The sequence below is a fragment of the Centroberyx gerrardi genome, chromosome 5, assembly GCF_048128805.1.
Source record: "Centroberyx gerrardi isolate f3 chromosome 5, fCenGer3.hap1.cur.20231027, whole genome shotgun sequence".
NCBI lineage: Eukaryota > Metazoa > Chordata > Actinopteri > Beryciformes > Berycidae > Centroberyx > Centroberyx gerrardi.
The window spans coordinates 13,798,197-13,859,144 of record NC_136001.1 but is presented as its reverse complement, the minus strand read 5'-3'; the positions used below and the strand labels follow the sequence as shown (position 1 = coordinate 13,859,144).

At 41.1% G+C, this 60,948-nt stretch overlaps 2 protein-coding genes across 3 annotated transcripts; one reads left to right on the top strand and one right to left on the bottom strand.

Moving 5' to 3' along the window:
* Positions 1-676: 676 nt before the first annotated feature.
* Positions 677-7,086, bottom strand: tbc1d20 (TBC1 domain family, member 20). 2 transcript variants are annotated; one of them, XM_071903884.2, is made up of 8 exons: positions 6,697-7,086; positions 6,225-6,410; positions 5,974-6,054; positions 5,129-5,315; positions 4,845-4,946; positions 3,493-3,634; positions 1,622-1,800; positions 677-1,520 (listed from the first exon to the last, which is right to left on the bottom strand). In XM_071903884.2, the coding sequence occupies exons 1-8, from the start codon at positions 6,746-6,748 to the stop codon at positions 1,256-1,258; spliced, it is 1,194 nt and encodes a 397-aa protein (XP_071759985.1). In that variant the 5' UTR covers positions 6,749-7,086; the 3' UTR covers positions 677-1,255. The 2 variants fall into 2 exon arrangements, with proteins under 2 accessions (XP_071759985.1, XP_071759986.1); XM_071903885.2 differs by having other exon boundaries at positions 5,974-6,048.
* A 3,568-nt stretch (positions 7,087-10,654) lies between these two features.
* On the top strand, positions 10,655-27,184 carry znfx1 (zinc finger, NFX1-type containing 1). Its single transcript, XM_071903848.2, has 17 exons — positions 10,655-11,018; positions 11,496-11,730; positions 11,936-12,288; positions 12,560-12,739; positions 13,061-13,167; positions 14,082-14,320; positions 14,535-14,666; positions 15,019-15,167; positions 15,437-15,580; positions 16,248-16,365; positions 18,170-18,408; positions 18,895-19,034; positions 19,659-19,791; positions 20,280-20,447; positions 23,289-23,399; positions 23,656-23,751; positions 23,990-27,184. The coding sequence occupies exons 1-17, from the start codon at positions 10,794-10,796 to the stop codon at positions 26,438-26,440; spliced, it is 5,220 nt and encodes a 1,739-aa protein (XP_071759949.2). The 5' UTR covers positions 10,655-10,793; the 3' UTR covers positions 26,441-27,184.
* Positions 27,185-60,948: the final 33,764 nt, after the last annotated feature.

Sequence of the window (60,948 nt, the reverse complement as noted above, 5' to 3'; positions counted from 1 at the left end):
TTAATCATCAACTCCAGTAAAGCGTGAGGCAAAATGTTTACCATAGTTAACTGGGGCCATGATACACAGGCACATTTTCAAGGTTTTACAGCTGGAACAATTTAGTAAGAAGCTGGCCAACTATAGTGGCCAGCTAACCATTTTTCCACAGTTGATTTGTTCTTTCTTGAATATACACATCATTATTCCATTCTGTGGCCTAATCCTCAGACTCATTTTGTATCTCAGACTTCATTTTGAGATACAAAATGAAGTCCAAAGCAGCCTACAGAATGTTTAGTTTGATAACACCAAAACCTGTTTTGTTAAAAGCCCTTTACAAATAAATTAGACTAAACATGGTGGCTTAGCACAAACAGATACAACTGAGCAAAGGCATGTTAAGTCAACCAGGGCCGAAAACAAATTGGGTAGACAAGGGTGACAACTGTTATGTTTTGAAAGTTGCTGGTTCCCAGGGGAGGGAGACAAGTTCTCTTTTGTTTTTCGGACTGAAGCGGTTTTAAGAAACACAACTTTTAAGGAACATGATGACCTAGGAACACAACGAAAGGACGAAACCTTAACTGCCCATTAACATGGCCTCTAAAAAGTGCCTGTGTGTCATGACCATGTCCCCTTACAGCTACTTACATACCTATAAAATTACGAAATTAAACACTAAAACATACAGAGAGAGGATTTGGACAATCCTGTATTTGGTCTCAGTCCAGGTATCAAATAGAGAACAAATGCGTTGCGACCATACACACGCGCACACTCACATACAAACACTCTCACTCTCTTCATTGGCAGCAGTTTCAAGCCTAGTGCGGCCACCAAGCTTTCGCCTTAACAGCCTAAATCTCTGTGAGCATAACATTTCTTAACATCAGATTATCCTATTTCCAAATATAATTCAATTTTGATGATGTCAACATCAATAAATGTTTTCAGAAATATGTCTCTTCACTATTATGAGATGGATTCTTCTCACTTCAGAGCACCAGCTGTTGTTACGGTTATAGCGGTGGGCACTCTTTGGAAGAGAGTCATAAAAAGGGCCCTAAGCTGTGGCCTTAGCAGTTCTAGGTAGGATTTTTAGACGCATCCAGGTAGGGAAAGGAGTAGGGAGGACAGGTCCAGCTTAGAAAGCCAACTCCAGACAGTGTTCCGACTGCAGTATGTAGTTAAGTTAATGGGTCTTAGAAACAGACCCAGCAGATTCAGTCAAGGGGAGACAAGTTGGAGTGTAGAGGGTCAAAGGAGAGGCGGATCAAGGAAACAGGTCCAGTTTGGGGGCCCACTCCAGGGCAGTGTTGACAACAGCGATAGCTGCTGCCCCTAGAGCCACCGTCAGACCCATGACAGCCAATCGAACGAACCGCCGGGCTGCCGAAGGTTGGGCCACCGCTACTATTGGGCCCGCCCCTGAGCTCTCCAGCGCAGCCTGTTTTTGTCGGCGACGGCGACGGAGAACAGAGTCTGGTTGCTGTTGAGTGGATGCTAGGTCAAAGTCCTTAAAGGTAGAGGCTGCGGTGCTGAGGAGGGAAAGGGAGAGATTGTGTTTAACAATAGTCAATGGCAAAAAACTATGCTTTTTTCCTTTAAAGGTAAGGTGGTAAAGGTAAGGCAGAAGTACCTCTCCTGTGTGGCAGCCTCTCTAGCCAGTTCAGAGGGTGGAAACTGGACAAAGAGGTCTCCCGCTCGACTGATGAGCGTCTCGTACGGCAGATCCTGGGGAATCTGGGACAGCAGGTGGTGGACCATGGCCATGTCGCACTCACAGTCCAACACCTCCTCTTCTCTGTACAGCACAATCTGGAACACAAATACACATAACATACACACAGACAAATACACACACACAAATACACACGGGAAGATCAGGCAAGCCAAATCAGTGGCCACTTTTATAAACTTGATTTGATGTAAATGTTGACCAGTGTTGACCTGCTTTTTCATCTTATTTTACTCTATCATATTATATAGTGATGCACCAATCAATCGGCTACCAATCACGATCGGCAGATAAACATTCTAAATATGTCATCGTGATCAACCGATCAGCTTTTCAACTGCCCAATCAAAACAACAAAAACGTTTCAATTAATGGATCAGGAAAGCGGTCGAACATATGCTGTGCAAAGTATGAGCCAATTTGCAGCAGTCAGCAGAACATTAGTAGCGTAGGCGTGTCGTCCATCTGGCACTAACAGTTCATTTCTGACGTGTTTTCAATTTCACAGCCTATGATAATAGATTAGAACCAGTTTAACATGTACCAGAAGGCAAAGGCTATGCTGCTGCAATATAAAACTTTCATGTGCTACCAGTGGCAATGGGTGAGTAAGCACCTCAGTCATCAAGCACATTCTGACATGTAATCACTGTCTGGACAAAGCCTATGATTTATTTATACATGGATAGGCCAGCTATGTCACACAGCCATAAGAATGATCTGTTAAACAAAGTGCTACATTGGAATTGTATTATTTATGCTTGCTGTGCACTTTTAAATGATGTGCTGTTGTTAGTAGAAAGTCTGGGTAAAATGCATCATTTCAATTGGTGATCGGATTGCGGTGATTGGCTGATCACACTGTTAAGCAAGGTTACTATAATCACATGCCTGCACACAGAATCCACTGTATAGAACACCTTTCTTCTCCTACTATTTCCTCTCTAAATGGAGCAGAGGTCATGGCGTGATCATGTACTAGCGATCTATTTCTGGACACAAGTCTCTCCATGAGGCATGACATTACACAATATATCCTGAAGTTGTCACAAAGGGCTTTTACACAATGGCCCAATCCCAATGTCCGCACTCACGGCCTCACGGACTTTGAGGCGCGTTCCCGATAAGACCGCGAGCGTTTAGGGCTGTCCCAGTGAAAAACCAGCAAGTGCGTGAGGGCTCTGATGCGGACTTTTCAATGCCTCTCTGCGAGTCCGCATGTCGGCAGACTTTTCTGAGGAACTTGCCCACAATTCATAGCATCAGTATCAATGTATCATGCCTCCCAATAGAAAAAAACAAAAAAAAATAAAAAAACACAATTCAGGATAATAATGCTGTTTAGACAAAAGCACAAGCAAAGAGTAGGGCCTAAATTACAAACTGATTAATTAACGGGAGATAGCGACGTCTGACATCGTCAAGGCAACATGTGATGCCCCATTCCTCATACCATTTCGAGCCCTCACGACTTCTCGCACTCGGACACTACAGCTACGCACACAGGTGACGTCAATTAAGTCTGTGAGGGCTCAGTCCTTCATTGGGATTGGGCCAATGACACAACTGTGTCTGGGGCATGCAAAGCCTCAACTAAAAGGACACCTTCTGGCCTTTGACATCAACACATTTATCTCATACAAACTGCCTCTGAGAATGTGTTATCAATACAAGAACCTTAAGTCACAGATCAAAGCTGAGTATAAAAACCACTCCCTTTGAGTATAGGTAACTGTCTAGTGGACTAATAGAGCAGACTATACAGAACTCACCACAGCAGCAAAGTAGATGGGCATTAGTGGATGGCAGGCCAGGAAGAAGTCATACAACCGGACAACATGGCGAAAGTCTGACAGAACGTGGCCAAACCAGGTGATCAGCCAACTGAGGGCAAAGATAGTGCCCACCTCTGCCCTGAGAATCAACACATGACAGAGATCAGCTGGGCCTAGCTGGGCCTGTCACTTAATATAAAAGCAACACAACATCAGACAATCAGTTAACACTACAAAACTTTTTACAACATACCCTGTAATACCACTTGTGCAATTTAAAGCTAGTGCCTGTTTCTTGAAGTGCCTGTTTCTTGAAGTGAAGAGATCCCTGTAAATGTACAGGGATCTCTTCTGAGGTTAAAGGTCACTGTCTGTCACTCAGTGGATAATATATGATTCACTTTGTGGACAATATATGGAGCACTTATTCCAGAAGGATTTAGGGCCTTGAGTTATGTTATGGCTTGGTCTGGAACTGAAAGTCAGATAAGGAGGCCTAACAACTGTCAACCCATCCCACACAGTTGAGGATTTAATGAGAGGTCTGTCCTTGAGTCCTTAGAGACTTTAACTCCCACATTCATGATAGGATCAATATGCTTTTAGTGCACAGTAAACCGTTTTCTCAAAACTCTGCTGTCATTAGCTTCATGCTCTGCCTTGGTAAACAATGTGCACAGTGAAAATACTATTGTAATCACGGTTGCCACTTATAAAGTGGTGGTGGATCCATCTAAGGACTTAATTAAAATGTCTGTGGTTAAGGAATTCCCCTCAAATAATGGCCATTATACAGGAGTCTAAGTCTTAAGATTTGGCTAAATGGAAAAGGTTCCCAACGTAGTTGTAACTTACACAGTGATGTAGAAATGTATCGAGACTGTACAACAGTTGTAGAATTTATGGATCCATCATTGTATTATTATCAGTATTAGTATCATTGTGCTAAGCAATAGACTCAAAGTGTCATTATTTCAGCATATTTGGTGGAACTTGCATACAATTTAGAACGCATCCTCTGAAGAAAGGTCATGTTGTGAAAACCAAGTTTCATAATGATGTTGAAATCATCTTTGAGATACAAGCCATGATGTGATGGCATGTATCTCAAAGTAAAATAGGGATAGCAGAGTAAGTGTAGTGAGTATCATAACCATAAGGCAAGCTGTGTGGGAAATGAAGCCTTTCAATTCTTTCAACTTTGAACATTAATAATAGCTGGCCAATTATGTTCATACTGCACATCTTGTATCATGTTGCAAAGTGTCATGTCCCTTAAGGCAACATCTCATGGGAGATTAAGAAAACAATTTAGGTAGTGCTGTTGCTGAAACAGCAGAGAGACTCACTGCTGCATGAAGTCATGCACCTCGGGGTTGACCCTCTCAATGATGGGCATCAGATAGTTCAGAATGTGTTTAGTGTTGTCCATGGTAGGATCCATGAAGTCCCTGGAAATGAGAGAGAAAGAGGAAGAAAGAGAAAGTATGTTTTAAAGTGCACAATAGAGAAACCATTAGAGAGGAAGGAAGACAGCTACAGGAGTGTGTGAGCACATCATAGAGAACAAATGTGAAAGGAGGAAGGAGGGTAAGGGAGCTAGCTACAGTATCATTTAGAGTGTAGGAGGTACCTGAGGTGATGCGTGGACAGCTTCTCCACTAGGGCAGTTGCTAGGCGCTCTCCCAGGACCAATAAGAAAGTGACAACAATGTCGTGGTATCCTTGGTAGTAGTGCAGCTGGGGATTCCGTTTCAGAACTCTGAGGATGATGTCAATTAGCTCTTCCTGAAGACCCTCCCTCTGCTCGTCTGGCATGCCTGTACAAGTCATCAACACAAGTCAACAGTGTCACCTTATGCAGGGTTTCATCTAGGCCATGCCATTGCACAGATGAACCCCATAAATATAAAATATCCTAGAGGTGCACCGATGCCAGTTTTTCAGAACAGATGAGTACTCAGTACTTTATTAAGTAGACTGGAGGATACAAGTACCGAGAACAAGAACAAATTGATCAATATATAGGTCAATTGATCAATATAGCCTTTGCACTGAAAATTGTATTCAAAAAGTATTCAAATAGAAGAAAGTTATTTTTCACAAATGACATTTTGTCATTTCACCTACCAGTGTCAAAAATGAATAAATAAAAATAAATAAAGCGCCTTCCCATCAAAATTTCAGTATAGCACCCATATTACCCAACATGTCGCAGTTTTTCGAGTAATACAAAATCCCTACAAGTTTAAATGCTAAACATAGCCAAGCAAGTTAAGAATTCAAGGTACCAATATTTTGTTATTTTCTCTCTAGTTTCCAGATTAGGTGCTTGGGACAAACAGCACCTCAATAAGAGCTGGGCTGTGTGTTTGTCTAGGCTGGCAGAGTCTGTGGGTGCGTCTGTGTGTCTGTATGCTCAGTATTAGCTCAATTGAGATGCTAGATGGCATTGAGACTTGTAAGGTTTCTACTCACCAGGCGGGAACCTCCTTAGTGAGCGCTGGACATCCAGCAGCACCTGGTTGTAGTCCTTGTTATTCTCCCGCTCTACTGTTTCTGGACAGGACATCTCACCGTTAGTATTACCATGTGATAGTCAAGTGTGTGTAAGTGTTTACACCTGCTCAGATGCTAACACTGCTGACAGTTTGTGTGTTAATACAGTACCCCTGCATAGTAGTGGAGGTATGTGTACTGACATATATGTCAGTGTGCGTTGCATTTACCTTGATCCTGTTCCAGGATGTGTGGGGGGACGTTGAGAAGCCGAGGCCATACTTGACAGCGGATCTCGTCAGTCAGTAGTCCTCCCTCACTGATGGCCATCCTCCTCAGAGCTGCTACATCCACCGGACACACACTCAGGGCTTGTGTGATGTCCGCAATTTTTCTCTTCCGCCTGGAGTCCCAGTCTGACACAGGCACACACATCAAGCAAAGATAGTTCATATTAGCCACTTACCGAGGATAATTAGCTTAAGTTAGCCTTTACCTTGCTACCGTTACATGTCAAACATTGGCTGATGTTTGCTGGGGGGGGTAGCTAACTCCAGCAACAATACTGGTCATGTTTTTGCATCATAAATAATTAACTTAGGTGTCTGGCTTCACTGCTAAATTAGCCTAATAACCGTTAGTATTAGCCAGACTGAAAACGCAAGAACTCTCAAGAGCGAACTATCGACATGCCACACTTACCTTGTTTACCATTCAATGGTGATGAGGCACCACCACTTCTGGATTTCTTCATTTTTTCTCCACTCCTTGGCGTTTGCTATTTAGCTACAGCTACAAGCTTGTCATCCTTATTTGTTTGGCTAACCTCGATTTAGCCTGTTGTAGCTGCCAACTAGAGGCTAGCTGTCAAATTAGCAAGGCCACCCTCATACACACAGGCCTGGTTGTTAGCTAACGTTAGCTATCAAGCTAACACTGTACAGTCCTCGTTCCGAAACTGCCATTTTCAGCAACATGGCCATCGTTACTCTAACTAGTGTCAAATTAGTTGCCAATTCTTAGACAACGCTTAATAACAATATGGCTAGATTGATGAAATGGCTACATGTTTACAATGGCTTGAGCGGCCAACAGAATCCATTGACGTTTGCTGGGTTGTCTGCACAGGCTGATGACGTTGTGTCAAGATGATGGGAGGTGCCCGAGGAGGAAGGGAGGAGGGGAGCGAGTGGAGGAGGAGAGGGGGAGAAAGAAGGGGAGTGGAGGAGGAGAGAGGGGGGGTGGGGGAGGAGGGGGCGGAGTAGAGGAGAGGAGAAGAGTGGAGAGGGGAGGGGGGGGGGGACTCGAGGTAGGGAGGGAGGGCTCTACGTGCATGTGCATCCGCTAAATTTGGCGAGCCTGAACTATAGAAATTGAGATTATGTTTTCAGCTACCTGTAAATCGTTTAACCCCTTGCCTTGTTCTGTGCATGTTTTTCCCCATTCATCTATTTGTACACTGTGTTTTTGTCTGTTACTTGCCGTTACAAAAAGTTAAGAAAAAAAAATTCTTCACGACCGTGGCAAAGACGCATCTATCATAATATTACAATGTGAAAATCCACCACAATTATTCTTCACAGAGGCATGAAATTGATTTCAACTCCACCCCCCTCACATATGATCTGTTCCCCTGATATTCAATCTTGAACATTTCACTCAGCTATTGCTCACTATCCTTCACCTCCAACTCTGTCTGTGATCTGTCTGCCTCTAGATAGATAGATAGATAGATAGATAAATAGATAAATAGATAGATAGTTGGTGTTGGCCTATACATTGTGTAATGAATGGTATATGTTACGAATTGTATAGCATTGGATACTACAGACACATACGTCTCTGAGAGAATATAGTCCTTTATTATTGTGATTTTTCGTTAGGGATGTGGGCAGAGCGCACCTAACCACATCCCTAACGCACGCACGCACACACACACACACATGTCCGTGCATGTTATGAGCGTCTTGTTGCCTCTTAGTCAGAAACAGGTGTTTGCTACATTGCATTTCCTTAGGTTTAGTTTCTAACTGTGCGTTGTGCCGAAACGAAAACGAAACTGACAGAGCGATGAGTCTCAAGAGACATTTCCTGAACTGCAGATCAGTCAGAGCCTGGAAACAGCCAAGACAAGCAGCAGCTAGACCGACTGTACGGAATATATGCTGTGTATACTAGGCTATATATAGTGGGAAACGAATTACCTCTAAAGCTTAATGTAGTTGGGGAAATGTAATGTCAAGTGGATTTCAGTCAAGGTAAGTTATTTTTTGAGGACAGGCAGTAGGCCTATAATAGCCGCTACCCTGTTAAGAAGTGAGAATAAGATTGAGGAAACTCAAGGCCTGAAAATGAAGAGAAAGTTGAGAATAATGATGATGATGATGATGATGATGTTTACAATGATGACTGAATATTGTTAGTCCCTATAGGAATTATATAGAAATAATATAGTGTTACCATATGAGATTAAAAAAACAACAACAAAACATAAAGTACAATTCGGCCACTATAAATTCACTTCAGTCCCACAAACACACTAGAAATATTTTAGGAATAGTATAGTGACTTTTCATTTCCTGTAGGTTACAACTAGACATTTTGTGATATGTGTCATATGAAGTTTATTACTGTCTGTACCTATCTATATTGTTATTGACAGTGTTATCTCTTGGCACGTACCCATTCGCAAATCTCCTAAAGCAAACAGAGGCCTGCATGTCCGGCATTACTGCAATGCTGTATCATTTACTGTTATCAGATGACGTTCGTGTGAAATGAAACCTAAACTCCCATGCAGCTCCTACTGTGGTCCAGCAGAGGGCACACTTCGCCTTCAATAGGGTTAACTGGGGCAAATGGGCTACAATGGCTATGTTTGTGAGGCCTATCATTGTATAACATTGAATTGAATTTGGGAGAATAGTAATTGGTTGTTTTCACAAATCTACTCAAACAGGGTGCACTTGAATATCTCTTACAATATAGCTGAAGTTATTCTTATTTTCTAACCTAGGTGGGTATGATTTGTGTAAGAAGCACCCGTTGCTTTAATTGGTTTATAAAATGGTTTGAATGTAAATGATAAAACTACTGAAGGGTGTGAATACTACTGTGCATTGAAGAGGCTATTTGCTGTAATGCTTTGGAAAAGAAGGGATGAGTAGATGGGATACTTGGCTGGCAGAAACTTAGAATCACACTATTATTTTAAGCAATTTGTTGAACCCAAAGGCTGTTGAACAAAAGAGGCAGATGGTCCAGAGTTTCCTTAAATTTATGGTACTGAGTATTTTTTCATTATAATATTGCAATTGCAGGGAGAGTTGTACAGTCTTGAGAAGAGAAAGCAAAGTGTCAGAGAATAATTAGTGTGGACTAACTGTATAGAAGCACTGTAACACATTCCACTCACTACACATCATAACTTTATCTCTTGGGAAAGAAGACGAAGGGAGGTGGGAAGGCCACTTTGATCACCTCAGAAGGGATAAACAGTGAGATTTCCTGCTCTTACCTGACTTCAGTTCACACTGTAATGTGACCTTGCAAAACATGCTGATAATAATAATGGAAAAAAAAAATGTGGAAAAAAATGTGAAGAGAACACAATGCTAAATGTAAAATGCTGGATGCTTAAACTATCCCAACAGATCATTTTGCTTATGCCCGTGGGAACACCCTCCGATGCTTCTAATCTTTTACGTTTAAGTTAAGTTAAGTTTAAGTGGGTGTAATACGTAGTTCTCAAGAGTGGAACATCATTCAATGCCTCTAAAGGGCCTCTAAATAATTTACATCTCTTTCCGAGTCGACCCATGTCTCATTGATAACTGGATGTCAATATCAATTTGGGTCCTTAAACTTTCACTTTCCTTTTTCCATTTTCTGTCACTCAGCAAGCACTGATGTCACTGCCCTAAATTTCAAAGCCATCCACCCAGAAGGCCATGGACAGACTGACAGGAAGAACAGGGAGAGGAGGGCCTAATGAAGGTAATTATATAAGAGGCAGTTGAGTAAAAACCTGGGTATGAATCTAGCAAACAAGATCATTATCAGAGTAGTCTTTTCTCCTTGAACATTACCATTGTCTCACTATGTTAATGTTGCTTTTTCCAGATAATGACACTGGCCAAAATGAGAATGCCAATGGAGGGAGAAGGGGAAGACGGGGAGGTGCACAGGGAAACAGGGGAGTTTCAAATGGCAGATTTAATGTAGAGAACCCTGTAGGGGAGGGTGGGAGAGGAGGGGGAGGCAGAAGGACACAAAGCGGTGGGAGAGATCAAGGTCAAAGAGAGGAGCTAGATGGAAGAGGAGGGGTAGGGGTTCGAGGGAGAGGCAGAGGAAGAGGAGGAGCAGACACATGGAGAGGGGGAGAGAGAGGGGGAGGAGGAGGAGGCAGAGGGGGGAGAGGTGGAGGCAGAGGGAGAGGAGGAAACAGAGGGGAAGGGGCAGAGAGAGGGAGAGGTGCGGTGAGAGGCAGAGGAGGAAGAGGTGGAGAACGAGGTATACCCGAAAGAGAGGGAGGGAGAGCAGAAGATGCGGCTGGAAGGAGAGGAGGGCAGAGTGTGGAGAGAAACAGAGGTAGAGGTGGTGAGAGAAGAGGTGGTGGCCCGGGAGAAAGACGAGAGAGGAATGAAGGGGGATCGAATTCTGCAGGCGGGGGTGGCACGCCACAGGGCCGTGGGCTGGGCTACAGAACATTAGAGGAGCTCTCTGGAAAAGACCCGTCCGAGGTGGCCATCACCCTCTCCGCTAAGCCCGCCCTACAAGCCCTCCTGGCTGAGAGAGAAATGAGGCAGGACCTAGTGCAACTCATCTGCCTGGTACTGAGTAAGGCCTTCAAGTCACAGACAGACAGAGGCACCGTACAGCACCTGGCCGGCGTGGTAAAAGACTCAGGGTTTCTCCACACCATCCTGCCCCGCTATGTGGCAGGCATGGGATTAGAGTTCAACCCTGTCCGCAGGGAACAGTACCCACAGCATCTGGACAACATCCTGGCTCTTCTGTCCAAGGTAAACGACAGAGTGGATGAATGAATGAGCCAATCAGTCATTCAGTTGAAGAATAAATTAAGGAATAAATAAAAAAAATACATTGCTAACTCTGCACAAAAATGACTGAGCAGAAAAGTCTGTTCTGATAGTGGGATAGTGAGTGCTTGGACAGGTGATGAATAGATGCTTGCTATCAGCAGCACTGATAGCATTGCACAGTACTACTACTGTGCAATGAAAAAAGCGGAATAACATTTTAACTGCAGTAAATTAAAGCAACTGTCAAACTAACAGTGCCTTCAAAAGTAGCTCCAACTACATCTACAAATTACATTGTGCAAAATGAACATATTGAACAAGTTGTATTAACAATTGTTTGCTTGTTTCTATATTAAATAGACTTATTGTTTAAGCCTTATTGTGCTTCTTTCCATAAATAGTTGTTAAATTAGTATTTGAACTATAGTTTAATTATTCCCCATCACTGCTTATCAGGTGCTCAGCATCTTCCCTGCTAGCTCGGTGCAGGCAGTGTCTATGCTCGTGGTCCTGCTCCAAGAATCCACCAACAGCCTGAGGGCATCAGGAGTGGACGTCCAGCCTCAGACGGAGGAGAAATTGGAGACCCTCCAGGGCCTGGTCAAACACCTCCAGGACAAATTCAGGGAGGGGACCCTCCGCTCAGACAGGGACACCTATGCTCTCCTACCCACCGGTGGTGATAACCCAGGTAATGACCTCTGACAGACGTTTGTATCGAAATGCTCCTTTTAAGTCTACATTTTGATATCCTGCCCCTGACACAACATTGCAAAATCAAGCTGAAAACAGTGATGCAGTGATGAATTTTGAATGTTTTTACAAGACTGCAACAAATAGTTTCGTAAGTATCTGAGTACAAATAAAATCTATCGCTCCCACTACTCTTACCTCAGGTGGGGAAGAGCAGCAGGACTTCAGGAACCTACCCATCTACCCAACACCAGAGGAGTTTCATCAGGACCAGAGGCCCTTCATTAGATCCAATCTCATCTTTCAACGTTACGCCAACACCCACCTCTACCTTGATACACACTTCCGGCTGCTGAGAGAGGACTTTGTGCGGCCACTCCGTGAGGGAATCCAGCAACTGCTTTGGACCCAACTGGACATGGGAAGGAATGACAACCCACTGAGGAGGAAGCGCTTTGATGATATCAGAGTGTATTTTGACACACGACTGATGGTGCCAAAGTGCACGCAAGCAGGCATAGCCTATACTGCACAGTTTGACTCTCAGCCTCTTAAGGTTAGTCTCTGGGTGGATTAACATGGGTGTTTTGTCATAGTTATATATTAATGACATGTAACTACTACAATCAAGCATTTTTTACATTGTTATGATTCTGTTCTGCAGTAATAAGACTGATTTTTATTAATTTTATGATTTATTATTATTTTATGGGCCTATGGAATTGACATTTTGATAGATACAGGGGTCTTTTGCTATATGAATAACACATTTAAAAGTATAAATTAATAAATCATATTTAATAATACTCTCCCCATCTTTCCCACAGTTTGTGCGCTGGCAGAATTCCAAGAGGCTGATCTACGGTTCCCTGGTCTGCCTGTCGTGTGATAACTTTGAGAGCTTCTTGTTTGCCACAGTGTCAGACCGGGACCCCAGAGACCTGCAGAGGGGCCAGGTCCAGATTATCTTTTCTGAAGAAAGCAGACGCAAGTTGGCCACAATGCAGGTGGGACAGCATACTGTGTAGGGCAGCATGCTGGGACATGCTTACTGGCAGTTGCTAAGGATACATGAGGTCATGGTTTGACCTCGGCCATCTAATTTAAGTTGCAGAAAAGTTGTAAAAGAAATGTATATAGATGGCCATCATATAGATGCCACTTTTACACATGGTTGCAGCACTGCTGTTATACTGTTGCTCCATTCTCAAGAGGGATTGTAAGGAACATCCTGCAGTTCCTATGCAGGATAGATGCAGGGTGAGGGATTTATGCAAGTGGGTATGGTGTTATATAAAACAATATACAAAACGTATACCATCCCACAGACGGACCAGTCGTTCCTGATGGTGGAGACTACTGCCTACTTTGAGGCCTACCGCTATGTTCTGGAGGGCCTTCAGGAGCAGGAGGAGGATGACCTGCCCTTTCAGAGGTAGGTGTGTGTGTGTGTGTGTGTGTGTGTGTGTGTGTGTGGGCGTAGACCAACTTAGAATCTATCTGCTGTGCCATTCCCTCCCAAGCAGGATAGATTAGCATTTTTCAAAGAGTCAAGGTCATAGTTTTCATATAAACCACAGCACCTCCAACGAGGCTTCATGTGTGGATACTTTCAAAGACTCCCTTACCTTTTACTCTGACATCTTACTTTTATGTGTGTGTGTAGTTAGGGTGGGGGTACTTCTAATGAGCTATCACACATGGTTGAGTTCATAAGTTGCATTATCTTGTCTGCACTCCCAGTGCCCTTCCTCAGCAATACAGTTTATTACTCCGAGGTACTGTATTATATGAGACAGTTTGTTGGCCATCTGTCTCCCCGTCTCTCCTCTTGTGACTGTAAACTGAAACAGAATTTTAAACACCATGTTTCTCTCAAAACTGCAACATGTGAGTTAACAGTAATCCCCCGCAGCATCAACAGGGAAGGGAGGTGTTGATGTCCCCCTCTGGTGGTCGGGAATTTTTATAAACAAATTGGTACTATACAGTACACTAAATGAAACATACAAAAACATATTCCATAAAAACATAAAATGGTTCTCCTTTATTGATTGTAACTTCATGCAAGCTACTAAAGATATATTGAGTTGTTTTTTTGTTTTTTTACAAGATTTTATGGCAATGAATTTTATTGTGGGTTTTTATTTGTGACATTATCCATTAAGGAAAGCTTTCTTCAGATAATGAGATTAAAATGATTGACAGCATTATAACCTTGCCCTAATTTGTCACCAATAGGCACCAACATATTAACAAGGATCCATTTATAAGAAGTCTCCATATCCTCGTTTTACATGAATAGATAATGAATTCTAAAATATTTCATCCCATCTGTAACACTTCCAGGTACATAGTGGAGTGCAACCCAGATGTTCATCCCCCAGCTTATCTGGCAAGAGCAGATACTTACAACCTGTCATCCATTGCTGACCCTGAGTACAAGAACAGCATCAAGCCTTTTCACAGCCTGAAACCAGAGGCCTGGCCCAGCATGGAGGAGCTGGGGCTGGATGAGTCTCAGATGAGAGCCCTCCAGCTGGCCCTCACCAAGGAGCTGGCCATCATACAGGGACCCCCTGGCACTGGTAAGACATTAAAAAGGTCATTGTTGGATGGATGACTTAATTTATTTCTGAATGAATATTCATCAGTTTTGTTCTAAGAGGCTTGATTAATTCTGTAAAAGTGTTTTTTGATAAATGACAACATCCAAGGTACTGCAGAGGTTAATATTGCACCTAAGAAACATCAGGCAACTGTTACCTTGTTTTGACGTTGCTTCCATTCCCATGTCCTCAGGAAAAACCTATGTTGGCCTGAAGGTCGCTCAGGCTCTGTTGACCAATCAGAACCTTTGGGGAGATGTATTTGACGATGGTCCAATGCTGGTGGTGTGTTACACTAACCATGCCCTGGATCAGTTCCTTGAGGGTAAGAGTCAGCTAAGTCACTCACACAAGTCATATCCCAAATTATTCTCTAAGCCCTACTTCCTGTGCTGTTCCTGAGTGGTTTGGCAGGTGATTTGACGACTCGGTCAGGTCTCTATAAGAAAAACAAGATAGATCTATTCCTAACACAAATAAGAATTCTTGGCAGGTATATTTGTTTACATGCTGCAGTGTTGGGTAATGGGTCATGGATATCTGCTGTGATGCTCCAGTAATGACTTTTGTTGTTTGTTTTGCCTCCTGCTGTGTTCTGTGAGATGGGAGATGTAAGACAAGCAACCTTTCTATTCTAAGTGGATGTGATGTGCATATGCTTTCCTTTTGTATCAAAGGTATCCATAGATTTCTGCCGGAGGGCATAGTGAGAGTAGGAGGCCGCAGCAACAGCGAGGTCCTGAAGCGCTTCACTCTACGGGAGCTGACCCGTTCACATGACTTCAGACGCAAGCTGCCGTCTCACCTGCGTTTCGCATACAGTGAGGTGAGCTTTATGAGAAACTGTCTGACCTACGGGACGTGACTGTTTAACATTAACCTTAAGAAACAGGGCCAGCATTCACACAAGCCTAACTTTCAGAACTCATTTGCACCACACTTTCTCATATGCATTGCAAAGTGTTATCACACACACACACACACACACACACACACACACACACACACACACATATTTTCGTTTCTATTCCCAGCACAGCCAGTATATAGCACACTTTGTCTGCCAGATCATTGTATTCATGTCCTGTTCCTCAGATTTACAAGCAGCTGCACCAGGAGGAGATGGAGATCCAGAGTCAGGGTGTGAAGCTGGAGTGCAGTCTGAGGGGGGTCCTGCGAGAAAGATTCCTAGAGAGGTTCATTTCAGAGACGCACTGGAGCAGCCTGCACTCACCACCAGTGAGTCATGCCTTAATAAATAAAAACACTTGATTTGTAGATGTTCATATTGAAAAAAAGCTATAAAAAATATGCTTTTTATTTAAAGCCCCAATTCAGGGATTTTTGATTACAAAAGTTATGACCAATGAATGATGATGATGATGGAAAATGAAGTTTGTTTTTTTCACTCCATCAGAATTCAAAACAAACAATTAAAACCTAAACAACTCATTAAATATTTATAATAAATTCAAATCTGCTGTTTTAAACTGCTGTTGCATGCCAGTCCTGTCATTCCTTACATTAAGAGCATTATCACGCAAATTGAGAATGAAAAACAAACAATCTAATCCCATATTTTGGTTTCGGCAGTATGGCCTCTTTTGTCTTTATTTCACAAAGATTCAAGTCTAGGTCTTCCTCAGGTGTGTTTTAAACCTGCATATATAACCTAAAACCACTGGACACAAAACCACTTAGCTATTAGATATTTAGATATTTTTGTGAAGCAAATCACTCAGGGATGGAATTTTATCAGCCCTCTAGCTCGTGGTTAGTGTTGTTCAATCCGAAAATGTTGAATTTTCTGCATGGTTTACTTGGGGTTAAGACAGATGACTACTGAGCCAGTCAGAAGAGAAGGCAATGCAAACTCATCAGTTCATGTTTATGGAATGATTCGTAGTGGCAGGATGGTTTCGTGACCTACGGTGAGAAGAAGTCCTGTCTGATGACAGAGTGGTTGGGTTTGGGCAACACCGTCTTCCAGCAGAGGGCGGCAGAGGATCTAAATGGAAATGGAGGTGAGGCTTTTAAGTGCTGCTACTCCTTAACAATGCAGGGTAAGAAGACCTGACAATTGGTTGCTCTTAGCACCAGTATTGTGTAAACAGCCTTTCCATCTTCTAAGAAAACAAGTGAAAACTATCTTAGCACTATTCACATGCTTGCCAGCTGTGAGCATCATGGCAAATAATGTAAGTGTTAAATGTTTTTCTGTGACAGTCATGGATATAGACAACATCTTTAATTTTTTAGCAGACCTCTTATTGAGATGGCAAAGGTTTTGGAGAAGAAAGTCCTTTGTTTACAGTTTTGGATAATAACGTAGCTGAGTGACAAGATTAATAGGTTAGGCATAGAGAACACATATTGATAATCTCAGTTATTATAATGCAGTTGAAATGTTATGATTGTTTTACATAAGTTTAACAAGAAATGTGTGGATGTGTGATAAGACAGTGTGCTTGTGTGGGCTGATCTTCATTATAAATAAAGTATTTTAGTAATTGATGTTGTGCAGGTAGGTGAGAAGATTTAATGAGGTGATAACAAGTTTGATGAGTTTTGAATTATGTGCTGTTTTCTGAATGTTTTACTTGGAAATTGTTTTGTTTTTTTCTAACTAATACTGGTGGTGTTAATCCCCTAAGCACGATTTCATAATTTGTGCAGACAAATGAAAGTGTCAAAATTCTGTCATTATCCACTCACCCTCAATATCAGTCAAAACTCAGCTGAAGTTTGTATGAACGCAACACACACAACGAGTTAGCCCCCAGTTCCATTTCAATGCTCTCCCAAACAACTGAAGTAGATTAGGTCTGCTTAGAATCCTAAAAAGGGCATAACATGACCATCAAATTTCACTTAACAGCTCCTGCAACATAATACAAGCGTTTTGTAGCCAAACAATTGCAATGTGAGTCCAAAAGGCCTGTATTTACCTCATTGCCTCCTATATTTATGTCGCAGGCACATCTTTGGTTTTGAAAGAGTGAAGGCGCTCAGCCAAAAGGCTTTGCTTGCTCACATCCCCAACTTGCTCTATTAGAGGTGCCAGGCTCATCCCCCACAGACATCTCAGACATGCGCAATTCAGCAATGATTTACTGAAAATCCTACAGCCAGTTAGGTTGGTGACACACTAGAAGATGCATGTCAGCATGCTGCCAAGCATAAAACATATGTGGGGAAAATGCTAGCTTGAAATACTATTAAAAAAACTAGTGGGGGTGTAAAAGATAAAGCGGCAAGAGAAAAAGCTGTTCCTCCAGAGATGAATACATACATACACACACACATAATACATACAGTACATACAGTATATATATATATATATATATATATATATATGTATATATATATATATATATATATATATATATATATATATATATATATATATATATATATATATATGCCATATGCTGTGAATTAGTCTTTTGAGTAAAATAGACAACAAATAATCCACCACAAACAGTTTAGTTATCCCATTCCAGTGACATAAGATGAGGGTTACATATACCATGAATCTCCGCCATTCCTCATGGAATATATTGTACATATTGAATATATGTAGACTGATATGTATAGTATACTGCTTACTGTATGTTTTGTACCCTGTTCCCTAAGCCAGTCCCCCTGTATGTCATCCCTCTGTAAGTGAAGTCCTGCCATCCTTATACCATGTGTGTCAATATGTACTATGAAACTTTATAAGTTGTCAAGTTGTCTTCACCAGTGTGAATAAGAAACATTCCTGTATATTTATTGCACTTGGCATATGAAGAGTTTCTGATACTGATTCTGTTTGTAATGTTTTAGATATGGATGCACAGGAGGCTTTAGAGGTGGAGGAAGAGGACCTCCTTGAAATCGCAGAGGAGGCAGATCTGATCCAGGCAGAACGAATCATTGAAGACAACTATCATCCTAGAGGTAGTAAAGACGATGAAAAGAGGGAGAGAATGGAGGAGACCATCAGAGAAGTAGAAGAAATGATGCTGGCTATGAACCTGGAGAAAGTCGAAATACAAGCTGACCAGAGTGGCGAAGGATGGGAGGTAAAATAAAACCAGAGTGTATAATATTGTGGAGGTTTTTCAGAAGTTAGTGTTTAACATAACATATAAGTTAACATTTTCCAGTTTGTTTAACCTATATTCAGTCAGGTAAATGACTGAGGACACATTATTATTTACCGCAATAGTAGACTGGTTTGAGGGGAGTATAGCTGCCCAGTACAGCCACAATCTGATCAATACGGTGCAGCGCCTCTGGACGAGATGGTTAAATTCCTTGCTCAAGGGCACATCAAGGGCCAGCTGGTCTGGGGATTTGTGTTCTTCATATCATGAGTTTATTTCTCTCTCCGTTAAACTACTGCCGTGCCAAAGTGTCTATGTAACGTTAGATGTAAACTGTTATTTGAAACAGACAGAGCCACGGCACCATCCTATTTTAATTAGAATGAAACGCAAAGGTGTTCCAGAGTGAACAGGTGATGGTTAGGAGTTCAAAACTTGCCATGTTCCTGTCTGTTTATTCAGATGCAACGGGACCAGAGGAAAAAGATGAAAAATAAAATCAGGAGAGAGCTGGGGAAGAGCTTGGCTATGGTTGAGGCTGAGGAGGATGCCATCTTGGATGTTTGGACCCTCAGTCTGCCAGACAGATGGAGACTCTATCGGTAGCCCTGCTTCTCTTTTTTCACTATTTATGCCCCTCTTTTCTTTTTTTTTCTTTTTTTAACTCTAACTCCTCCATCGCTTATGATGTTCCTCTCCTATTGTTTTATCCAACCTTCCTTACATTTCTCCCTTTCTGTCCTGTCTTCCCTCCCTCTTCATTTTCCCTCCTTCCTCCCTCCTGTTTTCTCCCTCGCTCCCTCTCTTCCCCGAAGCAACCTCAGTCTGGTAGAACTACTGTCTATTCCCAGTGTGTATAATTAAGTCAACTAATCACCAGGAAAATGTATCCCAGAGGATCTTCTCACCTCAGAGAGCCAAGATATAACGCTAAATTCCTATCACCGTGGAAACAGGACTGCAAAGACTAATGTTTACATAGTCCTAATTATCATTTGAACTAACAAATAAGGTAATTTCCTTCCAAGAGAGAGATACAATATGTTTTGCTGCAGTTTGTTTAGCTCGACAGAACCATCAAGCAGCAAAACCACAGCGCTGTTGTTTTTGACCTAGACTGTTAGTTTTGGTCCAAATGCTGACCTAATAATGAGAGTTAATGTTCTCGAATAATTGAATCAGTTGTCATACTGTTTGACTATTAGTCATTTACTCTCTGTCTGCAGGTTGTGGGTGGCACGCTACAGGGCAGAGCTTCGTACCAAAGCCCTAGAGTCTGAACAGGCCTATCAGAATGCAGTAGACAGACTGGCTGATGTACGACGCCATGAGAGCCTCTGTGTCCTCAAGGAAGCCAAGGTACAGTAATGGTTGTAAAATTAGTAGCAATGTAATTATTGCATTGGTAAATAGTATGAATAGCTGTTTTAGAATTACAATAGAGCCTTGTTTACTCAAATTCTTTTGTGAAAGTATATTATTTCAGAGAAGGACATATTTGAAGCACTTATAGCCTATTTCTCAAAATTAAGCTTATTTAAAAAAAGAAAAAGTTAAAAAGGAAGAGGAAATGGAAAAAGAAGTTACGCTCAGTTATTAGAATATAATTTCACATTGACACATTTGTTTTTCATTGTAATTTACTGGGAGGCTCGGATAAGAAAGGCTCTGCTGTAGTTTATTGGTATAGCAGTAATTATGGTAAAACACCACTAAATATGCTGATATTGAAATTAGTAGTGGTGGTAGTTGTAATAGTAGTAATAGTATTGTTTGTAGTAATAGTAGTAGTCATAAAAATCGTAGGAGTGACAGAATAGTATATAATGACACAACCTGCCCATCAGGTCATCGGCATGACGACGACAGGGGCGGCCAAGTTCCGGAAGGCTCTGCAGGAGGTGAGTCCACGGCTGGTGATCGTAGAAGAGGCTGCGGAGGTTCTGGAGGCTCACACCATCACCACACTGAGCCAAGCCTGCCAGCACCTCATCCTCATAGGAGACCACCAGCAGGTAAGAGCCCACTAACTGTAGGTGGGCCTGTATGGTATATTGGTAACACTTTCTATGAAGCCCATGTCTATATTACATTATAATCATACTTATAACACATTATAATGCCATCATAATGCATTATAAGTATAGTTATAATCATGCATAGACAGTTATCATGTTTTATAACATTACTCATAATCTGTTATAAAGCTTTTTCATTTAAGTGGTAATGAAAAAGCTTTATAACAGATTGTAAGTAATGTGTTTATAATGTTATAAAACATTATAACTGTCTATGCATGATTATAACTATACTTATAATGCATTATGATAGCATTATAATGTGTTATACGTATGATTATAATGTATTATAGACACGGGCTTCATAGAAAGTGTTACCGGTATATTTTACTAAGCCATAGTCCTCAGACTGAAGTTACACCATTTAGGTCCCAGGTTGAAACTTTGTGTGTGGCTGTGTTGTGTGCGCATATTTGCCTTGGAGGAAAATGGATGCTTGTCAAAAATGCATGCCATGCCATTACCAATTCACAGGGTAGAGCAAGTAAAGTGGGGAGTGATATGCTGGACATCAGTAGACTATTACAACAACTTGTCTGTGCCTGCCAAGGACATATGGCCAGGCAGCCTGTCCAGCAATCTGCAGTATGGGATCACAACTACACGCAATTCCATCACACATCTCAATATTCTGTTCTGGTATCTTCTTCCTTTGTAACTTCTGTCTGCTCTGTCCCTGTATAGTAGAACCTATATACACTTAATGCTTGTTGTATTGAAAGTCTAGCCAGCATAGGAATTGAACTTGAAATAGAGTTTGACTTGAAAATTGCTCTTAATGTAACTTTGGCATTCATCAATTGAAATTCAATGGCCATTTTCATACATCAGTTGCATTAGATTAAAATGGAACTGACTCACCACTTTGCCTGGAGCTACAGTTTTCTCTCATTTCTCTCTCTCTCTCTCTCTCTCTCTTGAAAAAGAAAAAGAAGAAATTTAATTTACCAGACATAAGAATGGCTACAAGCATAGCTGTAGATTTGGGGGGAGACAGCGGGACATGCCCCCCTCAATATTAGGACATAGGTGAATTATGAATCCCCCACCAAAATTATTTCTGTGTTAAATGCATTACTATATTTTTAATCACTCTGTATTTGGCCACAAGCACAAACATCCCTTCCCTTTTCAAAAACGGAGCCTCTCCCCTAGTTGTCTGAAACGTTTTTATTTTTTTTACTCTCTTTTATGCCTTTAAAGACATTTTGACAACAAATTAGAATGTCATGTTTCATATCTTGATTAATGTTTGCCATTTAGATCAGGGGTTGTTTAACAATGCCTTATTGTGTTTCACATTGACCAATAATCTCTCATACCTGCATAGTTTTCTCATCTCTCAAATGTATATGTTTTGTTTGAATCTTGCTGATTAAGTGACAGAAAACAGGGTTGCATTAGGCTACTATTCTGCCCATAGTATGTTGGTGTGATTTGCTGGCCAGAGTTTGCTGACCTAAGGTTGATTAAGCTATTTAAACTACCAGGCCCTTAAATTACTACAGGTGTGGTAAAAACTAGGCATGAAAAGCAAAGCACATCATGCAGTATGATGGAAAAAATATGTTTTGTCTGTTTATTTCATATTTTTAAATCAATTTGAAACTGTTTACTTTGAACTGATCTTCCCTGGCTCTATGAACAAGTGTTCAGTGCTTTGTTTTGTGAAACTTAAAACTTGAATCCGTGCATGTAATAGAGGTGGATGGATCACACTTTCAGGGTAAAATAAGCTTTGGCATTGTTGTGCTGTTCATTAATCACAGGTTTGGTGTTGAATCAAGCAGAACACAATGCTTCACATTTATACTAGGATTTGTCTTACCTCCCCCACACCCCTCCCACATACACAGTGCACAATCACACTCTGTCCTCTAGCTAAATAAGGCGCGCACACACACACGCACGCACACACACACACACGCATGCGCTCGCACACACACACACACACACACACACACACACACACACACACACACACACACACACACACACAGGCAAAACAGTGAAAAACTAAACAGGATAGCAAAAGAAAGTTGGACTGCATTTGCATACACTCTATATTCCCTTCCAGTCGACCTAAAACAGAAAGATAAACCAGAATATTGTTCAGCACAGCAACAATAGGGTGGTCTTATCCATCCTAGCCTTGCTAGAGACTGTAGCTTTGGCCTGTGTCTAACCACTGTGTAACCAGTGATAACTGGCCTCTAGTTTGCATTTTCGTGCAGCATTTGCTCTCAGCCTTGTTCAAATTGAAAACCTTCTGCCCACCTTAAACATGTAACCATGAAAGTGGAATGTCATTTTCTCACAGCCATCACTTGAACAAGACCTACATCAGGAGATTAGGTGGAGGTAGAATGAAGGCTATGAATGTCTAACCCCTATCCCTCAATTCTTCACTTTTGATCTTGGTCATTGCAGTACACTGAAATATATTATATTGTCTAAAATGCACAGCTCTATAGCCCGTAGGTCTGCATGGTAGTATGTCAGGAGAGAGCTGGGGTTCATTTCTCAGAGCATAACTAGAGATTATTTTAGTGTGTTTTGATAACCAATGGTAATTTCTCTAATTAAGCAAAGTCTCAGTTACTGAATTTTGTGAATTAGCCTGCTGGGAGAGGCCATCAGCAGCAAATGAGCAGGTTGCATAATCAAACAAAAACCAAGCCCTTAACCTGTCATAATTAAGTCTCCAAACATCATTAACAGTAATTAGTAGGCTATAGAAAATGCGTGTACAGTAATCACTACTGTTTCTTTCTATAGTTGCGCCCCAGTGCCACAGTGTTTGAACTGGCTAAGAACTTCAACCTGGAGGTGTCCATGTTTGAGAGGCTGGTGAAGATGGAATTTCCATATGTCAGACTCAACTACCAGGTTTGTGTTACTGGATCTATCAATTCCCTGATGTTATGGCATGAGCAATCTACCAATCTATCAACAAAATGTGGAAATTCTGTATATGGTGCAGTTGAAAACAAAATAAAACTAAGATGCATGACCCTCGATTTTTCCTGTGTGCCTTTGTATGTTTGCTTGTGTGTATGTGGGTGCTCATGTGTATGTTTGTTTGTGCATGTATGCCTGTGTGTGTCTGTGTTTGCGTGTTTGTTTGTACCTCTCTTCTCTGCAGCATCGTATGAGGCCAGACATTGCCCGTCTCCTGACGCCACACATCTACTCTGAGCTGGAAAACCACTCCTCTGTCTTGGACTACGACAACATCAAGGTGTGTTTTATATTCATATGCTCTCCTGCTGCGTCTCCTTGCTTTTCCTTGCAGTGCATACTTGTTTTTGTCTTTCTTGTGCAGACATAAAAGCATCGGCATGTGCTCTTAGACTTTTAAATCTATTTAGAGTCATCTGACAAAGTCAAAGTATACAAAATGAGTATAGGATGTAATGAATATCAAAGAATATCATAAATGAATACATATTCAAAGTTTGCTAATTTTTGTCTTACAGGGCCTTAATACCAATTTGTTCTTTGTGGAACACAACCATCCGGAAGAAGAGATCAAAGATGGGAGGAGCCATCAGAACCGACATGAGGCCATGTTTGTAGTTTCCCTTTGCCGGTACCTCCTCTTTCAGGACTACAAACCAGAGCAAATTACTATCCTCACAACCTATACTGGCCAGCTCCACTGCCTGCGCAAACTTATGCCCTCCAGCGAGTTTTCAGGGGTCAAAGTACACGTGGTGGACAAGTACCAAGGGGAAGAGAATGACATTGTCCTGTTGTCTCTGGTCCGCAGCAACACACAGGGCAAGGTTGGCTTCTTGAAAATCCCCAACCGTGTCTGTGTAGCCTTGTCACGAGCCAAGAAAGGTCTCTACTGTATCGGCAACAGCGTAATGCTGGGCCAAGTCAAACTGTGGAGCAACATCTTCCACACCTTGAGAGAGAAGGATCAGATTGGCAGTGCTCTGACCCTGTGCTGTCAGAACCATCCAGACCAACAGATCAAAGCCTCCTGTGCCGAGCATTTCAAAGAAGCCCCTGAGGGGGGCTGCAAAAAACCATGTGAGTTCCGTTTGGATTGTGGCCATGTTTGCTGTACAGTCTGCCACCCTTATGACCCTGAGCACAAGAAGTACAAGTGCAGCAAGAAATGCCAGAAGATTTTATGTGATCTGGGACACAGGTGCACATTAGTGTGCCACAAAGCATGTCCCAAGGAGTGTCCAGTGAAGGTTGAGAAGATCATACCTAAGTGTCAGCACAAACAGATGGTTCCTTGCCACCAGGACCCAGAGAAGTTTGTATGCAAGGAGCCTTGCCAGAAGATGCTCCAATGTGAACATCAGTGTGATTCATGCTGTGGGGAACCATGCACCAGTAAGTGCACGGTGAAGGTCATGTTAAAACTGAGCTGTGGACACAGCCAGCAAGATGCTTGCTATCACAAAGGACTGGGACAGGAGCCCAACTGTAGGACCCCATGTAAGCAACAGCTAAAATGCGGCCACAACTGTACTGGCAATTGTCACAAATGCTATCAGGGGCGTTATCATGTCCCCTGTTCCCGCCAGTGTGAACATCTCCTGATTTGCTCCCATAAGTGCAGGGAGCCTTGCACTCGTGCCTGCCCCTCCTGTCGGATGCCCTGTGAGAATCGCTGCATCCACAGTAGGTGTAGCAAGCCGTGTGGCCAGCCCTGTGCCCCTTGTGTTGAGCCCTGTGCTTGGCAGTGCCCTCATCAGAGCTGCAGTAAACTTTGCCATGAGCCATGTGATCGCCCACCATGCACCCAACCCTGTGCTAAGACCCTGGCCTGTGGCCACCCCTGCATAGGCCTGTGTGGAGACAAATGTCCAAATAAATGTCGCATCTGTGATCATGATGAGGTCACAGAGATTTTCTTTGGCACTGAGGATGACCCTGAGGCCTACTTCATTCAACTAGAGGACTGTGGACACCTCATTGAATCCACAGCCATAGACAGATACATGGGGATGGATGACAACCAGCAGGCTCATGAAGAAGAGCAGGTGGCCATAAAACTAAAAGAATGTCCCAAGTGTCGAACCCCAATCCGCAAGAACCTCCGCTATGGATCTCACATCAACCGCAGTCTGGCTGAGATAGAGAAGGTAAAGGAGAAAATAAATGGACATCAGACAGATATTGCAGAGCAGAGGATGGCCCTTACAAAACAATGGAGAGACAAGGAGGACATTGTAATCTTTCTGCCTGCGGAATATATGCACATCAGACAGAGATTGAGAGCTTCCCATCTCACAACAAATGAGCTGAGGGTCCTGGAAAACCAGATGGCTTTCCTAACAAGAGTTGAAAAGCTACTGAAGATCCAAAGGGAGCAAATATCTTTCATGCAATGCCACAGTTTTGGGAAGAATGTTGAGGAGTTCCTGAAGTGGCTCATCGACCCCCAGCAGAAATTTACTGACCAGCAGGTCTCTGATTTGCAGAGTGAGCTGGTGAGAGTCACCCTCTTGGCTGAACTCAATGCCCGTTGCGAAATGGCAGACAAAAGAGGACAAAGTGCCAAAGTTAAATCTGAAGTACATGCTATAAGAAAGGTTCTGGAAAAGCTTGGTGAATTCACTGAGCAAGATGAACGCCTGGTGAAGCAGGCCTTGAAGGATCTGGAAGACAAGCTACCACGCACAGGCCTGGGGATCACTGACAAAGAGAGACAGATGATTGTCTCAGCGATGAAAATGCCACTTGGACACTGGCACAAATGTCCTAATGGCCATGTGTATGTTATAGCAGACTGTGGAGGGGCTATGGAAAGTCGGCGCTGCCCTGATTGTGATGCTACTATTGGTGGGGCAAACCATACCCTGGCCAGTGGCAACCAAGTAGCATCAGAAATGGATGGGGCACAGCACGCTGCTTGGTCTGAGGTCAACAACCTTCTAAACTTTGATCCAAATAACTTCTGAAATCCCATCTTGAAATGGTATGCTTTGCTACCGAAGGTAATAATCTGTGACATTTTCATATTAATAAATGTCAATTTTTTTGCTACTCTGTATCACAAATTGATATCACACAATAATGAATTTCCCTATACCCAGTACAAGCTTTTACATTTGCTGCTCTAAACACCTGGAGTAGGCAATGGTTTCTTGGGAAAAATCTTCTGGTGCACAGGAAGTGATGTGTTGAACGTTTAGGTTGTGTTACTTGTAGTTGCTTCACTAGTCTCACTAGAGACTACAGCCCATGCTCGTCTGTTTGGGGGTGTGGCAGGTGCTATCAGTCCAGTAACGTCAAGGCACTGGCGACACTGGTGCAAATCACTGGGAAGCGCAATGCAAAACACCATAGCAATGACCACTTAGCACCAAAGTCATTCAAAAAAATTAAAAATTGTATTATTAGATTATGAATTTGAATGTTCAATTTTGAATTTGAATACATTTTGATACATGTATATAACATCTTAGCTTTAATGTAGTGCAAGAAATTCATTCATTCAAAACATGCTGTACGCACATGGTATACTGTCAATGTGCTATGGGGTGTTGCTGTGAAGTTTTTTTTTTTTTCATCATAGATTATGTTTCCATGTTTTAGTCTTGCATCCTGAAAGGGAGGAACAAATGTATTTTATATGCAATATATCTATACTGTTTGCCAAAGGCTGTAAGAGTTTGTTAAATAATAAAGACTATAACCTCTGATATTTTCAAGACTCCTGTGTAAGTGTAAGTCTACTGGTGCCTTAACAATAGGTGGCAGTAAAACACTGTTGAAGAACAAATAGAGAAATGACTTGATATTTAAACATACTTGCAACTTTCTCAAAAGGCATACGAGGTATTTGAACCTATATGCACATTCCTTTTTCATTTCACACACACACATACACACACACACATGCATGAGAAGAAATATTGTCAGGGAAAGCAGTACATTCAGATAGCAGGTTGCTAAAGATATAATGGGGTTAAATTGAATTACAGGTAGATATGGAAGTCTGTGTGAGCTGAAGTGCAGAACAGACTGGCTTGGTCCAGAAAGGCAGATTGTGGTTTTATTACTCACTACTTGTATATGGGCCTTCATAGGCTGAGGGCATTAAGCTAAGCAGAAATAATTAACATACCGGTAGAATCATGGAATGCTGCATACAAGTACAACATATTTGACACACACATATGCACACACACCTACACAAACACACACACACACACACACACACACACACACACACACACACAGTACAAGGGAACAGCCTCAGAAAATACCGTTTATGCATCATTTAGAGAGTTGCTGTTCTGTAGTATTATTAACTGCATGGTAGGAGATATTCTCTCTTTGTCTCTTTCTCTCTTTCCCTCTCTCCCTCTCTCTCTCTCTCAAGAGTTAATCATTGGTGTCTCTAACAGAACATCTTTGGCAGTGAAACCAAAGCCCCAAACCTGAAATGGCTACAATTCCTCTCCGACAAATGCAGGACTCACAGTCGCTGACTTTCATTTTAGCATTTTGCAACAGCTTGCATCACTTTATTACATGATGAATGTGTCCCTGTCACAAAATCAGCTCCAATGCAAACTGTGCTCTCCGCAGAAAGGAAAAAAGAACAACAAAAATGTGCTGTCAAGACAAGTGGTAAAAACGAGCAAACTTTAAACGGATGCCACTCTGTCAGTATTTATAGGGTTCAGGTATGAGGCTGAGAGTTGGACTAAAGGAGGCACTGCAGAAAAATGGTAATATCCTACAGGGAGCACTGTCTCATCTATCATGTCAGGCGGCCTTAAAGGATGTTATTGTCAGAGTTTCAGCAAGTCTGGGCCTGCACTAAAACCTACAAAGTCGTTCTCTCCCACTGTACAGTATGTGGTTTGATCACTGTCTCTAGCAGAACTGATGTGACTGGGTGGGTGGAAACAGCAAACTTGAATCAAGGAGGAGCTGACACACCAAGCACTGATCTGTGAAGAGAAGAAAAATACTGCAGGGAATGTTAAAGGTAACACCTTAAAAGGAAAAATCTCCTTAAAACAAAATTCACATAAGTTACCCGTCTGATCTTGGACAGTACAATCAATATTTGTGAACTTGAACAATTCTCTCCAAAAACTAGCAACAAGAAAGCCAAGACTATGATGTCAACAAGAAAAAAACTTTGTGGATAGGAAATTTGCCAACACTGCGACAGTACACTGCTCTATCTTTCACCTAGATGGGTAACAAATTGTTTCTGGCAACAAATTGTTGATGTAGTCCACAAAGTCTTTTCAATGACACAACTCGGCAGAAAGTAGCCTATCACTTGATGACATCACAGGCTAGAGTCTTGGCTCTCCTATTTTGTCTTAGAGTTGTTTATGTTCACAAATATTTAATGAAGTGTTAGAGAGAATCGGAAAAATACATGCAAATATATTTTTCATTATGGATTAGCCTAACACAATAAAGATAACGCACTGCATAACAGACTAGCAAGACTATTTGCCTGATTACAGGTGTGAGGCTTGGTATTGAATGATTCACCACAATGATTCAACACAAATAACACAAAGGAGCATGGAATTATTGAATTCAGGGATAATGATTTTATGGGAAAATATATGTGCTTTTTGCAAATGATTATTGGATTATTTGTGATATATGTTGGGATTGTTCTAAAGGAACTTTCACTACCTAGTTTTTTTTTTTTTTTTTTTTTTTTTTTTTGGTCATAAGGAAATCCCGCAGTGGAATTCATATTATTGTCAGAGCATCCCAATACAATTGGTGGACAGTATCAGACTCCTTGTGTGTGTGTGGGTGTGTGTGTGTGGTGATTACATTTGATGTGTATTCATTTGTTAAATAGTTTTACTAGATAATTTCATGACTCCATTCAGGCAGGGTTAACTCTTTATTTCCATGACTTGTTGAAATGAATATTGTCAGGCCTGGACCTGACTAGCACCCCAGAGCGGAGAGTCAATCCACTTGAAAGTAGAGTTTGCTGAACAGTGTTCACTTGATACTGTCACCACAGCAAATCACCACAAATCACAAATCCACAAACTTGCTGCCAGTTATCAGTCACTGCTTGAAAAGAAAAAGGAAGCTCTTTCTCTGACTCTCATGACTTTGTATTGACATATTAATGATCAGTAGGCTACTTATATTTGACAGTTTCAAACTGACTGGGTTTAACAGCAAAAATGAATATAACTTAAAGTTACGTATCCAATTTGGTTAAAAATCGCAGAGAAATAATCAAGATGAGCTCCACAAAAACATTTTTTCCCCATTAAAGGACAGCATCAGTGATGTCTTTGCAGTAAAATTGTAGCCAGCGATGACAGCTCAATATTACTCTATTTTAGTGACAATGCATCAAGGTATGCTTAAGGTCTCTTTCCCCCCCAAGGTTCACTTTTAGCAGTTAATTGACAAGAGACCTGGAAATATGCTGCAAGGGAGAGAGACGCAGCTTGAAAGCAGACCAACAAGAACACGTGAGGTCTGCAAAGACAAGAGTCTTTTCAGTTACCCAGACTCTGGGCACCAAATTATCCTTATCCTGTTGGTTGATTATTAAGAGACGTTTGGGCTGTAAACCCACACACAAGGGCTATATGCACAGTAAGAACTGCCGGTATTGTGTTTGCTGCAAGGGTAATGGGTTTGTATTATCAGAAAATTGTTCATTAATGTTCACTTGGTGGCATTTCATCAGCAAAGCTAGTTGAGGCCCAAAGTTTTTGCCTTGGAGGCCTCCAGCTTCCAGTCATATCCTATTATGCTCTATTATATAGAAAAATGTATACTGTAGTGTGTGATACAGTATAAACATTAAAAAATAGAGAAAACAGCCTTGCCCTTTAAGCAAAACAAAGTCACTAAAGATTAGCTCTCGATCCTGTGTCAACTTCAAGCATCTTCATGTGTTGCTGTAACCATGTTTCTGGGTTAAATAATAAATGAGTGGATGTTTACATGGTTGTGGTCCAGAGAAGTTCTTGTTTTTAACTTTTTTACTGCACAGCAGTTGAGAAATAATTGCAACTTGTGCAACTATGTTTAAAGGATAATGTCACTGGATTTGACATTTAATTTGTTTTGCTGCAAAACAGATTCTACTTTCTGAAATTTCCCAATTGATTTCAGTTTTTGTGAATGAGTTGTGAGATCTCAAATTCTAGGGAATGCAACAATATCATCGAACTGGATTGCCTGAGAGAGATGTACAGTGACATGACTGTCCATACATTTTTCTTCAAACCATTGAAAGCCTTGTTTATGCTTTGTCAGAACTGCTTCTGAAAAACGCCCAAAATGAGCTTCTGAAAGCCCAGACCCTTCGTGGTTTTCAGAACATTACGATATGTAGTAGGGCTGCACGATTATGGATAAAATGAGAATCTCAATTTTCTTGCTTAGAATTGAGATCACGATTCTCACACACCATTTTATTGCACTCTTTTGCCTGATACAGACAGAGACACAACAAAAAATGCGATAGTGACTGATATGGGACACATCAACTTTGTCAGCCAACCATCGACACTTCGCCAGGTGGCCACTAGAGGGCGTCTGGCTGTGAGATGCAGTGTTTCACATATAGAGTGCCACAAAATAAAAAGTTGGTCTATGTATAGAAATGTATCTAAATCGGGGCGCCCCGGTGTCTCACCTGGTAGAGCGCGTACCACTAAGGCTTAGTCTTTCCCGCAGCTGGCCTGGGTTCGAATCTGACCCGTGGCCCTTTGCCGCATGCCATCCCCTCTCTCTCTCTCTCTCCCTACATTTCTGCCAACTGTCCTATCAAATAAAGGCAAAATGCCCAAAAAAATAATCTTAAAAAAAAAGAAATGTATCTAAATCGATCTCTGATGTGCCATGATGTCACATCACGTCCTGTCTGACGTGGAGATGCGCAGACCAGCAGCATTGTACTCAATCTGACAGAGCCGCATGTGTGAAAATAAAAGTGAAACTTTAAATTCCACAATTTGCTCGTAACGGGATTTGTAAACAGTAACCTGATAACTCCTCTTCTGCTGCTCTACAAATTTTAACGTCATAACCTTGTGGTTTTTATGTAACTTTAGTGGAATTAGGTAATTTAACTGATAACCGTGTGGCAATGTTTCATTGCATTGAATTGAAATTAAGTTGAACACACGCGCTGTCGGTCTGTCCAAGATATGTGCTTGTTTTTTAACAGACAAAATAGCTTAAATTAAACTGCTTGATGAATCCAACACTGAATATAAAATCAATCAACTTACGTCTCACGTCGTCTCTTTTTTTTTGTGAACAATTTTTTTTTATTGCTCACGTCTTCACTTATTTAGAACACAGCCTTTGAACAACTGTTTTCCTCTGTGTGTCTGCTGTTCTCTGTAGCTTTCCCCCTGCGGCTCCACTCGCCTTGGCTTTTACAGCTCGTTTTTTGGCTTTTTTGAGTTTGTCACGTAAACGCTGCATTCCATAGCCTCTGCTATCTCCCTCCAGGAATTGAATGCTTCACCGCGGTCTACACAGTAGCTTACCAGAAGTTGTTCTGAGGAGAAGGTACAGGCAGAAATTTGAGGCTCCCTCCAATTCCCAGCCCTTCTTCATATCTCATTACATCTGGCCAATCGCTGCAGAGGTGAGCGACATGTTTGGACGTTTCTGTTTCGGAGAGTCACATTTTAGAACTGCACCCCCCACCCAAAAAACTGAAGCCCCGTCCGAACTTCAGAACACTTCTGAAACCCTGAACTAAGCATAATAACCAGCCTTCAGGGAATGCATTTTCATGATGTCCTATGATTGCATTTTCCAATATCTGGAGAGCTCATTCCAGAAAAAATGTCTCCTTTTTTAATGATCCACCTAAAAGTCAATTTCATTCAAATTCCCCTTAATTCTTTTCTTTTGCCTTGAGTGGTGGCAGCCACAAATAAAAGCTCCAATGCAGGAGAAGGTTATAATCCTCAAAGACCTGTGTCCTCCTGGCACCCTTTCTAAGGCTGCCAACGTTGGCAGCAGAAGGTGCCAGAACAAAGGGCCGTTGGGCTAACAAAGGCCTGTTAAAAACAAGTTATGACAGGAAGGATAGTGATCACCCTTCTACTAAGTGCCTCCTTACCCTCGTTTGACTCAATTGCCCCTCTCTCCCTGGCCTCAATTCCCTCCAAAAGTGTTGGCAACCTCAGGTGTGAGTTTCTCTGACTGAGCGGGCTGATCACCAGGCTTTTCCTCTCTCTACTCAACTGTGGCAGGCTCTTTTAGCCTCAACTGGCCCTCCATTCCTGGCCATGATTCCCCCGGACACTCTAGGTTTCTGTTTACCATGCTGTTCACTTCCCACTGGACTGCACTGGATTGATCCCCATCTACCGGACCAGAGGGACAGAGAAAGCCACACAAAGAGACAGACAGAAAGACACACACACACACACACACACACAGAACAAGAGAGAAAGAGATTAAATCGAGCGAGAATGGGTCAGATTGGATGAGAAGGGGATGTGCTGGACTGACTGATCCGCTTTCAGTCCACCAGAGAGAAATGCACTCGCCAGAATACAGAGAGAGAGGAGAGAGAGAGAGAGAGAGAGAGAGAGAGAGAGAGAGAGAGAGAGAGAGAGAGAGAGATCATATAAAGTGGGAATGGGTCAGATTGGGTGAGGAGGCAATGGACTGGTTTGACTGATCCTCTCTCCACTGGACCAGAGAAAGCGATAGGAAGAGCGATATACCAACAGAGTCAGACAGGAAGAGATAAGCAAGATGAAAAGAAAAAGCAAAGGCATGGCGACTATGGTGGTAGAGGTGAGAGAATGGAGATTAAAAACTGAAGGAGGAAGCAGAAGCACAAAAAGAGGGAGAAACAAAGTGAGGTGGTGAGGGACTTGAATTAATCAAGTGGCATGGCTTGAAGAGCACAGAAAGTGACCACTGCCATCACTTCAATCATTCTTTGCTTACCAATTTACTACAGTCCCCACGTACCTCTTGGCTCTGAGTAATTGTGTTCTATTTTAGCCAGAGTTCTTTCTTCATTTTTAAACGAAACTCATTTAAAAAACATGACATTCTGTGCTGTACTTCAATTCTGCACTTTATCCTTGTCTAAACACAGTTACCTTTCAATCTTCTCTCCAGCACAGTAACCAGGAAACGGCATGTACTTCTTTTAGAGTCTGTTTGGATTGAGTCAGAAAGCCAGCGAGAGCTCTGATAGGTTTAGAAGCCGGTAATATTTCAGATACACGACCAATGATTTTAATTCGTGCTTAATTGTAGCTTGGGCAGTACATTAATAACTTATTACCATGGCCCCCTCTTGAGATACTAGCCAGGCAACTACTCAAGGAGCATGTGTCATCACGTCAAAACTTTGATTAAGGCAGTGGGAAAAGTACAGGCCCTGATCACATTTTCATTCAGTTTCCAGGCTGATTTAAATGTAAATTCATTTTTATTTCAGCCCCTCCCTCCTCTGACAGTCTCTTGGTAGGAGGGAGGGAGTGGAAGGGAGGAGGGTGATTCTGCCCAGGTAAGCATATTTGGTTTGTGAGTGTGTGTTTGATTCTAAACTAATTTGAATAACTGTGTGAAAGCCAATTTGGTTTAATTGAGCCCAGCTCTTCTGAACACCTGCAACTGGATTAGTGACTGACATTAAGTTGTTTTGCTGCACTGGGCCTCCAAGTGCTGCTCCTGCCGCTTCATAACTTTGGATTTAACTCAACATTTTTAATACAACACCATATGTGCTTTACAGAATATGCAATGAGCTTGGATTGGTGTGTCAGAGAGCAGCAGTGAAATATGGCCAAGAAAGTGGAAATAATACCCTGGCTAATCCATCCTACTCTGCTCCGCCTGGGTGCTGTGACAAAGGTGGTTTATTACCATTACCATCAGTGTATGATTATCAATATGTATTAGGACATCTCACCATCGAGCAAAGCCCCAATAGGCCATGACAGGCCTTAAACAAACTATGTTCCTGCTCCATCGAGGGAAAACATTAAGCAAAGATGCACATCCCCCTGGCGCCACCCCAGCACAGCTGAATCTGCCAGAGAAGTTGAATGGGTATTTGTGTTAGCGGCTATAGCCCAGCACACACTCTGTCCTGGTCTCTGTCAGCTTTTCGTATGCCTGTGTGGCTGTATGATTTGTGCACCGCCATATCCATTGATCCGCTCCAATTCAGAACTATTACTGCTGGCCAGCCCTCTTCTTTTACTGCCTTTTGTTAAAAAATGGTTGTCAATATGCCTCCCTATGCCAGGATGAATGACACCTACCACTGACAGCACATCAATCTGTAATTATTTCATTCTGAATAGGTCTAAAAAATTAAGGGAGGAATGAAAATCATACACATTTCATATTTGACAGGGTTCAATATTGTGCAGTCCTTGGTCCCGTTCCACTTCCCTCTCCTCTTTGGGCCCTCTTCTCCTTCGCCAGTCCTGGAACAAGGAATAGGCTGCAAAATGAGGAACATTTTAATTTAACACGTAGGGATGTACAGGTGCAGTCCTTGGTCCTGTTCCACTTCCCTCTCCTCTTTAGGCACTCCAGGAACAAAGAATAGGCTTTTTCTTTTTAAAAAAGCAGTGATGAAGGAATTTCCTTTCAAAAGGCTCCAGGCCCATAGTGTTATCAAACAGTAAAAATCCAGATCCAGGTTTTCCTTTAAAAAGAATATTGCGCAGTCCCCACGTCGTCAACCACAGTATTGCACAATTCCCAAATCCGTTCCCATTTGATAGGTTTACTTCCCTTATTGTAGCGATCCCGTCCGGGTTTCTGAGGTTAAGATGTAGCCTTGTAGCTGTAAAGTGCTTTAAAGTGAAAACACAGAAGTACAACACAAAACTGAACATCACAATGTTAAGCCTGCTGCCCTGAATCCCCCTCAGGAGGGTCAGTCAGTCATCTGTTGCTTCGTCAGATGGCCTCTAGAGGGCGGCTTTGACTGTGAGATGCAATGTTTCCCATACATGGGCACAAAATCAAAAGTTGGTCAGTGAATAGAAATTAATCCAAATTGATCTCTAATGCACCTGATGTGCACATCACGTCATGTTTGTCATTTGGAGGTGCACAGATCAGCAGCATTGTGCTGCCCTACAAACTTTTACGGTAGGTAACGTTATTACCTTGTGGTATTCAAGTAACGTTAGTGGAATTATTTAACTGATAACCGCGTGCATTAGCAGTGCATCAGTGCATCAGTGCATCAGTGCATAGAATAGAATAGAATAGAATAGAGTAGAATAGAACTGAACACACGTGCCGTGGGTCTGTACTAGGAGCCGCTAATTTTCCTCAGTGCAAAACGGCACACCTGCAGCCTCGGTCAATATTTTACAAAAACACACATAAATGTACACTCACCTAATGCAGATATACTGCTGACAGGGGAGTTCTTCTGTCTTGTCAATACTTTTCCCAAGTTATTTGACCCGTCGTTATATAGATTTTAAGCTTTGAAATCCTTGAAAAAGATTACGTCGTCAAATTAAAAGTCCCCTGGAATACCACATGACAGTTGCCTCCTGTGTTGTCCAGCCTGCTGTCGTTGCTAGGCTAACATTAGGTTGGGGTTTTATCACTCCTTTCATTATGTTTCATTATGTTTCCCTACCAGACGTGGTAGTGTGTATTACAGTACACTCTCCCAGATGGTTTCTACATCACATTATTACATTATCCAGTTGATCATACCAAATCAACCAAAGGTAATAAGAATCAGAGAGTTGTGTTTCCAAAGAGAAAGTCAAACTTTTGCTCCTCTCAAGCATATGTAACATGTCTGACCATATTTCCATTGACTACCATACGATTTCCACGTCCTGCCTTGAGAGTGGCCTTTAGTGGAGTTGGCTTGGAACAGACCACTAAAACCACTTAGAGAGACAAGAGATGAGAAGATGATTACTACTGTCAGTAAGCCTTAGCCTGTCTGACTGCTGCTTTCCCAGCGGGGAGGAGACGCCAGTTGTCTTGTTCACACTCTTGAGCTTGGTTTATTGAAAGCATGTTTGTTCCAGGATTATCTTCATTCCATTGATCTATTGTGACAAAGGAGACATTAATGCTAATAGGCTTTTGATAACACCATAGCCATACATTACCTTTGCCTCAACCAAACAAGATATCTATGGTAAATGCTCATCCAAGATTGCTTTACAATAGATAAGAACATTTAACATCATATCCTTTGTACTGATGATTAAGGAATGTAGCTCTGATTTGTAATTATTTATGACAACAGATTTAGCCCATGTCTCCCACATTAGGAACCTAACATTATACAAATAATTCCCCCTATTTCACTGAGATATTTAAGCCTGTGAGGCTTCAGGCCAGGCTATTTGCTAGACCTGCACTTATTATATATCTTCCCATTGCCCTTCATAGCACACCTCCAGCAAATATGGCGTACTGTATGAGTGACATGCCAGCACCTCAGCTCAGTTCAGCTCAGTTGAATTCAGGTCATTTGGAGTTGGAGTGATTCAGTAGTGCAAAAACCTGTAAGAAGAGACAGATAACCTTGAGGTTTTCACACACCCATGAGGTAATTGGTGCTGTCTATATGCAGCAAACTTGATGATTGTTTGAAGGCCCAGGTAAACATTAAGTTCATAAACTCCTGCAGTACATTTTTTCCTGAGACTGGTTTTCATCACCAAGATCAACACTCATATTTTGACCTACAGGTTGCTTTCACTCATGCCATTTTGTGTCCCCAATTGAATATCCAAAATACTCCTGTATGTCCCCAAATACTTACCACAGAATAGCACAGAAGCCATGACATTAAATGGAATCAAATGAATTCTGCATGCGCATAATAGAGATGACGTTAAGTGGAATCAAAGGGTTGTATAAGGGATTGTTCCACTGTGAACACGTTTACACTGAAGCAAGCCTCAAGTGCAGCATTATAATTTGCTCCAGCACTCCCCCTTTACACGCTCATACCTTTATGTGGCAGAATGGTGCAGCAAATATTAATAGGTCTATGGCAGTAATAGTTATACGTCTATGGTTCCACTGTGAGACTTCACCCATATACCTGGAGAATCTGGGCATAGTCTTTCTCTGTCTCTCTCTTTCCAGGATAAACTGAGCAGAAATGTTCTGCACTTTGGGCACTGTGCGAGCGGAGAGAATGAATTGGGACAGCTGTACAGGCACAGATAGTCGCATTGTGCGGCGACAGCAAAAAGCGCCTCAGGAGCACGGGATCCAGGAGAGAGGCCGTGGAAAAGCCCTGTGTCAGACCTTTTACTGACACAACACCGCTTGCGCTGACAGAGCTTCGTCACACACCTGATCGCCGCGGCGACGGTGGCCAGCGAGCTACAGACTGACACCATCTGCTAATGCCCAGGTGACAATTAGCATCCACGGACAGGCAGGTCCAGAAAAAAAACAAAAAAAACCTAAACCTGCTCAGCTCAGCTTTGTTCATCTCTCACCTGTTCATAATGCTGCTGTGGTGGGAAAACCTCACAATTCCAAAGTTCCTCATGTTCCAATGTTGCAATGTGCAATATTTTTCCTTTTTTTATACTTAAATTGGAAGTTCATATGGTCGTTTATGTGCTGAGTAAGATTCATAACCCCAGAGCTCAGGATAGCAGTTCCAAACCGATGGCATAATTTTAAAAACGTATGGACGTCAAGCTGAAAATGCTGTTTTGCTTACTTCTTGAAAAGTTGACTTTTTTAAATACTAAGTTTTCATCCAACGTCAGGATGGTGTGACAGAGGGAGAGAAAAGTAGAAAGCAGTAGAAGAAGAGAGAGAGAGAGAGAGAGAGAGAGAGAGAGAGAGAGGGAGAGAGAGGGAGGGAGAGATGGGAGATGGCTGAGAATAGTTCAACACTGAGGTTACGAATATATGAACGATTGGTCAGCTAGACATTATATTTAGATAGCACAAAATGTCTGGGAAAACATTGAACATGACAGTGTAAAGCTGTAGAATACAGATTTTGTCTGATTTTAATGTTGAATCAAATAATTTATCAATGCGATTTTTGCGAGTTTCTCTCTATGCTTCTCTCTCTGTGTCTTTGTGTGGTGTGTGCATGTGCATGTGATTATGCAGTATATAAAGTGTGCTTGTGTGTGTGTGTGTTGAAAAATTTAATTTGAAAAACAGTTATCAAAAAAGTTGCAGAATGTGGATTGTAAAAGGGTCAAGTTGGTAGCAAAACGATGCTGACAGCTGCTGCTTAGAGGCGGTGCTGGGACTGTTAAGAGTGTGCTAACAGTGAACTGTACTGGTCCACTAGAATTCAAATAAGTAACCTTGATGACAGTAGCAAACTGTGACAGCTGTGCTAGTCAGAATTTGTGAATGTCTGAGCTGCATTTAATATTGTAGAGGACTGTAAATAGAATATTTTCTCTACGTGCTTTTACTGTCTGTGCCTTTTTCATGGAAGGTTCATTCAGATAACAGAGGACGGGGAAATCAATTAAACAGCTTTTAAAATTAACAGGAGCTAAAGAAACTTTCTAGCCTGAGCCTGAAATGATGGAAGACTTCCAAGTAGCACCGTGCATATGCAAACACAATTCAAGGTTACAACCAAGCACTGATAAACAAAACTTCCATTTCTTGGCCTTTCTCGTCGATCACACACATATCAGAGCGAGGGACATAATACCAGGCGGTAGCTGTAATGACTAATTCATTTTACACTTTTACTTTTCTTTTTTGAAATTACATTTCCTCGCCTGGGGTTATATACACACATTAATCCGGCACTCGGCTGAGCCAATCAAGGAGTCAGTATTTCAGGAGGAATTAGGGGCAGTGGCATCATCAGACTTGTAGAAATGACTGTTTGACTGCCTCTTGTTTCCAGCTTTTTCCTGGCCTGGTGGTGCAAGAGGTTAATTGTGATGTGCTTTGGAAAAGGGATGGGTTTGGTAGAGGCCAGGAGAGGCTGTAGATGAGAGTGAAGTGTTTTGTGTACCACCTATAGGCCAATGCAATTCTCTTTCATGTTAATCTTACACTCAAGAGGGAGGAGCCCTCTTGTATCCTGTGGTGGAGCAGACAACTGCTGTGTTTTAATTGTCACAAGAATGATAATTAGGTAATGATCTCTTCACTTTGTTATGTTGTGTAATTATGTCAACAAACTGTGTATACAACTTGCCCCTGTGAAAAGCTATGCAGGTTAAATGTGTAGATATGCAGTATATTGTGTAATAAAGCATTTCTGATATATTGCTAAAGAAACTACCAAAACAATCACTAAGGACATCATTCATGCTATTGAAGTCTCAACACACATTTTTATTGCTTAAAGATTATCTGCTTATCGTTAAGGCAAACAATTAAGTTCCTTAGTGGACGATAATGTTCACTGAATGACAGGTTTGGCCAGTGGTTGCTGCCATGCATTTTCCCCATCCTGACAAGCGTAAGCAACACTAACATGTATTGTAGGTTATGAACAGCGACTACTCTCTAATTGGTTTGCAGCTGTCCGTCCTGATTTACAAGTGTATCTAAGCTGCTTTCTCACTCCATACACATTATAAACAATTGGACATAGCTTTGCCCTCCAGCTTGCACACAATTACTTTGCTTCAATCTTAGCCCTGTGTATGTGTGTGTGTGTGTGTGTGTGTGTGTGTGTGTATACTGCCTGCGCTGCAAATAATATGTGTTTACCGGAGATTAAGGACAGACAAAGACTGAAAAAAAGAAAATTCATGAAGATGTCATAGATGCCACAGTGGATGCAACTTCAGAGTTTTGTCATGTTTCTGTGTACGTTTGATATTGGTGGTGTTGAGGTCAACTGGAAAACTATTCATTTTGACAGGTGCTGTTATGAAACCCTGCATGAAGCCAATAATCTTGTGGAGTGTGATGTTCTATGTATGCAAAAGATTAAATATTGCTTTAAAAATACTTCTTTGGATATATAATGTAATGAAGCTTATTTAAAATGACATACATATTAAGTTATGTATTATTATAATTTATACATTATACTGTTACTCCATATCTATCTATCTATCTAGAGAGATTTAATATCTGGCCCTGGAATATAAGCCAGGTTAGTATTCTTGCCATATGGGGACCCACCAGACACACACCTTTGCCATATCTTGGGTCTTGTGTTATAGTTGAAGAAACCAAGCTCTAGTGAGCCAGATCTACCATGACCTGAAGTAATAACACAAAGACGACTCTGCTGACTCAGCACTCGCCCACTGACGCGTTGAGAAAAAGAAAAAAGTTGAGCCATGCAACAGATTAAAAAAAAAACCTGCGGCCAGTCGGGGAGGAGAAGTTTTCCATTTTATTTTTCATTTTCATTATCTGGCTGGTGAAAGTATAAATGCCAGGAGGATTAGAGAAATTACATGGGCTCTCGCCTTTCCTGGCCCGGTGCTTATCCTCCTCTCTGCTCATCTCTCTCTCTCTCTCTCTCTCTCTCTCTCTCTCTCTCTCTCTCTCTGTCGCCATCCTCCCTTCACTCCCTTACATTCTACACCTTGCTCTCTCTTCTCCCACCATCTCTCTCACTCCCACATCCTTTCCTCCCTTCTCTCTCAGTCTCTCTCTGTCGTGGCTTCTCTTTAACCTTCTTCACCTTGCTCCCCATTGACTTCCCCTATTTCTTTCTATCTCCCTCACCCCTATCTCTTTTTCTCCCCATCCCTCCGCTTCTCCTCCCTTTTTTGTGAGTGCAGCCCCTCTCACCATACCGTTGGCATTCCCCATTCGGCTCACGGTGGATCAGCACGGCTTGGCCTGGCCCCCATGGGCCCCGTTGGCCAGCCAGCTCTCAGCACAGAGAAGTGTCTTAAGAAGGGCCTCCTAATCCTTGAGATCTATTACAGATAGCAGGGCTGACACAGGCGACAGAGATTAGAGGGGGCAGATACTGACTGTATTGATTGGCCTTCTCATCCCGAGGCCAGCACCAGCTGCTTGCTCGTGTAATGGAACGCTGTAATGAATTCCAGCCAGTAAGTCAGAGCCAGCAGCTCTAAATGCATAAGGATTGGACTTAACTGAGGTAAACTGGCGATACTGCAGAGCCACGTAGGGAGAAGGAGGAGGGCACGGGGCAGAGTGCTCGGTGGTGTAGCGCTTTAAATGGAGGTCCCCGCTTCACCTCCCCTAAATATGTGCTGGCCCAATGTGCCGCAATTTTGCTGAGAGGGAAAATCATTCTGCGTTTGGACCCAAGGGTGTTTTTTTTTTTTTTTGTTGTTGTAATGTCATGAACTTGTGTTTTAGTGAGGCATTTGTTAGGGATTTTTCTTTGGCAGCCACATGTAGGCAGGGTTTGGGAGCCAAAAACAAGAACCAGCTGGACCACTCACTTTGCAGTCCATTCCCGGAGGTTGCAGGGCCAATTCATTTTGCGCTTAGCTTTAAAAGCCACGTGCCAAATTCCTTCATTTCTGGAATTTGATAAATGTTTGAAGTGGCTATGGCTCTTCTGAACTGGTACTTGAAATTATGATCAGTATGAAGCCCCAGTTAAACTGGCTCTTTGAAATTATGATTAATGATGGCACCGAAGTCTAATAAAAGTTATTGTTACATTTGAAAAAATGTGTTAACAGTTTCCAAGATGTAAAAAAAACAAAAACATTAATGTAATTGAGTACAATTATCATGCAGGTACAAAGTGCCATAAATGTGTAGAGAGAAATTCCATGTGTTGAAATGAGTTGAGTTGAGGGGAAAATAGCACAATGCTCAAATTGCAGGTAATGACAGAAATGACGTTATTGGCATTGAAAACATGTATAGCGGCACTGGCTATGTGACAAAAGGGCTCAGAAAATACACATAATGGCATCAATTATATGTGGTGGGGAAAAAATGTCAATGTTCAAAACAAAGAACTAATGATTGAAGTCGGGTATTCACCTCAGATCCATGCAACTAAAGATCCTTTTTGTGCATTTTCTCTGTAAGGTTAGTTACAGTTTTTTTTTTCTTTAGGTAAGATTTGTTACCTTACAACACAATTGGTGTGCTTACGTAAAACTCACAGCTCACTTCTCAGAATACACCCACCTCAAACTAAGAAAACTGCTTAAAACCAGACATGTAGATCACTAAATATATTCAATATTTTTCAACTATTTCTTATTACTTCCAACAACATTTCCATTAGTAGCACCACAACATAATTGCTTCTCTACAGTAAAGGCTGCTGTTGCAGGCACGTTGTTAATTGATCTGTCCTTATGTGAAAAAGCTTTTCTACATATTATACAGGGATAGATTTGAATAGCAGCCTTAGCTAAAGAGGAATCTCAAAACATGTAGTTTTTCCAGATTAAAAAAAAAAGAGAGCTAATGATACGTTTTGAATGACATTCTAGACATGATGCATTAATGGATGATTTTCTAAGCCAATTATAAATAGTACTCTGATTAACATATCAGTCTTGTTGGCTGTGACTAATGTAGCAATGCAAAATGTTTTGCTGAGCGGGGAGTTTGCAGTTTGATCCCCACTTGATGCAAAGTGGCCGACTGTATGTAAGTGATGCACCAATCAACTTTGATGTTCTAAATAGCACAGTACACTGTTCACAAATAAGGTACATCTTAGTTGTGTTCATTTTATTTGTTTGGATTATTACTACTTTTACACTTGCTTTTCAAACATAGAAAAGTGGAGCAGAGCTGACAGTGAGAACCCTAAGAGTGGTGTAAGTTGAGCAGCAGTTCAATATGAAAATAGATCTGAATGAAGGAAAATGATCCACTACATCTCTCTTGTTGTTTGTTTGTATGCTTGTTTCTTTCCTTCACTGGTTAAGTTTCAATGTGCAAAATGCAAAGTGTCAAACTGAGTTCCAAAATTCTTACCTTAAAACATAAAATACTATGCGTACAATCAAACTGCACAACTCTGAAATCAAAGAGTCCGACTGACTTGCAAATGTTTTACCTAAAGACATAAAATAATCTGCTTACATACAAAGTGCACAACTCTAAATCACAAGCTCATTTCACAGAAAACACCCACCTCATATTACATAGTGCAATGTTCAAATGCTTATCACTGCACATGCAGATGGCTAAATCAATTCAACGTATATTTTCAAATGTCTTGTAACTTCCAACAACATTGCTTAGGTTAGTAGCACTACAACACAATTATTAATTACTTTGCCACTACATAAAATGCTGTTAACCTGTATGGCCTTTTCAATATGCAGAAGGCCGATGAAGGTGGTATTGAAAGTCGTGGTCAAGGTTGTGGACTGGTCACATGGTCACCATTACTGTAAAATCATTTTTGGTTACAGTTTTTACAATTGCTGCGGCCCAATTTTCACAGCAGTTTCAATGTGCAAATCTGCAAAGTGTTATACCCATTTTCCAAGATCTTACCTTAACAAAATGCTGTGCTTAGATACAAAATGCACAACTCCAAATCACATGCTCACTTCTCAGAATACAGCCACCTCATGCAGTTAAGTACAGTGTCCCAGTGCTTATTACTAAACATGCAGATCACTAAATCAAGTCTCGTTACTTCCAACAACATTGCTCAGGTTAGTAGCGCTGCAACATAATTGCTAATTACTTGGCCGCTACATAAAATGCTGTACGGTTGTTTCTGACACCATGGAGCAGGCCAATGCAGTTGGCAGTGAAAGCTGAGGCTGTGGTCACAGTTCCTGTAAATTATTAACAGTATTTTTGGTTACCATTGCCGTACTATTTTTACCTTTGGCTTCTATGGGTTACTATTACTGTAAAATACTGTAATGTAACCTATTCATTTCAAAATACAGCAATGACTAAACTATTTAAATTTGCATTTGTATAATAAACAAATGACTTTACAGTGGAATCACTTTTTCTACAAACCAGACCTGCCAGATTAACCGTTTTCGGTGGATGGGTTCCCTCAAAGTAAAGAGGATTTTACAGCATGTTTATCTTAGTCCCCGTTTATTTAAAAATCTGCAGTGAGTGAGCCCAAGTGAGCACTGATATATTCAGAGGAATTACTTCACCCCTAAGGGCAAGACTACTGTAACCTACTCATAGCAAATTTGAATAAATGAGATTTAAACTAAATACTGTGTCAAATTATCTTAGGTATGAAGGATCTGAACCATTGGATACAGTTAATCTGTCAGGTATGGTTTGTAGCCCCAGTCATCCCACAGAGCATTTACTTACCGTACTTTTGCCTGTTTTTTACTTTTCAAACTAAAATCAGAATTAAAATTTACTGGGAAACAGATTACAGCTGGTGGAGTTTAGAAAAGGGGCTAAAGTGGGGCGTGTTGACACTGGTTCAAGTTCGGCCATCTTGTTCACACTGGCAACTTTACAAGTTTACATATTTTGGAGTTTTTAGTTTAAACTGCTAGATGTCTTACCATTGATGCAGCCCAAGAAGGCCCTGTTACCTTCTCTGTCTGTGTATATGTGTGTGTGTGTGTCTGCATTTTTGCGTCTGTCTGTCGTTTTTTCAGCCTCTTTCTCACTCCCTTATCTTCTTACTTAGGCCTCCATGCTTGGAAAGAGCAGCGGCTGCGCTCTCCCCTGGGTTCAGCTTGATGCAAGGATTGCCAACAACACACAATAGCTACAAGGCCTCTGCTAATCACACTATTGATCCTGTAATTCCACCCATTTGAAACTCTTTACCTCGGTGGGCGGCATCAATGAATAAAGTCCAAGTCTCCGTTCCTTCCTTCGTTCAGCGAGGCACCCGGTGTCTCTGGGGAGGTGATTGAGACCTGCACGCTTTCTCCACATCACAGCCTCGCTCTCTCTTTAGTATTCAGCTGCCACAGACTTCACAGGAAAGTCTCCCACATCGAGAACAAACACAGACGGAGAGTGGGTGATCGACCTTCTTCCCTTTGTCTGCTTCTCCGTGGAACAGCTGGGGTGTGTTGTGTTGTGTTATGTTGTGTTGTGTTTTGCGTTGTGTTGCATTGCATTGTGTTGCATTGCATTGCATTGTGTTGTGTTGTGTTGTGTTGTACTGGGCTGCACTGTTCTTTCCCCTCTCTTGTTAAGCAACTCTACAAGTAAGGATTGTCACATCAGGGTACAGAACCGGGGTGCAGGAGAGCAGAAGTCACAGAATGTGACTCCTATGGAATATCAATAGGGAGAATAATGGCCTGGTTTTAGAGATGGCAGGGAGTGCTCAGGTCCATTGCATAGGCTTGCAGAGCATGTAAACACACACACATCTTATTGTTCTTCTCACTGTTCTAAGTAACAGCTATTACGATTACACAACTTCCCCAAGAAATGAGTTGCTCTGCCATCCTGTCACTGACTGAGATTAACTACGACACACCTCCTTGACAATAATAATGTTTTAGTACGACAGGAGCAAACTCAGCACTGTATGCCCCCCTAAAAAAAAATCAGCCTGAAATTTATGACATTACGCTTGTGTGTGCACCCTGCAATAACGCAGATGGTGCAAGGCAGCTAATGGTGGGTTTAATTTTGCTCACCACTGTGCATCGTATAATTGACCCTTTTACTGTAGATCTGTGAGGAGATGTGCTTGGAGACTCCAGAACCATAACGGGATGTGTTTGTATACCTTTTAATTAGACAAGCAGCATTAAAGAGAGAGAGAGGAGAAGGGGAAGTGGGAAAGAGACATATTGCAGTGAGAGATGCCAAATCGCTTACTCTTGTTTACAGATACAGGCATATTGTCCTTGAATAGATATGGACTGAGAGCGGGCATTTTAGGGTGGGGAGGACAAGGCGAGGAAGGAGGCGAGGGAGAAGGAGGAACAGGGAGAGAAAGAGTGAGGCATGGAAAGAGACACAAAAAAAGGCAAAGGAGGTGGAGAGCTGAGAATTATAGAAATGAGAATAAGTGGAAAAGAGAGAGCAAAAGAGAGAGGAACAGGATTTACAGTGAAATAGTCTATATTTGATGGGTATGGGGGAGAGTATCTGGGTATATGTAAGTATAAGTGATCTCTGTGTAATGTTGACAGTGGGATAAAAGTATTACATGAAAGGAGTAGAGTAGGTAGAGAAGAGCAAATGAAGTGGTGTCATTTGGAGTGGGATAGAAGAGAGTCAGTTAAACCAGAAATATGTTTTTTCTCTCACTTCAAAATTATGAGCTTGGAAGAGACAATGTAAACATTATATCTGGAAGGGATATTAAAAAGCAGTCCAGGAAAGAACTGAAAGGCAAGTGTAATTGTATAGCATGACCATACCTTCTTTTAGCCATCTATTCATAGCATTAATAGTGTGGAATGGAGGATGGTAATAATATAATATGGTAATAAAGTGGACTAAGAAAGACAACAATGAGCAGAAAGTGATTTTCTTTGTCTATGTGGCGAAAGTGAAAGCCGCCCTCTGATTTGGCCGTTTAGCCCATGTAGTAACAGCAGTTAGGCGGTGACATCACAACTGTTTTCCAAGGTCATGAAGGTTTATGTCTTTATTATATGGGGCTTTTTGTTTTTACCAACTAAAATGTGATTTCTTCAGCTTTTTTGACAGTGTATTATTGACAGCAATTTGACAGATTACACTTCCATGACAATGTTTTTGCTATACTTCATACCAAGCCCTCACCAGACCATTCATCCGTCCAGCTATTATTAGCTTCTGAAACTCACATGGACCTCTGATGAAGAGGGATTGCTATTGTTTAGACTCTCACTCTGTGGTTCATGCGCTGCTTCCCATTCACTATGGTCCAAAGAGATAATACCACTCAACGAATCCTCACTGTCCATCCCTTCATTTGCTCTCATTATTAACGAGAGTAGCGATTGTGATGCTGCGGCTGCCCTCGACTCCCCCTCTTTCTGTGTTATAAGAGGCACTCTTTGCAGTTAGCCACGGACCATTAAAGTTGTCCCACAGCAATAAGCCTTTGTCTGTGTGACCAAACAGTTGATGCTTGATAAGCGTAATCTTGGCCTGTGTTTTAGTCCCCTGAATGGTGCTGTGTGGGCTGCGAGGCCCTTCACAGAGCAGCTAGCTGGAAATTGCTCACTCTTGCCTGCCTTTTGTCTCTGGATTTGTGAGAACACTTTGAGCCGCTTTGCAGTTCTGGGGGCCATGGCCTCTGTGGGATGGAGTTTACTGAGGGCCATATTTAGTAGCTGTGGTGACCGCACAAAAACACATGGCACAGTTCCAGTTTATTTGTTCGTTGCGATAGCATTATGATGTTATTGTGAGAGTCCAGATAACTGCAGCACTGGGCATTGTATATATTTTCAAATAAAGCCACTGCGTGGACTGTTTTAGCTAGCTCTAACTTTTATCTCTACGTGCATCATAATGCTGTAATATGGCAAAGTCTAGAGGAAATGGTCCTCATCCAATTTTGTGCACTTATCCACCCTAATAGTAAGCTGACATCTAATTTGTACCTGACAAACGAAAGAGTGGAGACAGGTAAGAGTGATTCACGGAACAACCGTCATGATTACAGCTGTTCAACACAATTTTCAAAATTATAACTCATTAAGTTTCATCTGGCTAACCATCGTTTGACGTACAGTAAGCCGAGTTTTAAGATGGTCTTCAAAGTGATTTTAACATCTCTGTACTTCTTTGGGTTTTGAAGTACAAAGATAAGTCTTTCTCTCAGCGCGCTAACCCCCTAGCAGAGTATGGTCACCCACATCCTCCTAGCTTTACCCACAATCCCATTAATCGCATTAGTAAGGCTTCTCAAAGGGGCAGCAGCCAAGTTGGATTAATTGGCCTCCTCTATGCAAAGCAGGGACATAGTAACAGGAATTCAATACCAAGGAGGGTTGATGAGTGATTACAAAAACATTTCACTGCTTGCCCAAAGGTTAGCAAGAAAATATGTTACGGTAAGTGTTCTCTCCTGTGCTCTCAAAGCGAATCCCGTGCACACTCTCTTGTCTCAGTGTGCAATGACTTAGAGGTCTATGAGGGGATAAATACCTCGTTTTCTCTCACCATCTCTCACCATCACCACTTTATCACTTCCTTTTTTGTATGTTTTGCACTGTTCAGTATAGGCTCGAGCACAGCCAGTGCTTCCCGTGTGTCCCCTCTGGGTTTCCATACATCAGCCCTTGACCCATGGGAGAGGTTCAGACAGGAGGGATCATTCATTACTGAAATGTCTGAAGGGGGAAATTCTCACAAGGCATATTTTCTCTGAATGCAGTGAATCTGCAGCAAAACATTTAGGTATGTGGCTGTCAGAGAGCCACCAGACAGAGTGTCACACTGTGGAGACCCTCGGTGTGGGTCTGAGAAACACTGCTGAGAATATGGTGGTAGAAACTAATGCTGTAATACACATAAGGCCAAAAACACATTTGAAATTTCATTTCAAAATCAGATAGCCACCATTTGAAAAATGCTGCCCACAGTGCATGAAAGCAAAACTCACTATCAAATATTATTGAAGTTATTATGTTATTATGTTATTATTTTGGAGGATGTAAACATCTGTGTTTTTCAAAATATTGACTGAAGACCGAAATGCATCTATAGTATTTTGGAACCCGTTTTTTGGAAACAATTTGATTTTGAAACATGAAATATGAAATGTTCTTGTTGACCTTAATTTAGCTTGTCGGAAACTGATTGTGCTTCCTCAGTGAACTCATCATTTGTAGAATACGACTAATCAAATTCTCCCCATTGTTTCCCCCATTTGTATTTAATAACAAGCTTGCAGTCCAACATATTAAAGATGATGTAAACATTCATAGTCCATTCAATGCACCACCTGCCAACCATTGTGGTGGGTAAACAGCATGTTGGAAATCATACCACAGCTACAGCCCATGCAGTACAATGTGCCCCATATGCCTGGAAAATGCCTGCGATATCTGAATGCTATGAATAATGTAGTGTACAGTATACAGTAAATGAGAAATGACACTTTTTTTTTTTTTTTTTACCATTCTTGTATTTCTCAGTCTCAACCAGCCTTGGGTTATTTCAGAGGGCTGCACATTTATCAGTTGTCTTGAAAGAACAAGAAAAGTCAAGGTTCATGTTTTTTAACCATCAGACTTATAATAGAAAACAGATACCTGCATACATATTGTATGATAGGAAAACACCTGTCTTGAGTAGAGAATGGATAACAGATGCACTTCCTTGTGAAAATGGATAGCAGGTGCATTACATTGAGTGCTCGGCCAAAAAGCAATGTTATACGTCACAGCTACGCAAAAACATGAAAACATGGAAATGGAAGCATTCCAAAAGCAGGAAAAAAGAAAGATCTCAATTCTAACTTTTTTTTTCTTCTTTTTTTCAGCAATGTCCTTCCAAAATACATGGCTCTGATATGTCTAATGGTTCTTCTTCTTCTACTACTATCACTACCACAACAACTACACCTAATTAAAAATAAAAAATAATGACAAGAAGAAGAATGTAAGCAGCATCAGATGTAACCAGTAGTTAGCGTTGATCTCTTTCCCACAACTGCATTATTCTGTGCAAATACAACTTAGCGGGCCCAACAGTGATGCCATGTTTTCTGACTACTAATTGCGTTATCAGATACCCCTAGTGTATCTGAGACTCTCAGGCCCTTTTCTCATATACAAAGACTGTAGCTCAGGAGAGCACACAGTGGCAATTTGCATCATCTTTCCCCCCTAGCATCTGTTCCCTTTAAGGTGTTTTTGAATTAAAACTCCTTAAGATGTCGTGGCTGCAGTGTCTCTGGGAGATGGGTCTCAGATGGTTGCACTCTGGAGCATTACAGAGTAAATCTGAATTAAGTCACTCTCACACACAGGTGCTCACACACACATGCATGCAGGCACACACACACACGCACACACACACCATGCCTACACCATGCATACATGTAGCACCTTTGCAATATTTTTCTTCACAGCTTTTTTCCTTCACAATCCCTTCAATTTAATTGCTTCAAAAGTGAAAAACATAAATGATGCGGCACCCAAATGTGTATGATCATGAAGGGAGAGGGACAGAAAGACAGAGAGGTTATTTTCTTCTAAAATGATTACTTACAGATCTTTCTGTGCCATTGGTTGTGCAACTGGTTCACTTAAACTTGCTCAAGATGCTCAGTTTGGTGGAGTTGGACTCTGGCTGGTCATTCTTGCTGCATGCTGGAGCTTTGACACCAGACCCTCTGTTTTTCTATATATACTTTTTTAATCCACAGAGAAAGTAGCCAAAGAGCAGAAGTTTGTTTAAACTATCAATTTATTCATCAGATAAAAAAACAAATTCTTTGTCTGGGCAGCAAGTGCGAGCCATGGAACTCCCATGCTTATCAACCTGAATTTCATGAATTAATTTACTGTATTTCTACAGCTGAATATGTGAAGAATAAGTACAAATATACTGTAATTTAAAAGGTATGAAAAAAAACATAGGCACAACTGTACAGCTTCGGATTTACTTTGCATATCAAAATGTCACCATACTTTTATTGATCAGTTCAGTGTTTTTGAGTGTAGCTATAGGAGGATTTGGAGCATGTTCTTGTAATTAACAGCTTGTACAGTGATGACACCGAAGTTCCAACTGGTGTCTGAAACTGTGAATGTCTCCAGGTGGCTACAGAAATAACAATCCAACATTTGTCTTTGTAGGTGGATGAGTGATGGTGTTGGTGATGGTATTATCCTCCTCTATTTCAAACATTCAGGCATATTTATTTGGGTATGTGGCTAGTGAGAGGCAACTATGAATTCCTCTCACTTTCCATGCGATTGCAGGGATTTATAATTTTCAGTAAAGTAGAATAAATATGTGGATTGAACATCTCCTGAGTTACAGTCATGGTATCAAATGTCAAAAAGAATTTACACATTTGTTAAATGGGAAGATACTTTTCACACATTTGCTAAATGCTGGAAAATTCCCATATGTTTAATAAATGTTGATGAATGGTTCAGACATTTATCAAATATTCTATTTTGCTATAACATATTTAACATTTAAGTATCATAATAAAGTAAAATCATAGAAGTAATAAATCTGAGAAAATTCCAATTTTTTTCTTTGATATTTGGCTTAAATAAAGGAAAATTTGCACCTGAAAAAATGTATCTCTCTATATGTTTTGTGTATCTTCCTCAAACCTCTTTCAGATCTGTTCATGCAGGGAACTGAATTTAGTCATTAGGATTAGGCTAAAATCTAAAAGTCTGAAATTTGAAATTAGCTTGGAAAATTCACACTCATTTGCTGTATTAAGCTTTGTTAAAAAATGATAATTACAGCATCAACCAATATGGTAAAAAAAAAGAAGAAACATTTGCTATGAAAACATGCTAGGCTATATATCAGAGACTTTTTGTTTACAGTTTTCTATCCCATAAACCAGCGCTCTGAGTTATCTTTATGTCACGTCCAGCTATTTTGACACTGTTAAAAATGTTGAGTTTGGAAAGATCCAAAATCTCCCTCCTCTGGTGGCCAGCGGAGCCACCAGCCACTGAGCCGTTAACTGTTCGTCAAAACATTCTCCACTGGAGCAAACGACTTCCGTTCTCCATCAAACCAGGGGAGCATGAAGCTGTGAACGAGGCGTAACACGACATCTGCTGTATAATGAATGCTTTTATTCAAAATCAAGCCTCACAACACACATTTTTAGCATGAATGGGCCCCATTAGGAATGCGACCCCTAACCTTGGCAAGGTTAGTGCCAGGCTCTACGCACTGAGCTACTGAAGACAAGGCAACTGTAGGATCCAAGTGTGCTGTCCTACAAACTTGCAAGTACAAGTACAGGTACAGGTACGGTCACTTCCTATAGGCAGACAGTGACATCATTCATTATGCTTGCTCACAGCCAATAAAATCTATTTTAGTTCTACAAGCAGACAGCCCACTTTCAAACAAATTCCTCATAATTTTGATGAACAACATCATTGAGTGCGCTATTGCTTTTTCATATTTCAAGGCAGCTGGTGTTGACAGTGACTCTTAATAGTTAATGGTCTTGATAAGACACTCGTGTTTAAATGGAGGTCATGCCAATGTGTACTGATTCAGCTGAGTCCAAGGCATCGCATTTCATTAGACTTCACCTGTTTGTTTTTGTTAAGAGGTTATCAGTGAATGGCTGTGTGCTCCAATTAGTGTGGATTCAAGTGGATGAAAAATATAAAGATTCAACATTTTAAATGGAAGGTCACACACAACTCTATTTGAGGTGCCGTTTTATTCAAACTTAATTACATTTGATTGTATCTATTAGTAATGAGTGATTTTTTTTTGAGTGAAAGGATATTCAGTTTAGACAAGTATGATCTCTTTATTCTCTAAGATTACTTACTGCATATTCTTTGGAATTGAAAGGTTTGAGGTCACAGTTTAGCTAGAGAGAGAGAGAGAGAGAGAGAGAGAGAGAGAGAGAGAGAGTTAAGCAGATGCCCTGTGTGCTCTGGAAAACTCTACTTCTTATTCTCCCAGGGTTTGCTGAGGAATAACTGTAACAATTTCTATTCTGATAGGAAGCAAGTGGTGTGGACTGAAGGGCAAAATCAACTAAAAGTGTTTGATCTCCTCAACCAGCTGATTTACATTTGTGGAGCACAGTCCTAATCTGTCCATTTATACCACCAAATGAAAGGACAGAGAGAGAGAGAGAGAGAGAGAGAGAGAGAGAGAGAGAGAGAGAGAGAGAGAGAGAGAGAGAGGATGGGGCGGTTGAGCTGAAGCCAAAGAAGCCCAATGTCTTGGAATATTTGCTACCTTTCTTTTTCTCTCCCTCTTGTCTTTTCACTTTGTCTCTGTCTGTCAATATTTCTGTCTGTCTGCCTCACTGTCTGGTTCTCTCTTTCTCTTTCAGTGTCTGTCTGTCTGTCTCTCTCTCTCTCTCTCTCCCTGAAGGGTCTCCATCTTATCTCTGAGATAAGCTGAGCTGCAACAGAAACCCATTGGTCTTCATCTCCGTCTGTATTTCTCCCTCCTGGGTTTACGGAGGCTCATTTGGGAGGATAGATGCAGTTTAATGAAGCGTTCACTGTGTGCATGTGAGTGTGTGTGTGTGTGTGTGTGCGTGGTATCAAATTACTTTTTTACTTCCATGGATACTAAGAAAAAATGAAGGGAGGTGCACCTCCTGCACACTTGACAACATTATAAACCTCCATGGTTTCTGAACCGTCTGGCCCCATTGGACTCAACATCAAATACTTTCCTCTTCAAGGAATTTATTCAAAACTTCTTAATATGGTAGATATCCCTTGAGTGTTTAACTCCTGAGACATGGTATGCCCAAAGAACATGCTGCACATCCAGACTGTAACATTTCACATAAAGTCACCATTACTTTGTTGCTGTCCTCTGCATAAATAAGAGGAAAAATCTCATTTCCTATTTTGTATTTGTTGGCTGTATGCCAGCATACTGCAACACTCCTCCTCCCCATTCTCTCACTCTTTCTGAAGCACACATACATGCATGTGCGCACATGCACACACACACACACAGACACACACACATGCACACACACTTACCCTCTCTGCCTTTGCTTTCACCTCACTGGCACAGGTGGTCTACTCCTCACCTCATGAGAGCCCGCCTGGCCCCCCTGCTTGCTTGCTATCCCATGAGCCTCTCTGCTCCCATTCTGAGCCAGACAGGAAGGAACTACAGTTCAAAACCCAATCTGTTCTGTTCAACCGCCGCTCGCTGCCATCTGGCTGCCCGGCATCGCGTGGCATTACGATGATGCGTGCAGATGTAGGGGAAGTCTGTTTGCTTCCAATGCAGGTTGTTCAGTTTATAAGGATGGCAGACTCTGGCAGATGTTTATGGTATGCATGTATGCCCATACAGTACAGTATATGTAATATACATCTCCGGTGGTGTATTTTTCATCAGGTGGAGGCCTCAGCCGACACTGTGATGTGTATGTGTTGTGATTTATTGGTGAACGGCTGTGTGTTGCTGCTGAACCTGCAACTGCGCAGAGTGCCAGCAACTGATCTTCATAACAACATGTTGTTCTCTGTTAGTGACAGGGATGGAGGTGAAGGTTTTTTTGTGCGTTTGTACGTATGTGTGCATGTGCGTGTGTGAGTGAGTGAGTGAGTGAGTGAGTGAGTGAGTGAGTGAGAGAGAGAGAGAGAGAGAGGCTAGAGATTCTTCAGGCTAGCTGAAGAATCAGGATTCTAAATTCATACTTCAGTATGTCTGAGGACGTACCATCTGTTACTGAACAGGACTTGGGGGTTACTTGTGAGTTGTAACTGGGCTGTTCTGGTGTCCCAATAACTAGAAAAGTTTCATTCCCAGATATGAAAAAATATGACACCCACTGAGCCCAAATTATTGCTGGCAGGCGTCCTGTGCAGCTCAGTTGGCTGGGGTGCGTACCACGTAACTGCGACGTCCGGCCTGGGACCTTTGTTGCATGTCACTCCCCTCTCTCTCTCTCTCTCTCTCCTAAAATTTCCTATCTCTCCCCTGTCAACTATCAAATAAAGGCAAAAATGCTCAAAAAGTAATATTTATATAAAAAAAAATGACTGTTGGCATTTAAGTAAAACTCACTTTCCAATATATTTTACATGTTATTAGCACTCCTTCATTTACAAAATAGCAACATTTTAGAGAATGTAATCATCTGTGGTTATATTAAATAATAGGCAATTAACATCAGGTTGTAGTTTTGTTTTGTTTTTCCAAAATGGAAATAAAGCATTTTGGAACTAAACTTTTAAGTGTGGTTTCTTATCTTACAGCAACTACCAGTAGAATTTGAAACTTAATGACTTTGACAACTTCTTGAGTCTCTTAGTGGTAGTATTTTTTACGTCAGCTGTCGCAAAAAGACTCGCCACTCGTTCCCCCCACTGCAGACTGCAGACATGAAGTTGCCATGATGTAAACTGAATAATGGAACTGGAATAATCTTGTGTAAGGAGGTGAGTTATTTGTTCATCAGGAGCCAAATTCAGGTCAGTCAGTCGATCAGTCAGTCAAATGATACTTTCTCACCTCATACTGAGTGATGCTCACTCGCGCAGTGTCAGGTAGCAGATAGGAGTTTTGCTTATTGAAACATCTCCTCAGGGCAGAAACTGTTATGATTGGTTCAATCAGGCGACTGATCAAAAAAAAGAGGAGGATTTGAAAACGTCAAGCGGGACCGTGACGGGCAGAGCTGGCATTGTCAAAGACAGAGGTAAGTTAGCTAACACAAATGTTTTTATTTGTAGGTATTTCATTCACAATTTATTAACTTTCCTGATAGAAAGAGACAAGTGCTCAGGTGTAATAGTTTGCTGACTACGGTATGTAAACAAGTTAGTTGTTAGCTAGTAGTTACTAACATTAGCTGGTATACTTTGCCTACCCTCTAATTACAATCATTTTAACTGGCTGCATGAAATACAAATCAGCTAAAAATTATATGGTTACTTCAGTGGTGCTATCAAAAGGCTGAGAGCCACTTTTTCACATTAGTATGGCTTAAATTAAAGAATTTCTATAGAAAATGAGTTTCACCCTAAAATTGACTGCATTTATAGCAGGAGCACTCTTTTTGTAACACTCAAAGTAAATTCCATTCAACTGAGATACGATAAGAATATGCATTTAGGATGTTTCTGTAATGTGGCCCCTGTTCTGTAACTGCAAGATGGTTTGAGGATTTGTGTCTGAAATGACCAAGTAGGATTTTCCTGACTTAAAAGATATCATGGCATTTACGCTTTTATTCTGTAATGTGGCCCAGGGCCCAAATAGAAATCGCATGTTGTTGAGTTTGCTGCTGTAATCAATAGCCTGCAAACCAAGGATGGATGAGGAGCTGTTATGGCCATATAACAAAGAGCCAGTTGTATTGACATGGCCATCCATACTCCTCTGCTGACTCTCTTTGGACCAGAGGGAGAGATTTTTCTACCTTCTTTCCTACCTTCCTTTTTGTTCTTGCCCTCTTTGAAAGCAAGCGAGCAATGCTAATGTTCTCTGAATTTGTCTCAGTGGTTTTCTTGAAACCGCTCTGTTCTCTTTTCAAACCGCTCCTCTCAAGGAAGTTTCACAGACAGCTTTTTTTTTGTTGCGCAGTATTGCAGCGCAAGTGTTAGCTCAGAGGCTGATACGATTAATGTGCATTTGATGTAAGCCATATGGTGTTTCAAAGCACCTTGGGAGAGGATAAATGTAGGTGTATTAGCAAATGCATGAATGTGCTGTCAGATTATGCAATGACGTCTAAGCAAGCTAAAGGGATAGTCCATCCTAAAAACATAACATTGGCTATTCCTATGATCTCAGGTGTGTAACTTTTTTAATTACTCAGTAATAATCAATCACAGAACTTGTCTATAATATTCATGTTGGCACATTAGATGCTCCATATATAACCCTTTCATCAATCTGGTAACTAAAGGGGAAAGGGCTTTTGCCACCAGGGCACCTAAGCTGTGGAACGGCCTTCCTTTCAAACTTCGTACAGTCACCTGTCTTACTTCTTTTAAATGTCAGCTAAAAATGCACCTTTTTAAACTTGCTTTTAACTGACTTTTATTTTTTTATTTTATTATTTTGTTTAGACATTTTATTCTGTTTATTGATTACTGATTATTGTCTCTTTATGTACTCATGTTTAGTGATGTTCATAGTACTTATGTCATTATTCTTTTGTTTTTATATTATTTTATTGTTTTATTCTTTACATGATCCATTTTACTTTGTCTACAATTGTTAAAAAAAGTGCTATATAAATAAATGTATTATGATTATGATTATTATTATTATTATCAATGAATCATAATATGTATATTATTACTATAGCCAATTAAGCAAAGACACAGTACTACCCTAATCTGTATGGATGAAAGCGACATTCCATTTTAAATAAGCCTGTCTTGGGAAAAATATGATTCTCTCAAAAGTAAGGTAAGGTACAAATAATAAATTTATCAATTAATATACAATAAATTTACCAATCTGGACAATAACCCCTAAAATAATAAACAGGCATATTAACCCCTTGTGACAAGGTGGGTATGACCGCATCATTTGTCACTGTGAACATTATTTCTTTATACATAACTTAAGCCCATTGTTATATCTCTACATGTTTGTTAATTCTATCACGTATTGAGTTGACCGGTAATTTCACTGTGTAATGCGAACACACATAACTATCCCGGGTCTGTTTGTGTTTAGCATTATATTTTGTTGAGATTTCCGAATTCCATATTTTCGGTTTAACACAGTAATGACAGACAAACAGTGTTGCTATTTCATTTACCTTTATTGTTGTTTTGGTTATAGGATTTTCAGAATTGTATAGTTACGTTTTCTTTGTTCACAGAAGTACTCTTACCTGCCGCGGGAAAGGACTGTTTGGGAGGGGGCCGCCCTGCAGTTGCATCTATTATGTGGTTGATGACGTCAGCGATGATGTCATGGCCTATTCCATGTCGGAGGGGGGTTCTTACTGTGCTAATGTGTATTATTCTTTTGCTGTGCGAGATCGCGGGTATTTACTGTAGGCTATGTGTTTTGGTGATGCATTCAGGTACAGTAGGAAATTGGAATTTTGTGAAAATAACACTATGTTTATTAATATATAAAAGCTGGTAATATGTCTCATCCCTGTAGTGAGGTTGGTGAAGGCCAGGGGAGGTGTCTCTGAAATTGATGGCTGTATTTAAAGAGTTGTTCTGAGGCAGTTGAAAAAGGAAGGTCAGGCAGTGCAGATGCCAGTGCATGTGCTGTTATTTTGATTTGGTATGAGTTGAGTTGTCCTCTGTTCTGTAAATCTTCAGTTTTTTTAATTTTTGTTTTCTTTTTTTTTGTTGCACTTCAGTTGCACTGTAAATACATGTCCACCTGTGGGATCTTCAAATCGCCTTCTGAGTCAGCCTCCTACTTCACTAAAGGCCCTCAGGTTACAGCTATCTCACACCCCTTTTCAAGTAAATTTTGAACCAAATCAGATTTACTTTAAACCTGACTGCATGCTCTCAATGTTACTATGCAAACAGTTTGTTGGCGCGCATGCATTAAAGCTTAAAAAGCGAGATGAAATGCATTTTGTGTCCTCTTGTACTCTTGTACTTACTCACAATACATGAAGCACATCCCTTATGATGAACATAAATCAAAGGCCATTGCAAAGGAAACACAGGATCTCCACACCACAATAAGTAATACACCATAAAATCCACATACAGTTCATCACAGAAACCAAAATCCGCCACCAACATTGTCGACACGGGCAAATCTTCATCAGATAAAACTTTCCAAAACAGCAAATGTAGCGGGCAAACTAAAGAACATTTTCATGCACAGAGTTGTAATACAGTAGCCTTTCCAAACAGTGCTGCATACACACCTCTTCAGAGTAAAACACCTTCAATTAATTCTCAAATGGTTCAACACTGATAGTCATAACTTCTAACAACACAAGCCAGTTAGGAGTAGTATTTTTATAGAAATTTCTCATGGACATGTGGCATGATTTCTATAGGCTAATGATGTTACTAGAAGCATGATGCAAAGTGCAGCACGTCTAAAAGTGAAACAGTAATGGCTGGAGATCAGTGTGGGTTACACTCTAGGACTTGTGAGTTATAGATAATTACCATCAAGGCTAATAATTTTGCTATGGCAAATCAAAACAGTGTTGTTGACATTTATGGGTTTTTGGATTATATCGGATCCTTGCCTATGGCAAACATGAATGGGATTTTTGGATCCCGCCAATCATTCTGTTCTTAAAATGTGAAAAAAATGTAAGTAGAAATGACATATGACAACATATTACATATATGAACATGTTTCTGAATTTTAAAAATATATTTAGTTAACAACCATGATGCAGCATTATCCTCACTTCATAAACCCACACAAAATGCTGGAATGCTAAGGTGTACTCTTACCCAAAGCTACACTTCAAAGAACAAAGACTCTAACGTTATTGTTATCTAGAAAGACATTTTAGAGCTTCTCACTGACGCATCGCAGGAATGTTAATTTTCCATGGTACATAATGTCCTTCACCCCTACATTTTGACTCCAACACCTGTCTGCCAGCCACTATAGATACCTAAACCCAAACTAAGCAACCCAATTTGGGTTCTTCACAGAAGCAACTTTCTGTTGCATGTAAACTTGAAATAAATAAATACATAAAACGTCTTTGTAACATCTGAGTTGTACAACACTGACAATGACACGCAGCACAATTCAATTGCTATACAAATTTGGATTTAGTTGAAAATACCACCAAGCTATTGCAAAATGTAGTTAAACTACTAGTTAAATTATCTGTAGAGAAAACAAAAATAAAAACACACAATTCTAAAGCCCACAACTTCAATCATATCTTCTGATCCTTTACTGCAAATGTTAGCTCTATGAAAAATGCCAGATGAGACATTCTATGGAAGTGAAATATATTGATTTTTAATAAGAGACTTCTGCAGCTTTTAAGATATTGCTTTCATAATTGGAGAATTAGCACTGAGCCAAAAAGCTGAGTGTTGCTTGCACACCTGACCACGAGAGAGAGAGATGTGGGGGGGGGGGGGGGGGGGGGGGGGGGGGACTTGTCTTCTCCCCTCTTCCCATGAGAGAGGACGAGAGGGAAGACTACCAGATACATAAAGTAACAAGGCTGTGCCTTGGGCAAAATGTTGATACTGCTTCTTTATACTGTATCAAAGTCTGTTGGAGTTTATGAAGACAAAAACAACAAACACCTAAGCTAAAAATTGAGGTCATTACCAAGGGCTATGTAGTGGCAGTGCCGTCTAAACCAGACTGCTAAGCACACCTAAAATGTTAACCCAATAACTGGTGAAATTAGTGCCTTTAACTTTTTTGATAAATTGAATCAAATATTCAAGAGTAGCCCTGTCTTTGAAATGTGAGGTACAAGGTAAATGCAGTCTTAACAAACTCATCAGAGCCCACTTTAGGGCATTGCATCTTCCACTATTGTTCTTAGCAACTCAAATCACTCAATGTACATCATGGCTGATGTGCTTTTCTCCAAGGAACAATTTTTGGCTCCCATGCAAGTGGATAAAGCATCACAGGAAATTATAGTTATTAAGTGCCTAATTTTATTTTATTTTTTTATTTTTTTTAAAACACCAAATATTCTATAAACAGAAATAAACTGGTGGCTAGTGCAGCATTAAGGTCACTAGGACATATGGTGACGTTTTGAGCGACAGCTTGTTTACCCTTCAAGGAAATAATTTAAATCTCAACAACTAAGCCATGGAACATTGACTGGCAAATGGGGAAAATGTATTTATATTTTGCCAAAGTGAAGGAAACACTAACACAAGTCCACCACAAGCTGCTAGAACAGCTTCAATGTGCCTTGGCGTAGATTCTACACATGCCTGGAGCTCTATTACAGGGATAGGATGCAGCACCAAAAGAATTTCCATCATTTGGTGTTTTGATGATAATGGTGGAATAAGCTGTCTTAGGCGCTGCTCCA

Coding starts and splice junctions, on each gene's coding strand:
- tbc1d20 (XM_071903884.2), bottom strand. CDS start 6,748: ATGAAGAAATCCAGAAGTGGTGGTGCCTCATCACCATTGAATGGTAAA. Junction 6,055..6,224: donor CATCCTGGAACAGGATCAAG/GTAAATGCAACG, acceptor TGTCCTGTCCAG/AAACAGTAGAGCGGGAGAAT. Junction 5,316..5,973: donor ACTAAGGAGGTTCCCGCCTG/GTGAGTAGAAAC, acceptor TGACTTGTACAG/GCATGCCAGACGAGCAGAGG.
- znfx1 (XM_071903848.2), top strand. CDS start 10,794: ATGAGGCAGGACCTAGTGCAACTCATCTGCCTGGTACTGAGTAAGGCC. Junction 14,321..14,534: donor ACAGGGACCCCCTGGCACTG/GTAAGACATTAA, acceptor CCATGTCCTCAG/GAAAAACCTATGTTGGCCTG. Junction 20,448..23,288: donor TCATAGGAGACCACCAGCAG/GTAAGAGCCCAC, acceptor TTCTTTCTATAG/TTGCGCCCCAGTGCCACAGT.